The sequence below is a fragment of the Gossypium hirsutum genome, chromosome D11 (assembly GCF_007990345.1).
Source record: "Gossypium hirsutum isolate 1008001.06 chromosome D11, Gossypium_hirsutum_v2.1, whole genome shotgun sequence".
Taxonomy (NCBI): domain Eukaryota; kingdom Viridiplantae; phylum Streptophyta; class Magnoliopsida; order Malvales; family Malvaceae; genus Gossypium; species Gossypium hirsutum.
The window spans coordinates 42,515,446-42,587,534 of record NC_053447.1 but is presented as its reverse complement, the minus strand read 5'-3'; the positions used below and the strand labels follow the sequence as shown (position 1 = coordinate 42,587,534).

The 72,089-nt window shown below is 33.5% G+C and overlaps 2 protein-coding genes, 1 long non-coding RNA gene, 1 other non-coding gene and 1 pseudogene across 9 annotated transcripts; all 5 read left to right on the top strand.

The window, feature by feature from the left end:
- Window positions 1-21,447: 21,447 nt before the first annotated feature.
- LOC107947825 (pyruvate dehydrogenase E1 component subunit alpha, mitochondrial) lies at window positions 21,448-24,952 on the top strand. 6 transcript variants are annotated; one of them, XR_005920538.1, is made up of 7 exons: window positions 21,448-21,665; window positions 22,404-22,570; window positions 22,673-22,722; window positions 23,276-23,355; window positions 23,901-23,978; window positions 24,073-24,127; window positions 24,682-24,843. XR_005920538.1 is itself a non-coding variant. In XM_041104172.1 (7 exons), exons 4-7 carry the CDS (start codon window positions 23,281-23,283, stop codon window positions 24,872-24,874), a joined length of 423 nt encoding a protein of 140 aa, XP_040960106.1. In that variant the 5' UTR covers window positions 21,448-21,665; window positions 22,404-22,570; window positions 22,673-22,722; window positions 23,276-23,280; the 3' UTR covers window positions 24,875-24,952. The 6 variants fall into 6 exon arrangements, 5 of the variants coding, with proteins under 5 accessions (XP_040960106.1, XP_040960105.1, XP_040960108.1 ...); XM_041104172.1 differs by having other exon boundaries at window positions 24,051-24,127; window positions 24,682-24,952; XM_041104171.1 differs by having other exon boundaries at window positions 22,673-23,200; window positions 24,051-24,127; window positions 24,682-24,952.
- A 1,129-nt stretch (window positions 24,953-26,081) lies between these two features.
- LOC107948416 (uncharacterized) lies at window positions 26,082-26,826 on the top strand (annotated as a pseudogene).
- Window positions 26,827-27,537: 711 nt separating this feature from the next.
- On the top strand, window positions 27,538-31,173 carry LOC107949283 (uncharacterized). The gene is made up of 3 exons (XR_001697689.2): window positions 27,538-28,101; window positions 28,198-28,472; window positions 28,569-31,173. It is a non-coding gene; the product is annotated as an uncharacterized lncRNA (long non-coding RNA).
- Window positions 31,174-44,990: 13,817 nt separating this feature from the next.
- LOC121223906 (small nucleolar RNA R71) lies at window positions 44,991-45,097 on the top strand. Its single transcript, XR_005921373.1, has one exon. It is a non-coding gene; the product is annotated as a small nucleolar RNA R71 (small nucleolar RNA).
- Window positions 45,098-53,630: 8,533 nt separating this feature from the next.
- On the top strand, window positions 53,631-54,308 carry LOC107947824 (uncharacterized). The gene has a single exon (XM_016882341.1). It carries the CDS (start codon window positions 53,631-53,633, stop codon window positions 54,306-54,308), a length of 678 nt encoding a protein of 225 aa, XP_016737830.1.
- The last annotated feature ends 17,781 nt before the right edge of the window (window positions 54,309-72,089 follow it).

Below are 72,089 nucleotides of genomic sequence, written 5' to 3'. Positions count from 1 at the left end.
GTAAAAAAAGAAAAAAATTGATTTAGTGAAAATTGTGGGCTTCTATAAGAGGGAATATGAATCGGCTAGGCTTGAGTAATTAGAAAAATAAGTACTTTTTATTTTACGAGCCTAGAGGCAAAATTGTAAATATTTGAAAAGTTAGGAGCAAAAATGTAATTTTTGCCATAAGGTGTTTTTGGGGATAAATTGAAAATGTGTGTATTAAATGAGTTAAATGTGTTATTATAGATCAAGAAAGACGAGGAATTGACCTTGACCAGGGAAAAGGCAAGGTTGTGGACTAAGACACAAACATTTGATATTTTGGACCGAGGTAAGTTTGTATGTAAATAATGCATCTTTTTTACTTACGCTTTCATATTTTGATATATTTTGTGAAATGTGGTTGAATATTTGATGTATTTGACAAATTATCGACAAGTGAGAAATTTCCCAATTGAACCTTAAGAATAGAATAGGATACAAGTGACATGTCGCTAGGAACCTATGTGAAAACTATGTGAAATTGTGACTAAGGGAATTCGGATGCTGGTCTTATAAGTTCTACCAGTGGCTGGGTAATTGGGCATGTGTTGCAGATACCTGACAGCTTGTGTGAGCAGTACTGAGTAGTTACAAATGACCGAGAGCTTGTGTGAGTAGACCTGCGAATGTGAAAATCTCGAGAACGAGCCTATGTGTGATAAGTGATGTGAAGTAGCTTTGGCTACAAGTATAGCACTATGTGTAATATTCTAATGTATCCATTAATATTTTGATGTGTTCAACGGGAAATTACTAAGTGTAAATGATTGTGATTATGTGATGAATGAGTGCAAGTACATGTGTATATATATATTCATGAGCAATGTGCTCGATATGTGATCAAATTTTGGTAAGGTTGACGTGGAGTAAATATGACTATGAAGACTTGTAAATATTTGATAATGGCTAGCTATTGGAATTGCTAGCTATGGACATGCTTGGTGTTATGTGTGTGTAAATGAAAGTTAATACAAAGAAAACATGAAAGAGTAAAATTAGTGATGAAACAGTTTTGGACAGCAACCATTATATAATTTTGAAAAATCACCAAAAATTGTGAAAATAGAATTAGAGGTTGAATAAGATATAGAATTACACCTTATTGAGTCTAGTTTTACATAGAAGAAACAATGTAAGAAAGATAATTTCATATTATGAGATATTTGATTTTTTATGAGACAGGGTCAGAGTGATTTTAAAATCCATTCTAACTTTGGAAATTCATTAAAAATTGTATAAAAATAATTATGAGTTATAATTTATATATTTAAAATTCTTAATGAGTTTATTTTCAATAGAAACAAATGAGAACATCATCTGAATCCCGTACAAGGAGATAATTAATTTTGAGTGAAGAAGGGTTGAAACTATCAGACAGCAGAACAGGGATGACTTTAAAGAATAAAATGTACTTATTGGATAAAAAATAAATTCTGAAAATTTTATGGTAAGAAGATATGTGAGTCTAGTTTCAAAGAAATTTAGCAGATCTTAATTCAGAGTTCCGTAGCTTACGATATAAATAATTTATTAACTATAACCCACGTAGACAACTTGATATGAACATGAGTCAATAGTGAAACTATGTGCAAATATGATTGTATTATCTTGAGAACACATTATGAGGATTGATAAAAGCATGTTAATAAATTGTTTATTATTTACATACCAACTTACTAAGCTATATGCTTACTCCCTTTTCTTTCCCTTGTCTTATAGTGCCACCAAGCTAGCTCGGGGTACGGAGATCGTCGAATATCCATCCACACTATCAACACTCTTTTGGTATTTTGAAAGCAATATTATAAATTATGGCATGTATAGAGGACTTGATTATTTTTTTATGTCTCATAATTGATTTGGCCTGAAATGTTGGCCTATGTTATTTGATAGTTCATTTTGTATAAGGCCATTGATGTTGGCTATTATTGGTTAAGTTGTACGTTTATGATAATGCCATGTTGTGTGATGATAAATTTGGTATAAGTATGTAAATGTTTGGATGGAAAATGGCTTGGTAAATAGCCTAAATTTCATCTACACAGTTGGCCACATGACCATGTGCTCAAGGCATGTGCCCTTGTTTTTCAAGAAATTTTTCAAAGTTTTTAAAAGTTCTCAGTTTGGTCCCGAACCACTTTCAAAGTATGTATTGGGTCTCGTAAGCCCATATTAGGGACTTTATGATGAAGTATAAAAAGTTTTAATTTGGATGAAATTTCATGACTCGGTTTTGTATGATTGGTTATGCTTAAGTCCGGTAATGCCTCGTATCCTGTCCCGACATCTGACATAGGTAAGGGGTGTTACATCCTAGCCTCTCATCGTGTGTCCTCCACTCCATTGGTAGACAATTGCATTGGCGATCCTCCCCGATAAAACTCGAATACGTTGGCATTGACTCGGGCATCGACACTGACATCGACTGCTAAATCAGCGTCTGTATCGATGTCATCATTGATGAGGTGCATGCATCAGCATTTGGCCTGACATCTATGTTGGCATTGATTTCAACATAGGGGTGTAAAATGCAAGGGACATCGATGCCTCGAAATACGTACTTGTGGGAACAAAAAAATCAGACACGTGCAACGGTGGTACATAGTGCGGTGCTTGTGAAAAAACACGAGGTTAGTGAAATGAACAGGAATAAGTGAAATGAACTGATCCAAATATTGAGTAGACATGGGCAGCGCTGCTTCGGGTTGAGCCCATGATGAACCCATCGGCGACCATGTTCGGCCCTACTTTTTGCCTACTATTTGCCTACCCTGATGACAAATACGGTTTGCTGATGACTCTGAACCACAATAAGTACTCCAAACAGGACATCACATCCACTAAGAATAATGGTTCGCAGATGGGTAAGAATTCGACCTACGATCCCAAGCCTCAATGTAGTCCTTGTAAACCTCTCGCCAATCCTCGTCATTCTTCCCCCGCATGTCTACCTTGTGCAATGCCTTCAAGTCTCACGGTGGCAGCAGTATTTGTTGCCTCCACCTGAATTGTTGTATCACCCGATCTGATTTGTGCATTTCCACCACCATGTACACTATCAATGGCACCTTTGCATCCCACATCCCCCGATTGGCCAACACTTCTGGCAGGATGCAAGATATGATATGGGTGTCGGCGTATGGCATCCATTCAAACTGAAATGCACAATTGTAAATTTCATTATGTACGAAATTTTATTTTACAAATAATTACGTAATTAATATAGGTTCAAAAGAATAAGTAACTGACCTCAATTTTTGAGCATTGATCTAACAGCAACCTAATATCTTCTAGCTCCTCGGGTAGTCCCACGTAACTCAACCCATAGTTCCACTATAATCTCAAAATTATATAGGATTTTTCTAGTAATTTTTACCATTTTTTTACGTAAAAATAATATTAATATTTAGTATTTGTTAATTAATTAAGTTAATTTTACTTAAATGTTAATAATGGACATCAATTTATAAAGTATGCAAATTTATTTATTTTTATATGATTTTGTGCATAATATTAAAGTATTTCATGTTATTTATTAATATGTTAAATTTACTTATGTTGTGGGACCATAGAGTTGAGTTTATTATAATGTTGCATGGACATGAGCTATTATTCTTATGTGTTCAACGGCAAGACCGAATAAAAAAAAGATGATACATGTTGGCCAAGTCTACAAGCTAGTTGGGTCATTAACCGTCCAATTTAAGAGAAGAGAGGCACAATTCGGCAACCATAATTGAGCAGCCAAGAAATCAATTTTGGGACAATTATTTGAAGGTCCTCACACTTGAAAGAACATTGGAAATCGGCACACAAGATTTGCTTGAGAAACCATTCACCCCTTACATGATTCAAGCATGATTTCATGCTTGAATCAAGTAACCAAGCCACTTTCTCTTCCACATATTATGGTCGGCCATAGGAGGGAGAAATCCAAGGGATTGTTACTGCTATTTTTAGTAAAATCTCCCACCTACTTCAACTATAAATACCACACCTATCTCACCTTTTCAATCATCCATTACTCATCCCTTCATCCCTTATTTTAACAACATCCTTCATTCCCTCTCTTGCTCTCTTCATCCACCACGCTAATCATTGCATTTTTCTCTTAGTTTTTAGCCAGCAAAAGCCTTGAAAAGATCATCTCTTTATCGGCCACCTTGAGGAGCCATTAGCAAAGGTGCAACAAGAGGAGCAGAGGAAAACACCTTCAATCAGAGTCCGCAAGACTGCTAACTTGAAATAAATTTTATCCTTGCCTTGTTGTTTTAAATTAATTATGTTTGCAATGTGTTTTGTGATCTTAACAACAACAATGGTAGCTTAAATCAATGAGATTGCATTAATTCAATGAGATTTGTTTGATTCATGTTTAAAGTGTTTGTGCCTCAATCGATCATATTTTTAATTAAATTCAAGTATGATTTCATTCATACATGATTGGATGCATTAGAATTAGATGAGCGATCCTAACCAGACGATGGCTAGTGGACGCATTAATTGAAAAGTGCATGCTTAATTTAGATCCTAATCTGACTAAAATTGAAGGTTCATAATAACTTTAACGAGCTCTATTACCTTGCCTAGTTTTTAGGTTTATGTGATTAAATTGTGTCAAACCTAACCTGTCCCTATTACTTCACATAAATACTAAGAAACCTTTAGTTTAATATGATCACTAAAATCCATGTTTCACGAAGTAAAAGATTTCGAAAGGACTTAATTTGGTTTCCAAACTCATAAAAGATCGAGTTGCCATGGAATGTTTTATAAACACTATTAAGCATCATGAAAATGAATCAAGTTCATTAATATAGTTATCCTATCCTATTCATGTTATTGATTGTTGAACTTGTGTTTCTGCTGCTAAATTCATTCATACATTTAGATAATTTGCATACTTAGATTAAACTTGCATTAGGGATAAACTTTGCATCTAGTTAAATTAATCTAGTTTAATCATCATCACTCAAATTATTGTGTTTTTAACACCAAATTGTTAACTTATAATTTTACAATTAATCAATTAACATACACAGTCACTGTGGAGATGATAACTCATTTACTTACTTATTACTTTAACGACTATGTACACTTGCACAAATTGAGCGTTAAGTCCACATGTAAAAGCAATAAGTTAGTTTAAACATATAATAAATAAAATATTTACTGTACAAACTACGTATTTATTAATAAATAATTTTTACCTTGTCACCAACTGAAACATGTATGGGTTATTCACTCAGGGACATAGAAATGGTAACTGCCGCCAAGCCCACGACTACAACAGGAGCAGGCAACCACCGATTCACATCTTATTCAATTATGTGGCCCGACACAACTCTCAATTAACATGGCCAATACAACTAATCCCCAACTCAATTGTTTGCATTCTTTGAAGTCTACTAGGTATAGTAGCCACCTTACGTGCACCAAATTTTGAGATTTATCAGGCATTAAAATGCCATTGATTAACAGAAGGATGAATGCTCAAGCGTAATTTTCTTTGACGACTTCAGTCGCATACGAAGGAAGCTTTCCAAAATTTTTCTCCAACCAATTCATCAATATCTAGCCATCTTCAAACTTGTTCAGGGCCTTCCCCAATAATGTCGCGCAAAGATCCTCTTTATTGGGAATGATCGCTGCTCCCGTGACAATTGGCCCATCCATTGCCAGACCGAGTTGTAATGCTACATCCTTCAGTGTGCTTATACACTCGCCGTATGGAAGATGGAAAGCATGTGTCTCAGGCCTCCATCTTTCCACCAAGGCGTTGATGAGTCTAGGATCGAGTTTCTAGCCCTAAGCATACGAGACATATGCAAGAATCGCCCTATTGCAAGTAACCATGAATTTTGGTGATCGGAGGCTTTGCCAAATTATGTATGAACGTCTCCAAAACATGATCATCTGCCTATTTATAACAACAAAAAAATTTATTTTAAATTTAAAAAAAATATTTTTAACTTAATAAAAAATAACGAAAATTAAATTTTCTTCTTACTATTACTGCTTGAGCGGCAGAAATGTGATTGTCGTCGAAACGAATTAGAGAGGTTGTCATTCATGAAAACTTAATCTAAACAAATAAAATACAGAATAATTAAAAAAACTAATATTTTTAACTGATAATATCAACAAATTTAGAACAAGAACTTGAAAAAATTGACAGAGTTGAGAAGTTAGAAGATTAGAAGAATTAAGAGAATAGGATGTGAGTGAAAAAAATAAATTTGGGGGTATTTATAGGTAAAAAAATTTACCATTGCCCCTATTTTTATTTTTAACATTGCATGGTCAACGTTCAAAAAACCTTTGGATTTGACTATTAGGGTAAATCGCGTCTAGCAAGGGCACGCTTTTTGTTTCTCTCCCCAAAAATGACCTATTTCTCTAAATTTTCAAAAAAAAATATGTTTATAAGCCTAATTAAAAATTGGCATATATGGCTAATTTAGCCAACATATTTTATACCGGTACCTTCATAAAATATTCAATGTGGTACATAAACTTTGAAAATGTTGAATGTGATACTTGAACTATTAATATATTCTATTATGATACACTTACTTTCATAAAATGTCCAATGTGATGCTTGTACTTTGAAAATATCCAATGTAATACCTTAAATATCAATATGTATTTTATTATAGTACCCAGTGTTACACCTGATGAATTACTAAATCAGCCAATGAGAATTCGACATGTAGAACTTTTTTACCAAATCATTAAGAACACATGGATAATATAATATTATGTAAAAAATTAAATTAAAAAAATAACTAAACATATGATTAGTTAAAAAAAGTAAATACTAAATTTACATAAGTAAAAACATCATCTTCTTTATTTAAGTAAATGATCATCTTCTACAAAGAGTTTTCCATTTAAAACAATATTTTAATTAATTTCAAAATAATAATTTTTTTTATCCAAGGCACATGTTCTTTCATGTATATTTAGTATTTACTCTTTTTTATTGAGTATATGTTTAGTCTTTTTTTTATTTAATTTTTTGTTCTATTATCCATGTGGATTATGATTTGGAAAAAAAATCCACATGTTGAGTTTTCAATGGTTGGTTTAACAATTCACTAGTATTGTTAACATCGGTACTATAATCAAACAAATATTGATAGTTTAGGTACCACATTTATAATTTTTAAAGTACATGTACCACATTGGACATTTTATGAAAATACAAGCATCATATTAGACATTTTATAAAAGTACGAGTGCCATGATAAAACACATACTGATATTTAAGTATTGGACATTTTCTTAGTATATATATCACATTAAACATTTATGAAGTTATAAATACCAAATTTCACATTATCCGAAAAATAATTGCAAATAAACTAAAAATTAAAATAAAATGGCTTAGCATAGTGTTGTCAAATCTCCAAAATTTCAGCTGAATTTTTTTATATCCAAAAAAACCTCTAAGTTTGTTTACTTTAAAACAACTCAAAATAATTTTTTTTCAAACCTTCGATATTTTTTGAAGTAAGTTTAATTAATAATTATTTATATGTTAGTGTTAAAACATATATTTTTTTTTATTTTTACCAGTTAATTATGCTTTCGATCCTACTAGTGATAGGTTGTTCTTATTACTAATGGCCTCACAATTGCTATTAATGCTATGTTTTTTGGCATTTTCTCTTGGCTTCAATCGATTAAAAAGAAAACCTTCAAAATATCCTCTGAGTCTCACTCGAATAAGCGTAGCACATCTTAGTGTTAGATGTTTAGCTCAACTTATTGGAATTTTCCTAATAAAATCTCTTTTCAATCTCATCTATATTAGTTTTTACCTAAATTTGTTAAGTAGAAATTATTAAACTCATCGAATCAATTGCACAACACGTTAGTATCAAAATCATGCAATAATCACATCAAGAATAGTCCAAACAACCAATCACTTAATGAATTTAGCTCATAATCATATCAAGCATATTCATATTCATTATCTCCATATCAAAATTTAAACAATTCAAATAAAGAAGAATAAGATTGAAATTATAATTTTGCTCATTCAAGAAGAGACTCCTCTTTCATGAACCTCCATTGAAGCTCAACTTGATCTTCCTTCCAATCTCATTGTACATCATCAATTGTAGTAAATCAAAGTGTAGAAGTAAATATTTGATTACTAAACAAGAGTATGAAAGTATACAACTAAAATCAAAGTAAAAGAAAAATACAAGAGAAAACTAAGAACAAAAATGCAGAGAATCTAAAAACAATTCTGATTTCTATCTTCTCCCTTTTTTTTTCTCCTTTCCTTTTATTCTACTAAGGGTAATATTTATACTAATGGATTAGAAAGAGTTATTTTACGCTTTTACCCCTAATTTAGACTTGAAATAAAGCCTAAAAAGTAAAAATTTCAACAAACGTGGAGAAAGACTGGGCGCTAGAAATCAACTTCACTTTCATTTATGCTTAAATCGTTTAGATGATATAAAATGAGGAATGCCAACTACAAAACTGGACCTTGTATGAAATGAAAAACATAATTTTATATCAACAATTTGATGTGTATAATGGCAGCTAGACTGTGCCTTCTTCTGATCTTTCTAATATGAAGATGTTCCCTTTATCATCTCTCCCTATCCTCATCTTGTCATCTACATACCTGCAGTGCTCAACCCAACTCAAGGAACAACAATGTGAAGTTACAATATTAATACCACAAAACATCCACCAAAACACTAGGAGAAATAGTAAAGGATACGTTATCTCCAGCCACCCTTCCAGATTGAAGATAACAAACAGAACATCATAATTTTTTGAGAACACATTCAACAGCTATGATTTCTCCAAAACAAATTAAGCTTCAAGTTAGGGGACAAATTGAGTATTTCTCTGTGATGTACACAACAGTTTACAGCTTACCTGATCACTACACTAAAACAGGCTTTTAGCGGCATCTTTTGTGGCGTTTGGATGTCAAACGTCGCTAAAAATCGCGCATTAGCGGTGCAAAAACTAAAACGCGGCTAAATATCAGGCATTAGCAGCGCTTATTTCGAAACGCCATAAAAGAACATCATTAGCGGCGTTTACCATAACGCGCCGCAAAATCTCAAGACCAAAACGTATCATTTTGATCTTGATGTATACTAGAATTAGTGGCGATTAATATAAAACGCCGCTAAAGCAAGTATTAGCGGCGCTTACGAAGAAGCGCCGCAAGGTGTGTTAACCAAAACGCAGAGTTTGGTCTAGAAGTATAGACTTTGTGGCGCTTATAAGAAAACGCCGCAAAATATCCTAACCAAAGCGCACCGTTTTGGTCTTGGTGTAAGTTATAGTTAGTGGCGCTTAAGGAAAAACGTTGCTAAAGGATAATATTAGCGGCATTTTTTGAGAAGCGCCGCAAAATATCTTAACCAAAATGCAGAGTTTGGTCTTGAGGTATACTAGAATTAGTGGCGCAAAGCGAACACGCCGCTAAGGCATACTATTAGCGGCGCTTTGGGGTAAGCGTCGCAAAATTTCTTAACCAAAACGCAGCGTTTCTGTCTTGATGTATACTATAATTAGTGGCGTATACTGGAAAACGCCGCTAACTCCAGTATTAGCGGCGCTTTTAATAAAATGCCGCAAAATATACTCACCAAAACGCAGAGTTTTGTCTTGAGGTATGTTAGTATTAGTGGCGCTTATGGGAGCATGCCGCTAAAGAATACTATTAACGGCGCGTTCTTAGAAGCACCGCAAAATATATTAACCAAAACACAGCGTTTAGGTCTTGATGTATAGTGGAATTACTGGCGTCCACGAGAAATCGCCTCTAAAGCATAGTATTAACGGTGCTTTTTGAGAAGCGCCGAAAAATATCTTAACCAAAACGCAGAGTTTTGGTCTTAACCATGCATTATATAATGTAGGTTATTATATATTTAGTTTATCGTATTTGGTCTATGGTTTATGGTTTAAAGGCTGGGGTTTAAAGTTTAGAGGTTATGTGTTAAGGGTTTATGATTTTAGGGTTTATGATTTTAGGGTTTAGATTAACTAGTGTTTTCTAATTTATATATTAATTAATTTCTTATATAATTGTAAAAGAGATAATATTAATTTGGTTCTTTAAAATTGTGTGAAGATTTGGTTCTTCAAAATCGATATAAGTTATATCCAAAAGGATATCCCCATCTTATCGCATATCTCGGTTCAGTATTTTTAGTGCTCGGTTCAGTATAACATATATATGATTATTAATTTAAGATTTTAGGTAGGTCATATTTAGGGCCGGGTTACTATTTTAAGGTTATTGTAATTGATCAGGAGTGTATATATATGATGTAAGAGCTGATCAGATTTAATGTTTAGGGGTCAGGAGTTGGGTTAAACGTTATGGGTTACGAGTTAGGGATTTATGGTTTAGCCAGGAATTTAGCCGGGTCGAGTTAGGGTATTAGGTTTAGATCTTACATATGTAAATGGAATAACAAAGCTTGGTGGACACTTGTATGAATTTAGGGTTAGGGTTATGGGGTTAGGGGTTAGAAGTTAATAGGTAGGGACTTAGGGTTTAGATCTTATTTAGTTTTATTAATTTATAATTTAAATATGTTATTATATTTTCTAACATAAATAAAAATTATTAACTAACCAAATCTGAAATAATTAAAAAACACCAAATTAAAGCACGATAAAACAATAATTCTTAAAGAAATAGAAAAAAAAATCAATAAATAGAATAAAAAACAGATTAATTAATTCTATTTAAACGTACATATGTTAATGGAATAACAATGCTTGGTGGACACTTGTATGGATTTAGGGTTTGAGATTTAAGGTTTGGGGATTTTAGGGTGGACACTTGTATGGATTTAGGGTTTGGGATTTAAGGTTTAGGGCTTTTGGGGTCAGATCAGTGTTTTGGGTTTAGAGTAATTGGTTTTTTTAAAATATATTTTAAAATTTTAATCTAAACCAATTGATGTATTTAATTAATATTAGTTAAAATAAAATTAAAAAATAAGTTAAAAAAAGTATTGATATATATATGGATGGATATATATATAGGTATAATTAATTATTTTGGATATATATATAGGACCAAATTATAAGAAATGAAATAAAAATACAAACAAAAAAGACAAGAAAACCTAAACTTTATAATTTTATATAATTCTTATAAATATTACTTAAAAAGTTTAGAATTAATTATTCAAAACGTTACCGTTTAGTTTAAGTAAAATAATTATTTTGTGGCATTTTTAAAAAAAAATGCCAGAACTCTGCATTGAAGATGAATAAAACGGTGCAGTTTTCGTTTGGTTTAAGCAATAGTGGTGTTTGTACAAGAAACGCCGCGAAAGTGACTTAAAATTTTGGTTGAACGACGCCGTTTCTGTCCACGATTTTTAACTTAGCATTTTCTCTATATTAACTAAACGGTGCCGTTTATGTTAATTTTTCGTGGCGTTTGTTTATGAAACACCGGAAAAGTGACTTGATATATTGGCTAAACATCGACGTCTAACTTAAGGAAATTAATTTTTGGTGGCGCTTTAAAGGAAAGCGCCAGAAATGTGCATTAAATCTGAGCAGAACGGCGCCGTTTCGGATTAGAACCTTCATCCTTTGTGGCGCTTGTTAAGAAACGCCGTAAATACACAAGCTATAGCGGCATTTTTTCAATAAACGTCGTGAAAGTGTCTTAAAATTTTTGCTAAACGGCGTCGTCTCTGTACACGCTTTTATACTTAGCATTTTCTCTATATTAATTCAACGGCGCTGTTTCTGTTAAATTTTTTTGGCGTTTTTACACCAACGCCGCAAAACTGACATAAATTTGCCTAAACAGCTTCGTTTACCTTAAGCAAATTAATTTTTAGTGGTGTTTATTCAGAAAACGCCAGAAATGTGCATTACAGCTTAATAAAACGGTACCGTTTGTGTTTCAACTTTAAATTTTAGTGGCGTTTTGCAAAAAATGCCGCAAATATTTCTTAAAATTTCGACGAAACGACGTCGTTTCTGTACCGTGTTTTCACTTATAATTTTCTCTATATCTCAGCAGGCAGAAAGACAACCATAAATAGAATAGAGGATTGTTACGAAAGGGGTAAAAACGAAAGAGAAAAAACGAAGAAAAGAAGGGAGAGCAGAACTCAGAAATCATCAGAAACGAAGCATAACGTAGGAGTCAATCTTGAGAGGATACATCAAAGCTGCAGAATTTGTGGTTAAAAGGTAAGCTTTTTTCTTTGGAAACAGTGTATCTTGATTTAGGGTTTTGGTTCAGTGTAATTTGGGAATTTGGGGTTTAGGGTCCAAGTTCAATCACCAAGCTTGTACCAGTTTGTTTGGGAATTTGGGGAATTTGGGAATTTTTGCGTGTCTAGGGTTTGGGAAGAAGTTCCGAGCTTGTGTGTTTGTTCGTGTTTCGAATTTGGGAGTTTGTTCTTCTAATTTTTGAAGGGCCCCCAAAAATATGGTTAGTTTTCTTATGTTCGTGTTTTGTTCCCCAGGAGTAACACTGCATTTGCCAAACTGTTAAAGAAAGGAGAACTAAAAATTGTGGATTAACCATTTGTTACTGCTCGTATTTAGGTAAGTTTGCTGAGTTGGTCCTTTTTCAACATTTGAATGGCTTAGAATTTTTGGTGCATTTGTTACTGCTCGTATTTATAATACTGCTCTTCATTCGTTTTATTTTTCAAATTTAATAGAATGTTTTACTTCATTTTTTGGTCCCTTATATAAGTTATTCAATTACTTTGTGGTGTCCAGTCAGAGCCTCAATAAATTACTAATTTTCATGAAAGTTCCCTTCTGGTTCAGTGATGAGAACATATATATTTTTATACAAATTTAATTTCTTAAAACATTTTACGACCATCAATTACAAAGATGGAAATGAAGTTTTGATTGATACTAATATTTCCAACTTGAAAACCTACCACGTTGAGCAAAAACCCATCACTCCCAGCTTCCAAGAAACCCAGGCGTTATGTTTTTGAATTATTCATTGTTGACGAACTAAAATAATGGAAACATCAAATGAGATCTTTATCAAAGACTATGTGCTTACTTTTGAGGTCAAAACCGGACGGACTCAATGAATTCATAATTCATTTTACACGTAGCTGTTGCAAATTGAATCAAAAATATTATTGTTTAGTGTTTACTTTATCTTGACTTTTCCGTTTGATTTTGTTAGTAGGCCAAGGTATGTTTATATCTATATTGTTGACGTAATTAGAAGAATCCATAACTTAATTTTGTCCACATATGTAGAAATTTTGGGGTTTATTTGTTTCTCAAATCAATCAATCATTCAGTGCAAAACCAGGAGAAGCATTTTTCTTATTGTTTGAGTTGTTTCCATCTAATCATTAAAAAAATGGTTCCAATCATGTAGAAAAGGAACCAATATTTCTCAAAACTCTTTGCATTTCAAGTGAAATTAACTTATGTTGTGAAATTAACTTGAATCATTTTTGTTCTTTATCTTCAGTTCCATCATTATTAGACGTTTTTAATTGGTTATTTCTTGAGTACCGACCATGTTAACTCTAAAATTCGAACTTAGTTCAAATGTTTGAGAGAGAAGTATTTTTATTTTTATTTTTATTTTTTACGAATGTTTTAGTATATGGGTTAACAATAGTGGCAAAACTAGAGGGTTAGCAGGGGCTCCCGCCTCCCTAAAACGGATTTGTTTTCATATGGCTCCTTTAAAATTTTTTAAATTTTAAATTAGTTAAGGTAAAATTACATTTTCGCCCCCTAAAAATATAAAAAATTGATTTATTCTTTTAAAAAGTATAAAATATAGTCTATTAAAATGGTGAATTTGCATTTTTTCTATTGTAAAAATTACAATTTAATTTCATCCCCTAAAAAAATTTTCTGATTTCGCCCCTGATTAACAAGAAAGTAATTCAATTGGTAATATTTAGCCGCTTCCATTACTTAATTTTATGAACGAAGAATTGTATGAGGGATCAAAATTTTCAAAAATATCTTTCTGTGTTTGTCTTTTTCAATTAAAATGTTTGGGAGGGTGGACCGGAAACTCTTTGACAATGCTGTTAGAGTTCTTGAGAGAAATATTTCCGTTTGCAAAAATCCCTCAGTCATGCAAAGATATGAAGAAAATGATAAAAGATTTAGGCATTGGGTACAACAAAATCCATAGTTGCCCAAATGACTGCATGTTGTATTGGGGCGATCAGAGAAACCAACAGTGTTGTCATGTATGCGGCCACTCCCGTTGGATAAGTAAAAACGTAGAAGATGGGGACGACGATGAAAATGATGCACAGTCAAGAAAGAAGTCAGTCAAGATTTTACGGTATTTTCCGCTAATATCGAGGCTTCAAAGGCTTTTCATGTCGTCGAAGACAGCGGAGTCTATGACGTGGTACCATGATGGATGAACCGATGATGGATTATTAAGGCATCCGGCAGATTCTTTAGCTTGGAAATCATTTGACAATAAATTTCCAAGCTTTGCAAGCGATCCTAGGAGTGTGAGGCTTGGGCTAGCATCTGATGGATTTAATCCTTTCAAGATCATGAGTACTGCGTACAGTACTTGGCCAGTAGTGCTTGCTCCTTACAATCTGCCTCCGTTGATTTGCATGAAGTAATCTTCCCTTATCTTATCTATGATTATCCTTGGGGAGAAAGGCCCGGGAATGATATCGACATTTTTTTACAGCCACTTATTGAAGAGTTAAAACAATTATGGGCTGGTGTCGAGACATACGAAGTGCTGAGAAAAGAGAACTTTAATTTACGTGCAGCTTTGATGTGGACCATTAATGACTTTCCCGCTTATGCCAATTTATCCGGTTGGAGTACCAAGGGTCGTTATGCGTGTCCTTGTTGTGCTGCACAAACATGTTCGCAATGGTTGTACAATGGGAATAAGTTCTCTTACATGGGGCATCGTCGGTGGTTACCAGAAAATCATAGATTTAGATTTCAGAGTTCTGTATTTGACGGCACTGAAGAGTTCAGAGAAGCTCCTTCGTAGACCAGTGGCTCTGAAATCTTGTTCATGTTGGAAGATATGAATTTCATTTATGGGAAGATGAACCAATCGCCAAACACGCAAAGAAACAGAAGATCAAATGATGAAGCTGATGATGACTCCGACGAAGAGGAAGATCCTAATGAGGCGGACTTGTGGAAAAAAAGAAATATTTTTTTCAGTTGCCTTATTGGGAGCATCACCTTTTACGACACAATCTTGATGTTATGCATATTGAGAAAAATGTCTGTGAGAACATTGTGGGTACAATTTTGAATGTCGATGGAAAATCAAAAGACAATCTTCAGAGTCGACTTGATTTAGTCCAAATGGAAATTCGGCTTAATCTTCATCCCAATCCACTTCTGAATGGGAAATATCAGTTGTCGCCATCTATTTTCTCAATGTCCAAGACGAAGAAAGAACTGTTTTGCATGGTGTTGAAGGATATAAAGGTTCCAGATCCGTATGCATCAAATATATCTCGATGTGTTAGTGTTAAAGATCGAAGATTATATTCGCTGAAATCACATGACTATCACATCTTAATGCAAGATTTACTGCCAGTTGCTCTACGATGTTGTATGTCCAAGAAGGTGACGTCTTGTATAATTGAACTATCCAATATAATGAAAGCCATTTGTGGCAAAGTTTTGGATGTTCAAGAACTTTAGAAGGTACAAGATCGAGCCGTTTTGACTTTATGCAACATGGAGAAAAGCTTCCCACCTTCCTTCTTCACCATTATGGTTCACTTGATAATTCATCTCCCGCACGAAGCAATTCTTGGGGGACCCGTTTTCTATCGATGGATGTATCCCATAGAAAGGTGTTAATTAAAATTTTTAAAATTTTCCTTCATTCACCTCTATGCCTTTAGTTACAACTTTTGATAATGTTGTATATTGTGTTTAGGTTCCTATCCAAATTAAAGTCTTACTGTCGCAACAAGCGATATCCAGAAGGATCGATTGCTGAAGGCTACTTGGCAGAGGAATGTATGACTTTCTGCTCAAGATATTTGGAAGATGTTGAAACAAGGTTGAACTGACCAAATAGGAATGATGGACTCGCGAACCATAACTTAGCCGATACTTATTTGTTCCAAAGTTTTGGAGAACCAATCGACAAAGTTGAAATTGCAGAATTAGATCATTTATCGTGGGTACAAGCACATCGATATGTTCTGTTTCACCACGAATCATTGGAACCTTTACGGAAGTAAGTTCTACAAATTTGATAAATATTTATCAAACTAATAATTGTTTATCTTCTAACAAAGTGAACATTTTTTTAACACAGTGAGTACAGACAAATATTGAGATCTCGTTCGCGCTCGGAAGAACACAACATCGAGATATCAATAAGTTGTTTACAGAATCTTTTTATGAATGGTTAAGCCAAACGGTATGTAGTTAGAGCTTCCGCTTACAAATAATAATGTTTTTTCATAACATTTTTAATTACTCAGTTTACCTTCCATTCAATAGGTTTGGAGTGGGAAGAATGTAGACGACGAAGTTAAATGGCTCTCCCAAGGTCCAAATCGAGTGGTTAAAAGATATAGTGCGTTCATCATCAACGGATTCAGATTTCATACAAAATATCGCGAGAGGTTGAGGAGAACGCAAAATTGTGGAATAGTTGTTAATTCTGCAATTACAAGTTATGCTTGTACTAGGGACAATAATCTTGTCGAGGGAAATGTGGAATATTTCGGACATCTTACTGACATAATTGAGTTGGATTACTACGACAAATGGAAAGTCGTCTTATTTCGAGGTGATTGGGCTGATGTTAATACAGCTCGTGGAATTAAGCAAGATCAATTTGGTTTTACAATGGTGAACTTTGACCGATTGATTCACACAGGACAACAACTAATAGATGAGCCGTATGTATTCTCATCTCAAGTCAAACAAGTTTTTTACTCAAAAGATCCAACTGATGAGGGTTGGTACGTTGTACTTCGTAACATCCCTAGAGACTTGTTTGACATGGGCAGTGGAAGTAGAGATAACACCGACGACAGATCAGAAACTTTGCCCTTTCCAGAACAAAACTTAAACGATAATATCCCTAGTACTAGTGCACAATTTCAATGGGTTCGTCAGGATACGGATGAAGATATTTACGAATAATAATGTAGTAAGATTTTACGATTGTTTAATTATATGTAATATCATAATTTAAATCTTGGTCTTATTATATATTTCAACTATTTTATATGTGTTGTTATTGTTGTAATTAGTTATTAAGTTTACTTACATTTTATGTGTATTGCAGATAAAATGCCTAGAAGAAAAATTCTAAGGGGAAGCATTGTTCAAAATGATCCAAACTCGACGGAAACAAATAGTACTGAACAACATACAGAATTGGATCTTCGAATGTTCCGATTACACCTGAGGATCCTACGGAAGTTCAAAGTAATTTTACATTTAATTTACATGCATGTTGACTTATAATTGATTTATTTTTCAAATTCTTATATTATAATATACCATTTGTAGCTGAAAATGGTGGGACGCGCAGAGGTCGAGGACGTATGCTACTTAGAGAGTTATACGAGTTAGATCCAGTCGAGCGTGTCAAAGTTGGACGAAATAGTTTTGGTCAGCCTGTTGGATCAGAAGCTCGACTTTTAGCAGGATACATGGGTATTTTAGCACGAAATGCGAATATGTTGCCTATCAACTACGAGTCATGGCGTCAAATGCCCGATAGCAACAAAAACCAAGCCCTCGATAATATTAAGGTAACAAAATGTTAATGTCATCTGTAATGCTTGGAAAATAGTTTCATTTATATTTACTTTATTAACTTGTGTTTTTTTGTAGGCGAGGTTTGCTTTAGAAGTCTCGGATGCTTATGTAAAGAAGGCATTGGGAAAAAGATGGAGAGACAATAAAAGTACTTTGAAGAAAAATTATTATAAGATAAAAACAACCCTCGATGAGAAATTGCAAAATGTCCCGCCGGGTATGTTGAGGTACCAATGGGAAGATGCGGTTAGATTTTGGCATTAGAAGAAAGGTGAGGTATGACGTACTTCCAAACTATTGTAATTATTTTGGTTTATAGTATTTATTATTTACGTACTAAAAATTTCATAACGTAGGATCGTGAACAAGTTGGAAAAAGCAGCAGGCAGAAACAAAAATTCACTCACACGGCCGGGTCGAGAAGTTTTGCATGTGTAGCTGAAGCGGAGGTATTTTTAATTTTTTAATATTGTCAAATATGTATAACTTTCCATTAAATAATATTTTTGCTACTATATTGTAGGAACTGTCGTCCGGTCAAAAAGTTGGACGCCTTCAACTTTTTGAAATTACACATAGGAAGAAAGATGGATCTCCCATGACTCCTGAAGCTGGTGAAATAATGGTACGTTTACTTAATACGATTTGACTTGTTTTAGTTATCTATAGTGTTTATTTTCTAATGGTTTAATTCATTGCTTGTAATGCGACTATTGTTATGTTGCATATGTATGTATATATATTGCGTTCCTAACTATGTGATTTATTTATTAGGAAAAACTAAAGGACAAAAAGGCGGAGTACGGAGCGATTTCTTCTAGTGATAGTTCTGTTCATCTTGAAGACATTGATAACTGGATTATTACTGAAGTTTTGGGTCCTGAAAGGTATGGTCGGGTTTGATTTCAAGGATCTTTTGTTAGCCCAACCCAATATTTTGGATCCAGCTTGCAGCAATACATGGCTTCGGGGAGTCAGGCTCAAGCTAAAGTTTAGAGGTTAAAAGACCAGATGGCTCAGATGCAAGCGACCACAGTTGAAGTTCAAAGGAAATATGAAGAACTCCAACAACAACTTAAAGCAACGGCTGTAGCGAGGGAAGCAGCAGCTTCAGTGAGGGAAGCAGCGGCTGTAGCGAGAGAAGTAGTAGCTGCAGCAAGGGAAGCAGAGGCTGCAGCGAGAGAAGTAGAGTAGAGCAAAAAGTACGACGAACTCCAGCAGCAGCTTCAGACTATGATGAAGATGTTTCAGTCGCAACTTCCGCCGTCATAGTGTATTGTACAAATATTTATATCATTTTAACATTTAACATTTTAGCAAAAATAATATGAATTCACTTTTATTTATTGATATTAATATTATTTTATTCTTTTAATTTGAAATATTATATAAATTTATTGCTTTTGGCTGGTTTAGATCTGGTTGCTTTTGATTTGTTGCTACAGGAGGGCTGAAAAAATGAAAATTTAATATAAAAAAGTCCCAAAATAGTGGCGTTTTTGTATAAAAACGTCGCTAAAGAACATAGTCTTTAGCGACGCTTAATAAAAAACGCCGCTAAAGAATATGATCTTTCGCGGCGCTTAATAAAAAATGCCACTAAAGAACATGGTCTTTAGCGACGTTTTTGTTTGTAAACGCTGCAAATGTTTGTGACGTTTTCGTTAGCGGCCTTTTTTGCAGCGCTTGTGGAAGCGCCGCAAATACCTTTAGTGGCATTAAAAAGCGCCGCTAAAGACCTGTTTTGGTGTAGTGGATCAGGAGTGATTGTCAAGTTATCGTGACTTACATCAACTCTCTGCTGATTTTGAAACAAAAAAAAATACACTTGAATCATGATCCTGGTTTTGTATGCTTGTGGAATATACAAGGAAAAGGCAGAAAGAAAGGAGGTTTAACTGATTTGGATGCGATCTTGAAGGAAGCTTCAATTGTGAGCTTCCCATTTAACAATTTCTATCCTCTAGCATTGAACTTTATCACGTGAACTGCTTTGCTCTCCATTTTCCCATCACCAAATGCTAATGTTAGTAAAACGTGAGTCACATCACAACTCCAGTTTCATATAGAAAAAATGGCACACCACTTTTTATTTCACTACTAGGATGAGAATCTGTATATTTAAATCATTCAGTTATGGTATAAGTCCATGAAAAGACTTCATACATAATTTGGTACCTAAGTTTGGCTTCTTTTTTTTCTGGTACTTTTTTTAGTTCAATGTGGTACTTGTATTTGACAAAAGTTATACATTTTGGTACTCAAAAAAACTGTGTTAATTTTTAAGTGTTTGATTTGGTTTTGGAGTTGATCTGATGAAAATTCATAATTAACTAATAATATTAACAATTAACTTTCATCAAATCAATCCTAAAACCCGAATTAAATCACATCCATCGCAAAATTAAACAAATTCACAATGAACACTAAATTTATTCTAATTACCAAAATCATAAAACATTCAAACCTAATAATATTAGCAATTAATTTTCATGAAATCAACTCTAAAACATGAGTTAAACACTAAAAAGTTAACACCATTATCATTGGTTACCAAAACATATAGTTTTTTTGTCCAATTCAAGTACCAAATTAGATAAAAATAATAATACAAGTACCAAAGTACTCAGGTACCAAATAATATATTGAACCGTCCTTGAAATTTCTCGAGCGACTCAGTATTTAGAGTGCATAAGAAACTTTTACATGTATACAATACCTTTTCAATATCAATGATCTGGAAAAACTCTCCCAAAGTGATGAAATCCTTCAACCCAAGCTTTGTTCTCTTGGAACCCAAGATTGTAATAGTACTGTAAACTAGCTTCCACCAGCCACCTGCCTTCATTCCATTTATAGAAACAAAACTCTAAAACTATATCATTAACTTCATTTCAACAACTAGAATATAAGTTCATGTTCACCTTTTCTAGATTCAAGGTAGGATCTGGAGTTGGATTGTGAGATTCTAGCAGCTTCACCAGAGCTTCAATGTCAGATTTTTTTGAGGATAGGACTCCAAAAATCCCTCTATTGGTTCCCTGGAACACATATACAGAAAAAAAAACAATTATCTCAGGAGTTGTTCACCATGTTATTCTGGGGATATAGAGGAGGACCATACCTTTGAGTTGCTGTAAGAGTTCAGCTTTGAGGTGAGAAAGTGTGTTAGGATCTTGTAATACATCATCCTCACCGCCGATTAAGCCAGCGTTAGGTTCAGCCACTTTGGTGATTAAATAGGGGTTGAATCTAGTGGTGATAGCCATTGGATATATGGTTGAGACGGCCCTACAGGAAGCTTTCATCTTTCCATTGATTCTGGAAATGGGAGTAAGCAAAGGGGGAGCATGGATTGGTTGAGGGTGGATAAGCTTGTTGAAAATGGGGGCAGACATTGGTTGAATCAAGTTTTGCCTTCTTTGTGTTGAGGAAAGAAAATGAAGCACAGATTAGAGAGGTCATAATCTTACATCTTACCCTTAAACAACCCCAATGGCACCATTCATTCAGACAAAAAGTCGGGCCTTGTCCCCCGTCAAATATCGACAATAAACAACAGTTGTAAATTTAAGGGCCCGTTCTCCTTTGCGTTAAAAAATGACTTTTTAAAAAGTCATTTTCTCTTAAAAGGAACGAAGAACGGCCTCCATTTCGGGAAAAAAAATCACCATCGGAGAAGTCTTTTTCTCCAGACGAAGAAGTTAAAATTTTCTCCTTTTCTTCAGCCAAAAGTGCTTTTGGCTGGTAATTTCCATTTTTCTCCCCCAAAAAATATTCTTCACTCTAGTTCTTTGCCTGAAATATCAAGTTCTTTGCCTTTGTTTATTTTCCTCTGGTTCTTTGTTCCTCTTCCGCCGGTGAGTTTCTTTATTTGCATTTCAGTTGATGAAATCGGTATGAAATTGGATTTCGTTTGGGCACCTTATGTATTTGCATCTGCATTATTGAACAAAATCGATACTTTTATATTTTGATGTTAACTTCTACAATTACCTCATTCATGCTGTCTGCTTTGTAATTTGACGAACATATTTTTTTCCTTTCCTTCTCTGATTACTAGGCCATTTCGTTCTCTGATCTTTTCTGGGTCACAAAACTCAATATGGCAAACATCTGGATTCTGTCTCAGATGCTCTCTTCGTTGCACTTTCTATCATGGTTTAGGGTCAAAAGCTTCACTGAAGCAGTTTTCTGTGAAAATGCCATGAAGTTTATTTATTTTACTAAAAGAGGATTTGGCTAGTCAAAGTAATTGTGATTCATGTTAATGGAAAGTTGCCTTTTAATTAATTCCATATACAGTGAGATCGAGTAGAAACTAAAAGACTTTGGTTATAGTCTTTCCAAAAGTGGAAGATTTCGTTTCTACTTACTCCTCCAGTGTGTATTCTTTTTTCGTTTAAGTTCATTGAATTTATTATTTGATGAAATGTTTTCTTGGAAATTTTGCTGCAGAGTGTTTTTGTAGTGTTGAAGTTTTCTTAATGAATATACATCTTCCAATCTGTGTTTTTCTAATTAGTTTTTATATTAAAATGGTATGCTATGAGATATTCATAGAGCCTCTAATCAGTTCACAAATCCTACAATGGCAGGCTACGAAGAAGCATTTGAATCAACGTATTCAGACCTGGATGGTAAAATGGAAACACAGAAAGAAATCTTGAAGAGCATTCAAACAAGTGTAAGTGCACATGTGTTTCCATCTTTGACATCATAGCCAGATTATCTCCTCAATTAGAAGCATTTGAAACAACAGCATGTAAGTCGTAACCAGTTGCACTCTTTTGTTTATTCAAAGTATTCTAGTGCTGCTTTTGCTAGCATATGCTTCACTCTAATGCTCGTTTAATTATTTTTTCAGGCATAGCTGAAGTTGTTGTTATGCTGGTCACAACTGCCTTGGTGACACTTGTAATGCTTCTGTGGCGACCAATTTGCTTATGGCTTTGTGTTTACATAATGCATTACTTTATATCTAATATGCTGGACATTGTTATGATATATGTAATGCTATTTTAGTATAGTTGACTCGTAGGTGTCATTCTTTGAAGAATTTTTTCCGATTTGTACACTTCTTTTAGGAACTGATCTAGAAAAAAAGAAGTTTGAACTTGAAATTCGATTTTATAGTGGTACAATTTGTAGATGAAGATATAGAAAATTATATTTCCCCTCTGTCTTGATGATTCAATTTTTGCTGATATTATTGGTTATATTCTTATTTCTTTTAATGCCTGCATGCTCTTGATTACCACTGCTTGCCCCTAGAGTGTTGTATTCTTTGCTTTATATGGTGATGGGGCTGCTAATCAAGGGCAGTTGTTTGAGGATTTGAACATCTCTGCACTTTGGGATCTGCCTGTAATTTTGGTCTGCGAGAATAATCATTGTGAGAAATTTTAATTGGAATGAAATTTTATTGGTCTATTAAATTTTTGTGGACTTTATTTATTTCATGTAACAGATGGTATGGGGACGGCTGAGTGGAGAGCCGCAAAAAGTCCTGCTTACTACAAACGTGGGGATTATGCTCCTGGTTTGAAGGTAAGACTTGGTTGGCTGAGAGATAAATAGTGGTTATAATTTGTTGGTTCTTTAGTATTGTTATTATGATTATTAAGTAAATGAGGATTTAGATGTATGTGATGTCGAAGTGACTATGACCAGTAGATGTCGTAAGAGTGATAGTGGATGGTAAAAAACTGTGATAGTTGTGATTTTGGGCCATGTGAGATGCTTCTGCTGGTTTTATATTGTTGTTTTGTTCTCTTATCCTTTTATATAAGAAACTAAACGTTTGAATGAAGTTTCAGAAAAGCAGAATCTCAAGGGATTTTTCCTGCTTATACTATCGGTTCTTAATATTTAAGTTTGTTTTCTTCTAAGGTGTAAGGCATTGATGCAAAAAGAATGCCTTCTAGCAGAACTTTAAAGCAACAACCTCTCTGGTCAACTTAAGAAGCGTACTTTTTTTTTTGACAAAACATGTCTTAGGAGAATGCATGCTTAAAATTCCTTTTCTCCAGACAATAGACATTGATGTATTTTTTAACTTCAATTCTATTTGTTATGTGTTTCATATCTTCTAGGTGGATGGAATGGATGCTCTTGCTGTGAAGCAAGCTTGCACGTTTGCCAAAGAACATGCTTTGAAGAATGGACCAATTGTAAGTTTATTCATCCGAAGAGCTGCTCACATTAAAAATGGCACTTCTTTTCATTCTTTGTGCACCCAGCAGTTGAACCGCAGCAATTTTGCAGATGTGGTCCATGCTATATCTATGAAAAGTGTGTTCAGCATTTACTACAATCCAAGGTATGTTGCTGCTCCAATTAGATGCTTTACAGCCAATATTATGGGGATTCTATTGGAAATTTTATGAGAGACCGTGCAATGCTAGCCTTGGAGAGGGAAAATAATTTGACCTGAGTGAATAGCATGCATAAATGTTTAAATGGTAAATTTAGTGCTTGTAGATGCAACTTGGTTTTTAAGTGGGTGATTTTGGGTTGCATTTTTCACTTGTTTCCTCATTTAATTAAAGCCTGAATCGCACTGTACCGTATTGGGACATCCTTTCTCTATCCCAAAATAATTCACGTCTTAATATAATAAGAAGTTTGAACACTATCTTTAGTTTAAATACATGGTGTCATAGATACGAATTGATATTATTATTGAAAAATAATCGCAAGCTTGACTCCTCGTCCTCAATATCATCATGAATCCAAACAGGGGGAAGTTCTGTGTCCTTTTTCACGCGGAGAAAACATTTAAATTACCATTGGTCCTATATTTAGCCTAAAGAATGGACGAAAGACCTACTCTACCTAGCTATCAAGGCCTTAATTCAAGTTTTCATTTCGCAGATACACAGGAGTTGTAACCGGAATTAGTGAGATGGATCCTGTTAGATGGTCTGGTTCAAAATGGAGATGCCTGCTGGTATGGTTGCAGACATTGCTTATACATTTCCAAATATTATACAAGTTCATAAATGAAATATGCCTTTCTGCTTTTAATACTGCCATAGCTTGTAATAAGGTTCCATTCAAACCTTAAGGTTATTATTGTAAAAGAGCTATATATGTTTAGGCTTTGACAAAAGTAATTACACAGGACAATTCTCTTTTCATGATTTGTCTTTCTGTCCTTGAAATTAAGCTGATATACCTAACTGGATAGGGTTTCTCCAATTATTTGTTTCAGTACATAATTCATGTAGAATTGTTGCTTTTTGTCTACGCTTGTTTAGAAGCAGTGTCGAGCGATACTGCTTTATCCTGCAAAATACTTCTCTTGTATTATCAATAATTAACCCTCATTCGTCCAGCCTAGATATGCATTAAGCAGAATGAACATAACAAAAAATGGCCTTGTCTGGTGGACCTTATTTTCTCGAGGAAGCGCTTTACTCACTCTTTGTGTTCTTCATCAGACAGTCTCGACTTTCATTTTCATATGCTTATCAAATATAAGTATTATATTAATCAAATCATTTTCATATGCTTATCAAATATAAGTATTGTATTAACCAAATCATTTATTGAATATAACCAAATCATTTTCATATGCTTATCAAATATAGCATCTAGTTTAATGAATTCACTTTAAATTATAAATGCTATTGACAAATTTTTAGTATTTATATTTGGTATATAAATATTATCCCTTTTTAAAATTTTAATCCAAATATATGTAATATTTTAATTCGTTAGGTTTATGTTTTTTATGTTATGTTAGTATATAATATGGGTTATATATTCAAATACATTTTAAAATAAAATAATACAAATGTGTTAAAAGCATTAATTAAAAATAAAAAATAATTTTTATAATAATACAATCGTATCAATATCTAATTACAAATATTTAATTTTTATATTTAAATATTTAAATATAGTTTATATATTCTAATTAAAATTTATAAATAATTAATATTAATTACTTAGAAATATTTAAAATTAATATTATATAATAAAATATTAACAATAAGTTATAATAAATTATTTTTTATATTTTTGCTAAAATGTCATAATATTAACTAATTTGAACATTATTTAAATATATATTTATTACTTTCTAATCTCATGTCTAAAATAGACATTTTATTTTTTAAAAATATTTTTTTACAACAATGTCAAACACTTAAATTTCTGAAAAACATTCTCGAAAGCAATAAAGAACAGTAAATTAGCTTGAGATCCGAGCCACTCATTTTTCAACAAACATTATAATAGTACCCTACCAAATAAAGTGGTACCTCTGCCCCCTGCCTACAAAGCCTCACCTCACCCTTCACTTCACTCACCAAACCCAACACAAGTTCAGCTTTTATCTTTCTCCTTCTTTGGACATCAATGGCAGATTATGAGCCAACACATCATCATCATCATCATCATCAAAACCAAACAATCCCAAAAGAAACTGCTCTCCAAGCATTAAACACGGTTATCCAACTTCATTTTGAGAAAACCCTGGAAAAGAAAAGAGCTATAGACCTCCAAAAGAAGGAGCTTCACAAGCTTTTCCAGCTCTTCTTCATCTTCCTGGGAATCATCTTAATGGCTCAGTCTCAGTCCAGTCGTCTGCAGTGTCGCCACTGCTGGGCTCTCATCACTCTGCTTTCGCTGTCGCATCTCATATTCTATGTCCGGCTCAAACCTTGAGGTGCATCAATGGGTTCAAGTACCAGAGGAGGTGCCACAAGCTGACGCTTGGCTTGGCTACAGAGAAGCTGAGGGAAATGAAGTTGAGGATTAACAATGGAGAGTTTGTTGATGGGTTTGGAGAAGAGGATGAGTTCGAAATTCATTACCAGGAACCCCCTGAGAATTACTTTGCTAAATTCAAGAGGAACTGGGCATTGTATTTTGGCTTCCTGATCTTGATCTATGCCTTCATGGTCTCTTCTTCTGTTGTGCTGCTTTGTTTTTAATTAGGTGTATCAGGGTTTTTGCTTTCCAACTCTTCTGTGGATTTTTCTTCTTTTAACGGGCAGGATAGTTATTTGACCTACTGATTGCTGTGTGTATCTGTTAGATTCTTTATTGGGCTCCCTATTATTGAAAATTTCAAATTGATGTTGATTATTCTTAATTTGGTTTTAAAAGTGCATAGAAAAAAAACAATACTTTTAAAGGATCATTCTTAATTTAATTATTATTATATTGTTTTATAATGTAAAAATATGTATTAAATATATTTAAATTCATTAATATTATAATATATGAATTATAAAAATATGAATTATAATAAAAATAATAATTGACTTAAAGGTAGTGCATATTATTACAACATAATATTATTATTTTGATATTAATAAATATTCAACTTAAAATATAGTATAAAAATAATAAAATAATTTGTGATAATTCTTTTTTATATAATAATGAAATATAAATTCTAAATACTTTTTAAGTATTTAATATAAGTTGTTTGTAAAATTTAATTGGGATGTATAAATAAAATTTATATTTTATAGTCAATATAAATGAAAGACAAATTTGGTTAAATTTGTCACATCCCATAATTTATTAATTTATGCACAATAATGAAAATAATGAAATGTTGTGATTTAGTAGTAAGAACTCTTAGTTATCTTAGAGTTTTCTAGTTTGAATCCCTTTGTTTTCATATTTTTTTAATTAAATTTTTGCACATATTTAACATGTGCATTTAAGCCTTGTGGTCCACCCCTATAGCTGCCCCAAATAGTGTGACTCCCGTTCTCCTTTAGCAAGTCAAATTTGTCATAAGTTGTAAGACACATCCATCTTTTCACTTATTGTCTTACTTTATTGCCGAAACCTCATTTTTTACCAAAATGTTGTGATACAATGAACCTGGTCATGATTGACCAAGCTACGCACACTCTTGTCTTCCTTTACCCTCATTTTCACCATATTCTTTTTTCTTCTTTTTCATTTTTCTTCATCTTTTTTTCTCTCTTAAATTGAAAAGAGCCATGACCATATCCCTTTAATTTTTGTTCTTCAACCACCACAACCAACCTTTCCACCACCATCAAGTGACCTCCTAGCCACCTTAAACGCCGCCCTCTCACTCCCCCTCCATTCTACCTTCATGCACTGCCGTGACCGTTACCGCGAACTACAGCAGATCTTCTCCTCCATTTTTTCTCTTATCTCCTTTTTCTTCCAAACTTTGGTGACTGAACCCTCTCCCTTTATATTTTTTTCACTACCATCGGATTGCCGCTCCGTTATTGTCGAACCACTGTCGTCGTCGTTGTCATTGTCATTGGACCACCATTGACGCCGCCACCGGTAATCAAGATTTTTTCCTTTTTACTTCCTTTTTCTTTTTTTGATTCCTTAGTGAATAAAACTCACATTTTCTATCACTTTATCGATTATTTTTAGAGCATTCAAAATCGTTGATCTCATTCCATTCTCGATCCTTCGACCATCTCGTATTAAATCAAGTGTAAGTGAGGTTATTCGATTCGTAAATCTTTTTTTGTAGAAATACCATGGTTGGCCGAATGGTATAGTGTTTTATTGTTATCAAAATATTTTATTATTCGTTTATCATAGTACTAGTGTGATTTCGTAACAACTTGAAGGACCAAACGACGCCAACCCAAGAAATCCTTAGTGAGTTGACGAGCACATCGAAACCGAGTCTCGATTTAAGGGTAAGTGATGGTGAGAACTATTTTGAATGGTTAAAACTTTAAGTATTAAAATAAATTCAATAGATTTATAACTAATGAAAGTGTTTGTTGCAATAGATTCATCTACTAGCTTAGATCCAAGCGGAACCTCTTCTAGTAGGATTGTGGCCATCGGATCTACGGTTTAAGGTGTGGGATCTAACTTTTGATTTGAGTATAATATGATACTATTTTATTTTAATAAAATGTTATTAAATTAATTAAATCAATAGTACACTGAGTACTTAAGTGGAGTTGAAAAACTCAACCAAGAGGTTTGTAAATGTCCTAAACCATTAAATGATGTAAAAATCTATGATTTGTGATCTGTGGTGTATGTAGTGTTGATCTCAACTCTATGTTAAATGATTCATGGCTAAATTGATATGTGATGATCTAAACATGTGGTATGTGTATATGTGTGATGAGATCCATGTTTTAATATAAAAATATATATATTAAAGCATGTTAAAGTGAAATCTATGTGATATATGAAAATGTGAGCATGATACATGCATATGTGTAAATATTGAGGAATATGAGTTATGAGCATGATTTTGTGAAATATGCGAAAAGTGAAATATATGTGTTAAATTGGCCAAATCACATGCATAGGGCGGGTTTGTGAAATGAGGAAGTTGTGTGACAGCTTAATTGCAATTATGTGGTCATTATCAACAATTATGTTGTGGCTTGTCCACAATGTGTTATGTGGCCTTTTCGGCATCTATGTCGTGGCTTGTCCATAAATGTTGTGTTATTGGATGGACGAGTTCTGGGGAACTCAATATCGGTGTGTAGCAGAGATGGGTAGGAAATACTTCAAATGTGCATCGTTACATAAGCATGTCTCAGTATGGTCATATATATGTGTAAAGTTTGATGATATGTGATTTCTGTAAAAATCATAAATATGATGATTTGGACGTGTTAGTCGATGTGTTGTAATATATGATAAATCATATATATATGTATGTATGTATATGTGTGTGTGTGTGTGTGTGTGTGTGTGTTTGTAACGACCTCACATTGAGCCTTTTTAAAGCTCACCCGTGTTACTTGTGTGTCTCAGGTAATCCTCGTAATTAGAACTCAGATTCGGTTATCGAAGGAGCTCTCAGAATAATGTTTTCTTGGTTATGGATTTTAAAAATAATTTTGGAACTTTTACGAACTATATGAGTTTGTTTTGGATTTTATTATGGACTTTAATTTTGGTTTGTCTTAATAACTTTTTAGGACTTTATTTTAAGTTGTGGACTGTAGCATGGGAATTTCTATTTTGATATTTTTGGGAAATATTGCATGGGTTGTTTTTATAGGATTTTTATTTTAAATGATTGTTAAATGTTTTAATAATTATTAGCTGCTGCAATCGTATAATACAAGTATTTTTAAATAAAAAGGAACAAATTAATTTCTATTGAAAAGAACATAATGTTTTCAAAATAACTTGTTTCGAGGACAAATGGATTTTTCTTATGAAAACGTTTTGGCCATCTTCATAGCCTATGCAATTACTCAGATTGAGTCGTAACGTCTAGGCGCAGTTTGAGGGGTTAGAAAAATAACTAAACATGTTGTCTTTTTTATTAGGTTTTTTTTTTAATTTAGAGAAATAGGTCATTTTTGGAGAGAAAAAATGGAAGCACGTCTAGCTAGGCGTGCTTTCTCCTAGGGTTTATAGGAAAGCTCGCCCAGCTGGATGCATTTTTCCTTTCTTCTGGATGCATTTTTCCTTTCTTTCTCTTAGGGTTAAGGTTTTTTTTGTTAGGTTTAGGGGTTTTGTTAGGGTTAAGGTTTTTTAAGGATTTAGGGGTTAAAGTGCGAAAGCTCATGGGTAGATTTGAAGCGTAGGGATGTGATAACGCGCCTCAGAACACGTACATTTCATATGTCATGGCGGGATAGGACCATTATCTCAGAAATCTATCCTAGGGAAGTCAGGTTTTGGGGTGACATTGCTTTTTATGATCACGGGTCAAAATCTAGGTGGAGGTCCTAGTCGATGGTCGTGATGTGATCACGGGTTCGAGTATAATTGAGGGTCAGCTGACTGTCATTATACGATCACTAGTTCAAGCTTTTTGGATACCTACAAATGATGCCTTATATATATCATACATAAGATTGAGGTCATAACCATAGGGAAAAATAAAGGGATTTTCGATGTAATTAATGCAATTTTTTTCTCTATTTCTAGGAACCTGGTATCTTTAACTTTTCATTCTTATCCGAAGGTTGACACCGAGGTGGATACAATAGGGCTCTCAAACGGAGAGCGAATGTTCCAATACAGTAAAGGTCAAACTCAGGTCAGCACGACATCGATTGTAGTTATTAACGGGTTGTTTAATAACAACAACCGTTGTCACCCTGAAATGAGCATCACCTTTACTGTACTGCATAGGCATCATTTTCGGGTATCTAAAAAGTTTGAGCTTGCGACCGCATAACAATCCTCAACTGGCTCCTTCGTTATACCCCGATCCATGACTGCATAATGACCATCGATTGAGACCTCTACGTAGACGTCCTTCTGTTGCCGTACAAAACAAAATCACCTCAGAACCTGACTTCCCCAGGATAGGCTTCGGAGGTAATGTGATAGGCTTGGCCAGCCACCCTTACACACATTAGAAACACATTGAAAATTTTAGATTTGCTTTGAGTGAAAATTCTCTTTCAGTTCTCCAAGAATTTTCTCTTGAGTTTTCTTTAGAAGTTTTTTTAACAATCTTTTTTATTGTAGGAGCCATCTTCAGCCTTCTTCTTGCCATTGATCTTCATTGGAGGGGAGATTAGAGCCGTTTGAAGGGAGTTGTGAAATCTTTCGGGATTTCAAGGCTTCTTAGGACTTTCTTTTAATTTCTTGCTATTCAATTTCCTTTTTAATTTTCTGTTTTGTGCCGATTTCTCATACTAATTTCTTTAATCTTCTTGTTGTGTTTTTCCAGCCAGCTTCATTAAAGAAAACCATTCGGCCCCTTTTCTTGGCAGTAAAGAACGATCAAACTCCATCTTTTCAATTGTTCTTGCCGAATATTCCTTCTTATTATGTTCAAATTGGTCTGCTAGAATTAAAAGTTTGGTTTGCTGTTTTTCAGATTCAGTTTGGAGAATTCATAAACCTTCTTGATTGCCGAAGATCCATCTTATTCTAGATTTCCCTCTTTCTTGCTGCACGAATCATTTTAATTCAATTTGTTCTTTTGTGATCTGTCGAATTAATTCTTTGTTTTGTTGCAATTGACAGATTCGGTTGGCTTAGAGATTCCTTGGGAGTATATTCACGTGATCTTGACTTCCGAATCTCCCTGAAAATATGTGTTTTGGTTCTTGATTTACTCTTGCTATTTTTAGGGGTTTAATTTCAGATCTGTAAAGTTTAAACCTTGATCTTTCTATTTCGTTTTAGATCTGATCGTCTAGAGCCTTCGTAGGAATTTCCCGTGACTTGACTACTCGATCTTGGTCCGCGCGCAACCCCTTATCATAATGGTTTAATCTCGGCATGATATATTAAATGTGTGCGTCTCAAAACAATATCACATCATCGACGACTCAAGAATATCTCAAACGATCCTAATTTTATTAGATATCAAAATTTTTAACATTGAGAAATTTTGTATAGTGGAAGGATGGAGACGTTGGGGGAGAAGATGTTTGAGGGATAATTGTAACACCCTAAAATAAGGCCTAGGAGTTTTAGGGGAATTTTAGGAATTTTAGCATTTAAGTGTTCAGAAGTTTACGACATTATTTATTGGTAATATTTTTTACTATGGTTTTTAGAAAATTAAATAAATTTTAAAAAATGAGTTTTAAATACCTTTAATTTTGAAAATAGGACTGATTTGTAAAAGGGTCTAAATTATGAGTTTTTAAAAAGAAATTAAACCAAATTTCAATTTTCACCCCACTTTCTCCCTTTATATTCACAAAACCCACGTTAATCTTCTTCATCCTTTATGGTTGTCGTCCATTGTTTTTCAAGCTCTTCTCATTCAAGTTTTGGTTCCGAAACTCTAATCTTTTAATTTCTATCATCACCCAAGTCTTAAACCTCCATTAAAAACCAAGAAAACACCCAAAATCACCATAGTTTTCTCTATTGCCATGCTTTCGGATTTTTTGGGTTTTCAATCAAACACTTAGATTTTCACCGTCTAAGTTAATGGTTCAACTTCCAAATAGTTTTAAATCTTATTTAGTATTTAAAACTAAGTTTTTACCCATTATTAAATCACATGTTTTGAATAAAAGCCCAAAATTGACTCGTTAATGGTGGATTTCGAGATTTTGTGTAAAAACTTGTTTTCAAAGTGTTTTTCAACTTGTTTTAACATGATTAAAAGGTTTTTAAACTTATTTTGAAGTTTCATTAAATATTTTTTGAGTTTTAATTGTGAAAATAGCCAAAAACACGTCGAAAAAGTCGATACCGTGAATTGATTAGTTTTGTGTAGTTTAAAAGGTTGAGAATCAGTTGTAGGTCATTAATTAGATGAACGAAATTGGTTTTAGGCTAAAAATACTAAGTATACCGAGATATTTGAATTTTAAGTTTTCTACGTTAAAGGTTTTTGTTACATGAAAACTTAGTTTATGCTTATGTTTTTTATTCCTTAAGTTGAGTCTCTACTAATTTTTGAATGTATTGTTGTGTGAAATTTTAGTGTGGAATTTTTGAGTTCGATAGGGCCTTCTTCGAGCAAGGAAAAAGGCAAGGAAAAACTACTATAAGCTTTCGGCTTTTCGACAAAAGCATAATCGGTGAGTGCTTGGAATCGCTGCTAAGAGACACAATTCATTGTGTTAATTGGGAGCTTAGGAATAGCCTAAATCCCTATCCTAATTTTCAAGTGTAAGCTTTCTATTTCCCTTGTTTTATTTTTGGTGAACCATGTGATTATGATAATATTTATGGATTGATTATTGTGATGCGATATTGTGATATGAGACATGTGTGATGACTATTATGAATTGTATTGTGTTGTAGGAATATTAAATATGCCAAAAAATAGTGATAATGTTATGTTAGCAATATAAATGTGCAGTGAAAGTGTGCAAAAACCAGTAAGTACATATGTGTTGAATTATGGAATGAAATGCTAATGTAACAGGTTATGCATGTGATAAACTAATTTTAATGCACTCATATGTGGTTGGACACGTGATGGCTCAACGAGCATTATTGTGGCATTTTAAGTGTAATTAAATGTGGGCAGCCAACATACTTGTACCGAATTTGGGCTTAACTCCCCTTTGTTGGATGGTTCTATGACCCATTAAATAATCAAACTTGTCCACCATGTAGCATCATTTTAACTAAGTCAAAATAACACCTTGTTGACCCATTTAGCATGCTTTTGTAGTCCAACATAGGAGATAAATAGCTCACGTTCATACAACTTTATAATAAGCTCTTTACTAAGTCAACTTCATGGTCTCACTGAACAATTAAATATAACACATTAACTAATAACAAGAAATAATTTAATTTATGCATAAAATTCATGTAATAAAGTACAAATTTGCATATTTTATAATTCATGTCCATTATCGAGGTTTAAGCAAAATATTAATTAACAAAAACTCGAGATTAGTATTATTTTTAAGTAAAAGGTGGTAAAAGCTACTAGAATAAACCTATATAAATTAGAGTTTACACACCCCCAAACTTAATCCATTAGTCTCCCCGAGTAATGTTTCATGTAAAGCACAACTTTTGCTAAGACAAATTTTGCAATAAGTTTAAGCAGTGTCAATCTTTACACATAACCATGCATCAACAAAATCATGCTCACAAACTCTTTTTATTGATAAGTCACTCATATGCAAACATTCTTTCAAAGTTTTATTCGAAGTGCGGAAAAATGCTAGCATCAGTCATAAAGTGCAAGCTTTTCCAGGTCATACATAACATTCACCATTCGACCAAAGTTTCCTTATCAACCAAACAAAGCAATCACAAGGTCTAATTAATGGTCCTCATATGTTGAACTTAGCAATTCCTGTCCACTAATGTAGTCGGCATAATCATCCAAATCTGTAATAGTCGATTTTTAGTGAAATCAAAATAGTGGTTTTGGGACCACAAATTTGAAGTCAAAAAATTTATTTTAATATTATTTTATTTTCCTACAACATGATAGTAATACCATATAAAAATTTCGTTAAGAAATTTTACTGTTTACATGCTCAATTTGATAAAAAGGACTAAATCGCGTAAAGTGCAAAATTTGAGTTCTAGTAGCGAAAGGTATTAAATAGCTATATAACTTTAAATTTTAAGTCCTTATATGCTAATTAGACAATTTATATGTTACTGGATGAGAATGGTTTGACAATATTGAAATTTTGATTAATTTTAAAGGTTAATTAAGTAATTAGTAAATCAAAGATAAATTAAATAAAACAAATTAAGGTTATCATCTTTTAGTCATCTTCATCAATCGAATTTTAGTCATCTTTTAGCCATTGTTGAGCTTTCACTTTTGGCAACATATCTTTGCCTGATTAGGTATGTATTTTGTCCCATTTTTTAATTATTTTTATGTTTTTAGGATTGTTGTAGCTTAATCTAGCTAGCTGGGGACTAATTTATGAAACTATTAAACTATTAGGGTTTTGCCATTTTTGAATATACATGAGTTTTAAATTGAATTATACATGTGTTATGAAATGTCATATATATATACCAGTTGCATATCCAATGATGTACGACGATTACCGAGCCATGTTTGAACCTTAGGAATTCGTAGGATACAAATGATATGTCATTAGGGTTTACATGATTCGAGTGCTGGTCCTAAACGTCCTATCGATGGCTGAGGTCTAGCATGTGTTGCAGATACTCCACAGCTCATATGAGCAGCATCGTGTAGCTATGTTTCGACCCACAACTCGTGAGAGCATACCGATTTATAGCTCATGTGAGCATACTCGTACAGGATTTGACGGATTATAGTTATATGATATAGCAAACTATGTGTGAGCTATCCCGAGTATCCAATGGTATTCTAAATGGTTCAACGGACAATGTTCTGATATGAAACGGTAAGAGTTCAATACGAACTATACAGGGATTTATGTGAATTACATGGAAATGTTGTTACATGGTATATGGAAATGGATGATACATGTATATGAAACATAATTATATGTTGTGCTCATCCATAGTTATTTAGTTTATGTATATGTATAGGCTTTGGCCAAATTATGGTTGGAATATGCTATGTTACTTGGCTAATAAGTGATTAAATGGTAAGTTGTGTTCTATATTATACGAACTTACAAAGCTTAAATGCTTCTGTGCTTTATAGTGAACTGGAAGCTTGTTCGGGTTGGAAGCTTGTTAGAGCTATATCACACTATCCATCGGCTCTTTTGGTACATTCAATTGTTTAATTTTGGTTATAATGGCATGTATAGGTATTTTCGCTAATGTTGGCCATATGTTTTGGTTGTTGTTTTGGCATTTGGTTTGGCTTGAGTTATGGTAATTTGATGTTCAAATGAATTTAGTTTGGCATGTAAATATTTATCTTAATATGGTTGATCTGTGGCTTGCTTTGTTTGAATGTTGGAAGGTGGAATGAAAGCCTAAATATGCATATTGTATATGTGCCTTGTGATAAGTTGAATATGTGGTTAATTGATACTAGTTATAGAATGACATTTTGGTACCAAATGGTTTGTATTTTGATAAGTAAATTTGATGGTATGTATTGATGCAAATTGCTTGGAACATAGTTGATCATTTGGCCAAATTGTGTACATGTATATACATGATTACATGTTATCATTTGAGGTGCTTTTGGGCATATTGGCTGTATGTGATTATACCATATATATAAAGCTAGTATATGCATGATTTTGGTGCCTTATTATGGCTTGTATATATGTGTATTTTTGGTTGTAGGTACATGCCTTTTTGGGTGAGAAAAATGGCTTGTAAAATGACCTATTTTCATCCACACAGGCAGAGACATGGGCGTGTGTCTTAGCTGTGTGTCCCCTGTAGCTTTCAAAGGGTTGCAAGTTAGGCTGTTACACGGCTAGGCACACGGGCGTGTGAGGTTATTTCGAAGGGTACACGGCCTGGCACACATGTGTGTGGCTTGGCCGTGTGACCAAGTCAGTAAGTTACATGGGCACGGACATAGGCTGGGACACGACCGTGTGTCCCTATTTCGAATGCCCACACAGCTTGAGACATGGGCGTGTCTCTTGGCCGTGTGAGTCACACGGCCTGGGCACACGGCTGTGTGACCCCTGCAGTCTTGAAAATTTTCAATGTTTACTGAAAATTCTCTGAGTTTTCGATTTAGTCCCAATTTGTTTCTAATGCGTATTTTGGTCCTCAAGGGCTCGTTTAAGGGACAATATGTATGTTTTAAATTGGTTTTAATAGGTTTATTGAAATGATATAAAACGTTTGTAAATATGTGTTCGTTTGATCTGAAAACTCTGATAATACTCCGTAACCCTATTCTAGCGATGGATACGGGTTGGGGGTGTTACAAAATCAATAGGTCTTTTATAAGGTTGTAATGGGACTAGGCCTAAGGTAAGGATAAAGAGAAGTGAATTTTTAGGTTCAGTTATATTAATACGAACTTCGCCTTGGATCTTTTCGAGGTACATTCTTCCTACTAATGAGTTCTTCACCCCCAAACTTAATTTTGAAGCATATGCCAGCATATGCCCAATATTTCTTAATACTTTGAGTATTTATTTTGTTCATTTTGCTTGACATTTGAATATAGATTTTTTTTGACATATGAAAAACATGTACATCTTTTCGAATTTTTCCTCGATCTTTTGCTCACCAAGACAAGTATAGTTAAGATAGGTGCAAGAATAAGAGAAAATTTAAAAATATTGTAGCATGGCTTATGATGTAGGTAAATAACAATAAAATAGGCTTTAAGGCTCAAATTAAGGTTTCAAGGGTCAAATACATATGATAGGCTCAAAAGGCTCAAACGATCCAAAGAAAATGTGCTTAAATCATGTTTAGATTCTTATGCCTCCTAGGATTTCGCCTTAAGAAAGTTACTAAGTTAATTCTAAGGACTTAAACCTTCAAGCATGTCTATTTCAAAATAAGTTCAATTTTCATGGAAAAAGGCTACAGAAGACCTAAGAAGATACAAGTATTCTATAACTTAGGAAAACATAAAAAAACTCAAATAAAATCAGAAATCCTACTTGCATTTGAGCTAACTTCTGAATAAAAATTTTCTCAGAACATTATTTTATTTCAGCATGTTCATGTGAAAGCATTGAAACCTACTTGAGAAAAAAAATTTAAAATTCATGCTAATATTTCCTTAACCCCTTTAAAAAGAAGCAGCATCCTCATTGCGGAAACAAAGTAATGAATGAAAACTAAACACCAGATAGGGTTGTAAGAAAGGGAGGTAAGTCATGAAGACTGCTCAAGTACCAAGTCGTTCTCAACAATCCATCCTAGACATGTTCATTCCCATTACCACATTATTTTTCTTTTTTTCTAATGAAGAGGCATTCAGCTTATTTTATTCATGCTTGCAATATCTTATTTATGATGCGAAAGCAAAATATTAATTATGAAAAAAAATATAAATGCCTATAAATAAATAAATGCCAAGAAAAAGAAATTTCCCCCTTTCGATTTGTGTCATCCTCCATGTCTATTTTCTTTTCCCTTTTTTATCACACTTGATCCCACAATCTCCTCTTGCCATGTCTCGAAGATATGATCTGGGAACTCAGGAACAAAAGTTTAGAGATATTCTTAAAATTATTTTGTATGGTGTTATTTTTAACTTTTACATATCTCCAATAAGCTTGTTGTTGGTTATGCATGAATTTACACATATCCATCATAATTGAGAAATTTGATTTCTTCAAAGTGTTTGAAGAAGATGGCATTGGAATGGTTAATTCAGGATTAAAAATCGGCTTTACTGGTTCAACAACATTTGGGTCTACCCTCGACGCAAGGCTGTTTGGTTCTTCTTCAATTTCTACTTTTTCTGTGGCATTTGTTGAGTCAGCTTTCGATTTAGAGTTAGTTGATGACTCACCAGATTTTGGTTTGTTCAGTTCATTTGGCTCCACTTGGTTCAATAGTCCAACATTCTCCACTAACCTCTCCAGATCATGCCTTGTTATGCAACCTTGAACATATTGGTCTTTCAAGTTTGCTTTTGATTTTACTTGGGCCCTCAAGTACAGTGAAGAAATTAATGATGGAAATAGGCACTTCTTGCCTTCTTCCTTGCACAGTCTTGAATCTCTTTGAGAATAATTCTTCCAACATTGGTAGACCTTTCTGTCATAATCGCATACAAAAAAAGCATTCGTTCCATCGAGATGGTGGAACTATGTAAGATAGGCATATGAAGCTATATCGAATAAAGTAGAACCATACCTTAGCCACTAGATTTAAATATTCCTTTTCGTAAGAATGACTACCATACTTTCTTATAATCCATTGGGATCTCAAATTTGTAACCACATTAGGAACTTGTTGAAGAAAATCCCAATTGATATTTGTCGTCATGGTAGAACACTCTTCTTCAATATTAGGTAAGTTAAACAAATCATTAATGGATTTATAAGTAAGGGGTACCTTCTTCTTACAAACAAGAGCTTCATTAGCATTTGGCGTGGTCAATTTGGCATAGAAATCTCATACTAAATCTTCATCCGGCATTGATCTTGTATCACAAAATTGCTCCCAATTTAAAGCATTAATAGTCTTTCGAAGTGAAAATGGCATGATCATCTTGTCATTGCTCCCTAAATTGAAACATGTTTCTCGTATCATAGGTTGATTATTAAATATAGAATCAAATCCTTCCCTTGTTTCCTCATTTTGAACCATAATTGGATTCTCAGCAGAAGTCTTGGAAGATTTAGTTCTTTAGCAAGGCATGGTATTTTTCTGAAAGATAGCCACAATTTTGGAAAAATGGAAAGAAATTGGCAATGTGTGGTGGCTGAAGGTTGTGGCAGCAATAGAATTGCAATAGCGATAAGAGTGTGGCAGTGCCGGGATTCTGGCGGCAAAGGTGTTGCTCCGGCAAGAAGATTGCAATGGCGATAGGAGGGTTTTGCGACAAAAAGGGAGATTTTAGGGAGATTCTTTGGGATTTGAAGCTAACAATAAGAAAAAAGAAATATGTGGCTAGGTTTTGAAGCTATTTGCTTTGAATGGTGTGAGGAATATGATGGTATAGAGGGGTTTATATAGTAGTAGATTACGGTACATTTGTAGCAAAAATTTAGCTACACAAGGATGCTTGGGTGGCAAGGTAAGGAGGGAAGGGAAAAGTGACGACAAAAATAGGGTTTTTAGGTACTCTATGGACAACAATGATGGGTAATTTCCTCCTTTTTTTGTTTTGGGCTTCAAGTCCAAACTGCTATTATTTGATGTACTAAAAATTTAATCTGAACTAGGAAAATAAACTAATTAGTACTTGGGAAAAATTGACCCTTTTTATTCAAAATAAATATAATTAAAATTACAAAATTAAAATTTAAAACTTTTAGATTACTTAAAAATTTCCTTATCGAAAAATTACATCAAATTAATATCCCAAGAAAGGTTGGAGGGGTCACAAACGGTCCCGCTTAAGTTTCAATCTCCTTAGACAGACTTAATTTAATGTATTAATTCAAGAAGATGATTTCTAAGTATGCCTTTTATTAAAAATAAAAACATAAAATTAAGGGTCTATTAGAGTGAACAAGGTTTTAACTCGCTCAACTTCACCATCCTAATAGTGTTTGAGATGTTGACCATTAACCTTAAACGTACCTCTATTATTGTCGTACAATTTGGTGGCTTCATATGGATAAATTTTGTAGATGGTACAAGGGTACAAGGTCCTTTCCATCGGGATTTTAGCTTTCTCAAAAATAAATTTTAGCCTTGAATTAAACAACACCTTTTGACCTTATTTGAATTCACGAGGTTGTATCGACTGTCATGTCATCTCTTAATCTTTTCTTTACATATCTTGGCATTCTCATATGAAAATAACCTCAACTCCTCCAACTCATCAAGCTATGACATTCTTCTCTCACCAGCTTGCTTAAGACCCAAATTTAATTTCTTCAAAGCCAAGTAAGCTTTATTTTTCAACTCAAGTGGCAAATGACATGCCTTTTCGAAGACTAATCAATAAGGAGTCATTCCTAACAGTGTCTAAAAAGCTGTTCGGTAGGCCTAGAGCATCACCAAGCCTTCAAGACCAATCTTTTCTATTAGGTCGCACCACCTTTTTAAAGATTCCTCTGATCTCATGGTTTACCCATTCAACTTGCCCATTTGACTGTGGATGATAGGCAGTGGCAAATTTGTGTTTCACATTGTACTTGTCAAGCAACCACTTAAGCCATTTATTTACAAAGTACGATCCTTCATCGCTAATTATAGCTCTAGGAGTCCCAAACCATGTAAACACATGCTTATGTAGGAATCACATGACTACCTTAGCTTCATTCATTGGGTATTCTTAAGATTCAACCCACTTGGATACGTAGTCAATGACCATGAGGATATACCTGTTACCATAAGAAAAAGGAAATGAGCCTAGAAAACACTTGCCCCATACGTCAAATAATTCTACCACCAAAATATTTGTCAAGGGCATCTCGTTCCTCCTTGATATTTGTCAAGGGCATCTATAAAAAATCTTCACATATGCATACACATCCTTGAACACTATAGGCTAAAAGAATCCTACTTGTAAGATCTTCGCTGTAGTGCGGGAACTTCCAAAGTGTCCCCCACTTGGAGATGAATGGTAGTGGTACAAGATCTCATTAATTTCACTTCCAGCTACGCACTTCCTGATCATGTTATTTGCACATTGTTTAAACAAAAATGGATCCTCCTAGAAATAATACCCACTGTCATGAAGGAATTTCTTCCTTTGTTGGTATGTCATTTCTCGAGGAATTATTCCACAAGCTAAATAATTTACATAATCAGCAAACCAAGGTATTTCATGAATTTGGTTTACGTCAAAGATATGCTTATCTGGAAAATTCTCATTGATAGGAACAAGTAAGTGAGTTACCTCATTTTGTTTGAACCTCGACAAATGATTGACTACTTGATTTTCAACACCTTTTCTATCTTGGATCTCAAGGTCAAATTCTTGAAGTAAGAATATCCATCAAATTAGCCTCGGTTTAACATATTTCTTTGTGAGTAAGTATATTAATGGTCGCATGATCGGTAAAAACTATAACTTTGGTACCTATAAGATATGAACGAAACTTGTCAAAAGGAAGAACTATAGCAAAGAGTTCTTTTTCAGTTACCATGTAATTGAGCTGGGCTCTTGTCAAAGTTATGACTGCATAGTAGATACAGTGAAATACTTTGTACCTTCTTTGACTCATCACAACTCCAACAAAAAAATCACTTGTGTCACACATCAACTCAAAAGGTGAGTTCTAATCAAGTGTAACAATTATTGAGGCTAAGATTAATTTGACTTTTCAACTCTTCAAAAGCTTTCAAGCATACTTTTTCAAACTCAAAAATAGTATCTTTCTCTAATAGCTTACAGAAAGGCTTAGAAATTTTTGAAAAGTCTTTTATAAACCTTCAGTAAAATCCGGCATGGCCTACGAAACTCTGAACTCCTTTCACACTAGCTGGAGGTGGTAATTTTTCAATCACATTCACATGTGCTTTATCAACTTCAATTCCTCTTTTGGAAATTTTATGCCCTAAGAAAATTCCATCATTAACTATAAAATGGCATTTCTCCTAGTTAAAGACACGGTTTGTCTCATCGTATCTTTTAAGTACCTTAGCCAAATTACTTAAACAAACATCATAAGTATTACCAAAAATAGAAAAATCATCCATGAAAACGTCAAAAAAATTCCTACCATATTAGTAAATATTGTCATCATGCATTGTTGAAATATGGCAGGTGAGTTACATAAACTAAAAGGCATTTGTCTAAAAGAAAATATAACGTTTGAGCAAGTAAAAGTGGTTTTGTTTTGGTCTTCTGAGGCTACAACTATTTGGTTATATCCCAAATATCCATCTAAAAAATAATAATATTCCTTACCTGCTAGTCGATTTAACATCTGATCCATTTAAGGCAGCCAAAAATGGTCCTTTTGAGTTGCTTTGTTCAGTTTTCTATTATCAATTCAGATTCTCCAACCCGTGACAATTCTTGTTGGGATTAACTCATTATGTTCATTCTCGACAATCGTGATTTTGCCTTTTTTCGGTATGCATGGTACCGGACTTACCCATGAACTAATAAGATGGGGTAGATAATTCTCGCATCTAACAATTTGATCACTTTCTTTTGAACTACGTCTTTCATGATTAGGTTGAGTCTCTTTTGCCCACCAATTCTAGCTCGCTTGCCTTCCTCTAAGATAATCTTATGCATACAAAAAGAAAGGCTTATACCTTGAATATTAGCTATGGTCCAACTGATCGCCTTTTTAAATTTCTTTAAAACTTCAATCAATTGTTCCTCTTGGTGTACTATTAATTCTGCTGAAAGAATCACAGACAAAGTAGAAAATTTACCTAAATAAATGTATTCTATATAGGAAGGAAGTACCTTAAGTTCGAGTTTGGGTGGTTCCTTGACTGACAACTTTGGTTGTGTAAATTCCCGAACTTTCAATTCTAGTGGTTCAAACTGTGCTGGTTGAACAGAATCCCTTAGATTGGATTCCATCAAAGCATGTTTTCATTACCTTTTTCATATTTTAATGGCTTAGATCCTAAAGTGTTCTCCAATGGGTCTTCAAAATTGTTCTCCCATTCTATAGAAACTAAGGTTTCTAGCACCTCCATTACTGAACATTCCTCTATTGGATTAAGAAATTTCATAGCTTTAAGAACATTAAACGTTAGCTGATCATCCTAAACTCTCATCATGAGTTCTTCTTTTTTCACGTTTATCAATGTTCTTCTTATTGCTAGGAAAGGTTTCCCTGGATGATCGACACTCCCTTATCTGCTTCAAAATCTAAGATAATGAAATTAGGAGGAAAAATGAATTTATCAACTATTACCAAAACATCCTCGATCTTTCCTTTGGGGTATGCTAAAGACCAATCCTCCAATTGAAGTGTCACAGTAGTGGGTCTTACTTGGCCTATTGCCAATAGTTTGAAAATAGACTTAGGCATCAAGTTGATGCTCTCTCCTAAGTCGCACAAAGCTTTACCACACTAAGATTCTGCGATATTACAAGGTATAGTAAAGCTTGTTTTGTAAGAACGCACTGTATTCCTTCGTTAAAGCGACAGTCTCATACTCACTAAGTATTTTCTTCTTGGACAGGATGTCCTTCATGAACTTCACATAATTGGGCATTTTTTCTAAAGCCTCCATCAACGGGATGTTGATGTGAAGTTTCTTTCGAACGTCCAAAAACTTCTTGAATTGCACCTCTTGTTTTTGCTTATTTGGTTGGAACTTTTGAGGATATGGAGGTGTCAGAACTTTGGGTTGGACTAGACAACTTTTCTCAAGAGATAAATCTGCATCTAAAGAAGATGTTTGTTTTTCAGAATTCACTAGTTTAGGTTTTACCTCATCAGACTTTGTAAGTTCTGTCTTAGCTGGTGTAGGAGTTTCAATTGTTGGTTGACTTTCCTCCTTCTCAATAGGTTTATCTTCAATTACAACTCCTTTGGTTCCAAAGTCTTACCACTTTATAGGGAAACTACTTTGTAATGTTCCTTACCCAAGTTTCTTGGACTTTTTGAATCACAAGGTTCCTTACGGTCGGTTACGAAGCTCTGTAGCTAACTCACTCATTTGGTTCTCAAATTTTTTAGTGTTGCTACTTGACTTTGGATTAAAGTGTTATTCTTCGTCATGTACGCCTTCAAAAAGTTCTCCAAACTGTTGGATGACTCATCTTGTTGTTGTTTTGGAGCTTGTTGATTGAACCATTGGGATTGGTTGGGTTTATGTTGCATGTAAGTGTTGTTCGATCCATTTCCTTAGTTACTCCAATAAAATTTTGGATGGTTGCGCCAGGAAGGATTGTAGAAGTTGGACTGTGGTTCGTGTTCACTTATATTTTGGTGTTGATTACCTATGTAATAAACTGACTCGAGATCTGATGGACAATTCTCAAAAGAATGACCATCCCCACAATATACGCAGGAAACAACATCAAACTGACTTGGTAGTTGGGCTCTAAAATTATTCAAATGATTAGTGGTAAACTGTTTCAACATTGAAGAAATAGAAGATACCTAAGCTGTGATGTAAGTGCGTCCATTTCATGCACCCTGGCTACTCATATTCTTGAAGTTTCTCGATTTTTTGGCCATTGATAGTTGTTACTAGTGATCCTCTCAATGATCTCGTAAGCCTCATTATAAGACTTAGAAATAATATCACCATTCGTAGAAACATCTACCATCAACCTTGTGTGTACGTTGAGACCGTTATAAAATGTCTCTAACTGGATGTAGTGTGGAATCCCATGATGAGGGCACTTACGAAGTAATTCTTTGAATCTTTCACATGCCTCGTACAAAGATTCGCCATCCAATTATTGAAAAGTGGTTATCTCATTTCGTAACTTAGCGTCGAATTAAGCCATGCAATGTAGATATTGAACTTGATAGCATCAAATTAAGCCATCCTCGTGCTCAATCTCGCAACGGGTATGGAAACAATTTCAACCTCAATGCATCTTCAGTCACATCGGTTATCTTAAACAAATTGCTTACCTCTATGACTAATCAAAGGTAAAGGTGTGGATCTTCTATGGGCATTCCACTAAACTGACCCAGCATTTGGAGCATTTGAAAAATCACTGGTTTTAATTCAAATTACGATGTCTCAATATTCGGGCTCCTAATTCCTGAATTTAATTCGTTGAAGAGTGGCACATCATACTCTCTTATGGCATGATCCCTATCATTAGTAATAAGGATGGGATTGTGCACATGATTGGCTCCATTTCCTTATACATCATTTTGATTTCCAAGGTCCATCTTAGCTTGTCCTTAAGTTGATCTTTCGCGTATTCTTTGTTCAAATGTTCTCTCGATCTTAGGATTTACAGGTAATAAATTGATAATTCAATCTATGCTCATAAACACCTGAAAAATAAATCACAAAAAATAAAGAATAAATAATAAATTAGTAAGGATAGAATTTAGATAAAATCAAAATTGAAAAGAACAATTTCACAAAAATGATTAAGGCAATAGTCCCCAGCAACGACACCATAAACTTGTAATGCTAGGTTTGTGCAAGTGCACACAGTCGTTATCAAATAATAGGTAACTAAACGAGTTATCATCTCTACATGGACTGTGTGATGGATGATTAACTAAATTAAAATATGTAGATGCAAAATTGATCCCTAATACAATTTAAACTAAATGCGAAGTACGAAATGAAATATATGAACGTATTTAGAAAAAAACATAAACTTCAACAATCAATAACATGAATAGGCTAGGATAATTATATCATCCAACTTAGCTTATTTTTATTATGCTAAATAGTGTTCAAAAATTATTCCGTGGTAGCTCGATCTTTAATGATGTTGGAAACCAAATAAAGTCCTTTCGGAATCTTTTACTTAGTAAAATATGCATTTTACTGATCATATTAAACAAGGGTTTCTTAGGATTCATTTGAAGTAACAGGAATAGGTTAGGTTTGAAAACAATTTAATCATATAAACCTAAAAATTGTACAAGATAATAGAGGTCGTTAAAGTTATTATGAACCTTTAATTTAGTCAGGTTAGGATATAAATTAAGCATGCATATTTCAATTATTGTGTCCACTAGTCGTCATTTGGTTAGGATTGATCAGCTAATTCTAATGCAACCAATCACATATGAATGAAATACATACTTGAGTTTAATTGAAAACATGATCGACTGAGGTACAAACACTATAGACATGATTTAAACAAACTTTAATAAATAAATGCAATCATCCTAGCTAAACAAAATTAAGCTACCATTGTTGATGACAAGATAATAAAGCACATTGCAAACATGATTAAAATCAAAATAACAAAGTAAATGAAAAATAAACTCTGTCGAATTAGCAATCTCGTAAACTCTGATTGAAGATGTTTTCCTCCGATTCTTGTGTTGCTCCTTTGCTAATGGCTCTTCACGGTGGTCGGCCAAAAGATAATCTTATCAATGTTTTTGGCTAAGAAAGAAAATATGGGATGCTACACATGGAAATGAAAGATGAACGAGAGATGTGAAGAATGAGGGATGTAGGGATGAGGGATGATTGAAATGGGGAATGAGCGGGGTATTTATACTTGAAGTATATGGTAGATTTTACTATAAATAGGGATTGGAATCCCTTCATTTTCTCCATTTCTTGGTGATAACTCTTGAAATGAGTTATATTTCATGCCTTTAGACCTAGCTAATTGCTTGTACTTAAGTACATTTTGTTGCATTTTTAGGACATTTTAGTTAGCAATTTTAATATTGCAATGGGGCTTGCGTTGTGCAAAAATTAGGTGCTTTTAATCACTTGTGATGGATTTATTTGTGTTGGTATGGCAGAAACAGGTTTTGGAACGAGGAAATAAAGGAATGAAGTTTTGACAGGGCAAAGTGTAGATAGTTTGCAAACACGGATACCGTGGCAATACTGGGAAGACCAAATCAACATTTTTCGTGCAATAGTTCAAATTCTAATTCAAACTCGTACTAGATTAGCCCCATAAAAGAGGAAAAGATAATCATGAGCTATTAACCAACCTAGCCTAATCTATCTATAAAAACTAATGAAAGAGATCTCAAAAACGATGAAGAACAAGTGAGAGGAATCCTTTGGTGTGAAGAAGGGTTCAGCTATACAAAAGGACAGAAGTTGAAGGCAGTCCTTCTTAGCCATCATAGAATGCTTTGCTATCGAAGTGTGGGCTGGGCAAGCGAAAATTGCTTCCCAAAGTTCTTCCGTTATTTCCTTCAAAAGATTGGATTGTAGTAGTTAAACTCAATGTCAAATAATATTTTGTTTTGGAATTTTATTTCCCAGCCCATGAGCTATATCTCATAGGGTTGGGATTACTTTCGATGAACCCTTAAATTGTTTATCGATGCAAAATATATCTAATTTACTTTATTATTTCATTTGGTTATTATTATTTCTCAAGTAAATGTAATGATCTCTAGACATAGAAGGTTGTTCGCATGCTATAAACTGATTCTAATTTTGAAAGGGTTGGATTGGTTGGATTAAAATTAAATAAAATGATCAAGTATTTGATCGACACTTGTAGTCGACCCTAGACATAGAGTCACGATCATACAGAATAAACCCATGCAAGATATCTAAAAAGCATTGTAATAGCCCGTTTTCAGTGAAATCAGATCAGTGGTTTCGGACACAAATCTGATATGAAAATATTTATTTTATTATTATTTTAATTTCTATAAAATATTAGTAAGTTCGTATAAAATTTTCATTAAGAAAATTTAAAGTTTGCATGCTTAATTTCATGAAAAGGACTAAATCATAAAAGGTGCAAAAGTGTAGTTCTAGTAGCTAACGGTGTTTAATGGCTATAGAACATTAATGTAAGAGGACTTAGATGGTAATTAGACCATTTATGATTATAGTGGAATGTGATGAATTGGTTTTATAGTAATAAGGAATGTTTTTAAAGGTTAATTAGGTAAATGAGTAAATAAGGTTACAATAAATAAAATAAAACCTAAAAGCTATCATCTTCCTCCAATTTTCTTTGTGTTAGCCGAGTTTCACCATTAGAGGAGAAGAAAATTTCGGTCAATCTATTCCATTGCATGTAAGTGAATTTTGAATTTGCTTTTAATGGTTTCTATGTTTTTAAAGTCGTTGTAGCTTAATCTTGCTAGTCTGGGCACTAATTTGCAAAATTGTTAAAGGTTTAGGGTTTCACCATGAATTTTCTTGCATGAATTGTGAAGTTTGATGATATATTATGAGTTCTTGTTAGTAAATAAACAACTTTTGTAAAGTGATTTTTGATGAAGTTATCATTTAGGGACTTATTTGTAAAAGTAGTAAATTATCATGATAAATTTGGGAAATATTTATTTGTATAAAGTTGCATAAGTCCCTAGGTGGTTCGGCTAACATGAAATGTGAATGAATTTGCATAAATATTAATTAACGAGCTTAAGGACTAAATTGTAAAGAAGTTAAAATAATAGGGTAAAATTATAATTTTGCAAGTGTGAGTTTTAGATTAAATTTAATAGCATGTATATTAAATAGATTGAATTTTCTTATTTAGATCAAGATAAGCCTCGTACGAATCTAAATCAAGGAAAAGATAAAGTCTCGGATTAATGATCCTACTTCGACGTTTTTGTAATTGAGGTAAGTTCATAGTATTTTCATACGTAATTGAATTTCTACTTGTTTGTTTACAATACAGTTATGTAGTTATTTGCTTACACTTAATTATTTCCTGAGTTGCACATATGTGCCCCTGTTTGTACTTCGATACCCCTGAATTGCACATACGTGCCCCTGTTTACATTCCCTTAACTTCAAATCGAGTAAAATAAGAGTTGCATTCAATTGTTGTTAAGTTAAAAGATTTACTATGTTTGTACTAAGCTCTATAAGCTTATACATTTTTGGGTATTGTTTTGTAGATCGTTAGTGCTGACTTTTGGACGGATCGAATCTTCGGCTCACACTGTCCACCGTTGTTGGTAGTTCTTGTGCTCCTTAGGGTTGTGGCATGTATATGTGGCTATATAGGTATTTATGGTACATTTTGACAAAATTCTAAACTAAGTTGTTAGGCACTTTACTAAGGTTGTAAATAGGTATCTTTTTGGTACAATTAGAATGGTATGAAAGTATACACTTGTGGTTTGTTTTGTCTTGTTGGTGAACTAAGTTGCTATGCTAGAAATGGTCTTAATTGTTGTATGTTTTATAATGATATGGAACTAGATGTGTATGTTGGAAGTAAGGTTAATTATGCATATGTTTTGGTAAGTTTGTTTGATTGTGATTGAGTAAGGCACATTAGTTGAATGGATTTTGGATCTTTTTAATTGGTAAATTAAGTATGTGTTGGTAGGCTTTGGTGCATTTGATCATATGTGTATATGGCTTGTAGGTACTTGACGGAATGGGTGAAAGAAATGGCTTGATTTTGGCCAATTTTTTGTCCACACGGGCAAAGACACGGGCATGTGTCTCAGCTGTGTGTGACACATGACTGTGTGTTCCCTATAGGTTTTAAAGGTTACAAGTCAGGCAGTTATACGGCCTAGCACACGACCTGGCACATGGGCGTGTGAGGCCATTTCGAGAGTTACACGGCTTGGCACACAGGCGTGTGGCTTGGCCGTGTGACCCAAGTCAGAGAGTTACACAGGCACGGACACGAGCTGGAACACGGTCGTGTGTCCCTATGTTGATTATTACACTGCTTGAGACACGGGTGTGTGTCTCCGCCATGTGAGTCACATGGCCGTGTGACCCCTGCAGTTTAAATTTTTCTGACTTTTCCCTCACTGTTTCAAATGTTCCTAATTTAGTCCCGAATCATTTCTAAAGTGATTCTAAGGCCTTAAGGGCTTGAATAAGGGACAATATGCATGTATATTATTAGGTTATGCTATGTTGATTGAAATGTTTGGAAATGAATGATTTTAAGTTACGTGTATTTGGAAATGCTCTGTAACCCTAATTCAGCGACGGATACGGGTTAGGGGTGTTACATTTAGTCGTATCAAAGCTATTGTTTAGTTGATTCTAGGACTAACATAGCAAAGTAGAGTTTAGTATATACATGCCACATATACCTTGTGACAGTGTGATGCTTTTGATCCGTACTAATATTTTGTTTCTTCTAGATTTAAGATGTCAACTGAATCAAATCGAGCTATAGTTAATAAAGGTAAAAGTAATGTTCAAGCTTCGAATCTTGAGGCAAGCAATAGTGTGCTATTCCACAATCTGTGGGTGATGTAACACCCCAAATTCAGTCTAAACGTTATGACCGAATCTGGAAATGTCACATCGTAACACCCCTTACCCGTATTCGACGCCGGAATGGTACGAGGCATTACGGAACACATACACTTATAAACATGTTAAACCGAGTTATAAAATTTCATTTAAATTTAAACTCTTCAAATTTTTAACATGCTTTTATAAATCTTCACGTTATAACTTCAAAATACTATATTTGTAACAATTAGGGCTTCTGAGACCCAATACATACTCAAGCAATTCAATACTTCATTTCTATTTCATTTAATTCACGATTCTCATGTTCACGATTCAATTCAATTTCTCAATCCAATATACATTTCAATACCACAATAATTCATTTAATTCAAATAATATCATTTGCAATTTCCATTTAATTCACATACAGTTCAATTTCATTAAGTTCAATACTAATACATATTTATCGTTTAATTTAACGTCCCCTTTTTGCGTCATTTTACACTTCAAGCATGAACTTAGTATTTTGTTTCCTTTCCACTCCCGTTTCCTATGCATATCACACAAGATATAAACATTACACTCAACCAGAGTCGCAAGCTAGTTCTTTTTGAAGACTAACCACATGATAAACCATTTTAATAAAGATTAAAAACTTTAAACTTTACCACCCTTTTATGATCACAAGCATATTTCCATCTAGGCATTTACCATCTCAATGTATAATTTTATAAATTTAATGTGACGTAATCTAGCCACAACTTGGCCAAAGCCTAAGCATACACACCAAACATGCTAGCCAAATAAACATATAGTATAAGCATTATAAGCATGGATAAGCACCACATTTATTTATGTATCAAACTTATCAACATGAGTTAATTCACAAACCATTTTTGACATTGCTACATACCAAATCATAGACCAAGTATACCACATACACATACTATGAAACTTTATTTTTACATGAACTTTAACTATAACTAATAATGCACAATTATAAACATCATTTCTTTTCAATCGTTTATCGATTATAATTGAGCATATGGCCAATTATACACAAATAATTCATATATTGTTCCAATTTTCCTCCTCCTCCTCTCTATTCCACATCCTTAATGTGTATAACACATTTAAACAATATTAAATACAATTTCACTATTCACTCACATGTATATTCAAAGTTGTCTATTCGAGTCAGGGTGACTAAATTATTTTTACCTAGAGCTAAAGAACTTCAAATTAAGATCCATAAATTTTTCCTGAAACTAGATTCATATATCTTCTTACCATAAAATTTTCAGAATTTTTGGTTTAGCCAAATAGTACAGTTTATTCTTTAAAGTTTCCCCTATTTCACTTCTTGACAATTCTGACCTCTCTTCACTAAAAATTAATTATCTCATTGTACAGAATTCAGATATTGTTTTTATTTGTGTTTATTGAAAATATATTCACTGAGGATTCTAAAAATATAAACTTTATCCCATAATTATTTTTTTTACAATTTTTGACAATTTTCCAAAGTTAGAACAGGGGATTCCGAACTCATTCTAACTCTGCCTAACTAAACTTCAAATATATCAAAATATATAACTCTTTTTCTTGCTTTGTTTCTTTTATGTGAAAATAGACTCATTCAGCTTAAATTTAATATATTATTCAGCCTCTAATTCAATCTCCACAATTTTTGGTGACTTTTCAAAGTTACACAACTACTGTTGCTCAAAATTGTTTTATTTCTAAATTTACTCGTTAATAGTTTTAATACTTCATATCATCTTACTCAAGGGTCGATTAAATATTGAACCCAATATTCATCACGTAATCTTATCCAATTCACATGTACTTTCACTTGTCCAATTTCCCCGATGAGCACTTCGGAATATTAACCGTTACTCAGTGGAATCGCCACTTAGCAACCACCTTATATTCAGTGATACGGGGAATCAGGACGTAGCAACCCCTTTCACAATCAAAGATATAGTGGAATCAGCACATAGCAACCACCTTTAGAGTTAATAATTCAGGGAATCAGCACTTAGCAACCCCTTTTTATTCCATGTATTCCGATCTATTCCGAGTGTTCAGTCGGAAACCTTGTTTTTCAACATTTTACCACCTTTCTCAAACTTAACCAACATCTTATATTCTACATCAAATATTTATTCTATATTCAATCAAATCTCAACAATATATTGAATAACATTAAAATAATGCATTAATTCACATGTGGACTTACTTAACACTCACATTGTTATCTTTAGTCCAAAACTCAAACTTTGGAAAATTACATTTTTGCCCCTAAAGTTTCACAAAATTACAATTTTGCCCTTAGGCTCGTGAAATAACTTTTATTCAATTTCCTTGCATTCTAGTCCTAGACGAACCATTTTCATAACTATAGCAATCACAATTCTCACTTATTCACATACTTGTGACATATTTTATAACTTCTACAAATTAATCCTTTTAGGCATTTTCATCGAAAATCACTTAGTACAAATCATTTTTCACACTCCAAACATTCATATTCTTCCATAAAACATCAAAATACATGCATATCATTCATGGGTAAATTTTTAAACACAAACCCAAGTTCAAAACAATGGTAAAAATAGGTAAATCTTGTTACGAGGATTTAAAAAACGTAAAAATCATTAAAAACGGGGCAAGAACGGAATTACAATCGAGCTTAGAAGCTTGAAAAACCCTAGCCATGGTTTCTCCATGCAATTTTCAGCCTAGGGGTTGAATACGGACAAAAATTGGCTTTTAATTTTGTTTTTAATTCATTTTAATAATTAAATGACCAAAATGCCCTTAATGAAAACTTTGGAAACATGCCTAACCATAACCATTTTTGTCCACCAACTTAACCAATGGTCTAATTACCATATAAAGATCTCCAATTTAAAATTTCATAGCAATTGGACACCTCTAACATATAGAACTCAACTTTTGCACTTTTACAATTTAGTCCTTTTGACTAAATTGAGTGCCCAAACGTCAAAATTTTCGAACGAAATTTTCACAAAATCATTTTGTGAAATCGTAGACCATAAAAATATAATGAAAATAATTTTTTCTCGTCAAATTTGTGGTCCCGAAACCACTATTTCGACTAGCCCCAAACTCGGACTGTTACAGGTGATGAGATGAAAGATGTATTTCTTGGAATGATGAACCAATGGTTCAATGAGTTCAAACAAGCAAATCTCGTAACTCCACCATCTCCACCCCCTGTTGTGCCTCCTCCGACACCTTTGGATGTTCCAAACCCTGTACCTGTGATGGTTAACCGAGTATTTATAGATAAAATTAAAAAATATGGTGCGGAAGAGTTTAGAGGTACGATAAATGATGATCTTTCAAAAGCTGAGTATTGGATATTAAACACAAAGAGAGTTTTTGTGGAGTTATTGTGTACTCCCGAAGATTGCTTGAGGTGTGCAGTATCCTCATTGAAAGATGAGGTGTATCTATGGTGGGATACTTTGAGCATGATGATATCGAATGATAGAGTTATCTGGGACTTCTTCCATAATAAATTCAAGAAAAAGTATGATAGCCGGCTGTTCATCAACCAGAAAGAGAAAGAGTTTCTTGAGTTAAAACAAGGAAACTGGGATATAGCAGAGTATGAACGTGAGTTTATACAGTTAAGCAAGTATGCTCATAACATCGTATCAAATGAGGAAGAAATGTGTATCAACTTTGAAGATGGGTTGAGTGATGAGATCCGTATGGCTGTAACAGCATTAAAGTTACGGGAATTAGTAGAACTTTCAGAGCGGGCTCAGAAGGTTGAAGAGATTTGTAAAAGCAAACGATAGTCAGATTCGAAGTTCAGAGACTATAAAAAAGGGGGTCATTCAAGCCAGCTTAAACATCTCCATCGAAGAAATTTAGAAATGAACTAGTCAATCAGCTGCACCTTTAGAGTTCGTTAATAGAGAGAAACTGAGACAAAGCAATTTCTAGTCTGTCAACTTTCCAGCGGCAAGTGTTGGAAGTGTAAGAAATGTGGAGAGAACCATTCCAGTGAGCGATGAATGTAATAAAAGACATTTTGGAGAGTGTCAATAAAAATCGAGAGCTTGTTTTCGTTGTGGGTCTACTGACCACTTTCTTCGTAACTGCCAAAAGAAGCAAAATGATTTTGGGAATCAATCAAATAAGCCTGCAGCAACTTCTTAGAGGGGTAGACAATCTAGAAATGTTAGAAATACAACTCCCGCTCGAGGAAAGAACAACGAGATCAACAAACGTCTTGAAGCAAGAACACCGGCCAAAGCTTATGAATTCTGACCTCAAGAGGAAGCTACTGCTCTAGATGTTATTGCATGTACTTTTCTCTCTTTGATATTAAAGTATATGCATTGATCCTAGATCAACTCATTCTTCTATATGCACGACATTAGTAGACAAAAAGAAAATACCTGTTGAATTCATTGAATATACTTACAAAGTTACAAATCCCCTGGGTCAATATGTTTTAGTTAATCAGTTATGTAGATCATGTCCACTGAAAATTAGGGGTTACGATTTCCCCTCTAGTTTGATGTTGTTACCCTTTGATGAGTTTGATGTGATTTTGGGTATGGACTGGTTGACGTTGCATGATGCTACTGTGAATTGTAGAAGAAAACACATTGTGCTAAAATGTCAGGATGGTAAACGGGTCCGGATTGAGTCAAACAGATTGGATGATACATCTAATATAATGTCAGCTATGACAGCAGAGAAATATGTTGAAAAGGGCTATGAAGCATATCTCACTTACATAGTTGATTCTACGGTTTTGGAATTGAAATTAGAATAAGTCCCAGTTGTACGTGAGTTCTCAGATGTGTTTCCAAAGGAGTTACCTAGGTTTCCGCCGACTCAAGAGGTTGAATTTGCAATTGAGTTAGTGCTAGCTAATTGCTTGTACTTAAGTACATTTTGTTGCATTTTTAGGATATTTTAGTTAGCATTTTTAATATTGAATTGGGACTTAGACTGTGTAGAAATTAGGTACTTTTAATCACTTGTGGTGGAATTGTTTGTATTGGCGTGGCAGGAACAAGTTTTGGAATAAGGAAATAAAGGAGTGAAGTTTTGATAGGGCAAAGTGCAGATAGTTTGCCAGCACGGATGCCGTGGCAATGCCGGGAAGACCAAGTCAACATTTTTCGCATAGTAATTCAAATTCAAATTCAAACTTGTAACCGATAAACCCCCTAAAAGAGGATAAGATAAGCACAAGCTGTTAACTGACCTAGCCTAATCTATCTATAAAAATCGATGAAGGAGATCTCAAAAATGGAAAAAAAGTGTGAGAGATCCTTAGGCGTGAATAAGGGTTCGGCCTTTCTTAGCCATCATAAAACATTGTGTTGTCGAAGTGTGTATTGGGCAAGCGAAAGCTACTTCTCGAAGTTCTTCCATTATTTCTTTCAAAAGATTGAATTGTAGTTCGTTGAACTCGATGTCAAATAATATTTTGTTTTGGAATTTTATTTCCCAGCCCGTGAGCTAAATCTCATAGGGTTGGGATTACTTTCGATGAACCCTTAAATTGTTTATGGATGCAACATATATCTAATTTACTTTACTATTCCATTTGGTTATTCTTATTTCTCAAATAAATGCAATGATCTTTAGACATAGAAGGTTGTTCGTATGCTATAAACTGATTCTAATTTTGAAAAGGTTGGATTGGTTGGATTAAAATTAAATTAAATGAGCAAGTATCTGATCGACACTTGTAGTCAACTTTGGACATAGAGTCGCGATCATACAGAAGAAACCCATGCAAAATATCTAAAAAGCCTATAAACACGGGCAAGGTATGTAACACCCCTTACCTGTGTTCCTTGCCTGAACAGAGTCTGAGGTATTACTAGAACTCAAATACTCATAATTGTTCTAATTTAGATGCTTTATTACAATTTTTTAAAAAAAAAAATTTCGGCAACATTTCTTATTATTTTTACATAAAACCCTCTGCAAATTTCAAAATTTGAACCAAACCAATCCCAATAATTCCACCAATACATTTATATATTTAAACTCAGTTAAATCATTCACAACATTCTGAGTAACCTTGTTAATAATTTAAAGAAAACAACATTTCAATTAATATCCACTGAAATTTTAAACCAAATAATAATTAATAGATATATATTATATATCACTTTACATTAAGTCATATATACATGCCATAATTCAAAAGTATTGGTTACAAAATACCAAAAGATGTAGATAGTGTGGATGATATTCCGACTCTGTCCAATTTCCGAGCTGTACTGATATCACTATAAAACAAAGAAAAGAATAAGGGATAAGCATATAGCTTAGTAAGTAAGCATATGACAAATAAACAAATTTCTAACATGATTTCATAGAAACATAATTTTATTCACACATAAATTTCATTGTTTGTCCAATTTCCAGCAAGCTATTTTTTTGCATCACAATTACTAATTTATTTTTCTCTAGAGCTACAGGGATCCAAATTAAGTTCGGTAAATTTTCCTTAAAACTAGACTCATATAAATTTTTACCATAAAATTTTAAGAATTTTTTTATTTATTCAATTAGTACAGTTTATTATTTAAACCTTCCCCTATTTTACAGCTCGATAGCTCTGACCTCCCTTTACAAAAAATTACTTAACTCTCTGTACAAAATTCAAACAATGTTCTTGTTTATTTCTATTGAAAATAAACTCATTTAGGAATTCAATCATGTAAATTTCAATCCATAATTATTTTTTTAAAATTTTTGGTGATTTTCAAAAATTGGAACAGGGGATTTCGAAATCAATTCAACCTTGTCTCACTAAAATTCAAATATCCAAAAATATGTAACTCTTTTGCTTTCTCTGTTTCTTTCATGTGAAAATAAACTCATTCAGCTTCAGTTTCATATATTATTCAACCTCTAATCCCATTTACACCATTTATGGTGATTTTTCAAAGTTGCTCAACCTCTGTTTTTTAAAATTGTTTTATTTCTAAATTTACTCTTATGTAATTTTGATATTTCACACCATCTTACACATGGGTCGACAAAGTATCAAACCCAATATTCCTCACATAATCTTGTCCATTTCGTATACACATTCACCTTTCCAATTTCCCTGTTGAACACTCAGAATATTATTCGTTACTCGGTGGATTCAGCACTTAGCAACTACTATAAATTCAGTGATACGGGGAATCAGCACATAGCAACCCCTTTCACACTTAAAGATTCGATGGAATCAGCAGTTAGAAACCACCTTTATATTCAATGATTCGGGGAATTAGCACATAGCAACCCCTTTCACACTTAAAGATTCGGTGGAATCAGCACTTAGCAACCACCTTTATATTCGGTGATACGGGGAATCAGCACATAGCAACCCCTTTCACAATCAAAAATACGGTGGGATCAGCACTTAGCAACCACCTTTAGAGTCAATAATTCAGGGAATCAGCACTTAGAAACCCCTCAGGTAATCAACACTTAGCAACCCCTTTTTATTTAATTTATTCTGGCCTATTCCGAGTGTTCAACCGGAAACCTTATTTTTCAACATTTTACCACCTTTCCCAATTTAACCACATTTTTAAGATCTATATCGAATATTTATTCTATATTAAATCAAATCTCCACAATATATTGAATAACATTAAAATATTTCATTAATTCATATGCATACTTACCTCGGTGCAAAATATTGAAATTTCGCGATTTACTCCACGATCTTTTCCTTTCCCCGTTTGAGATTGTCTTATCGTCTTTCTTGATCTATAATAGAAAATTTAGCTTATTTAATATTCACATTTTTTAAAACAGTCCTCGACTCAACTTTTTGCAAAATTTAGCTTATTTAATATTCATATTAATATTCACATTTAATATGCATATTTACATTTTTGTCCCAAATCTCGAAAATTAAATTTCATTCCTTATTCTTATGTTTTAGAACATGCTGAACACTTTTTCCTTTTATGGCAACATCAAATTCTCACTCTAACATGTACTTATGAACATTAAATATTTTTACCGATTATGTCCATTTACCCGTTTTCACTCAAAATCGCTTAGCAAAAGTTGTTTAACATAATTTCTAGCTTCATATTCTACCATAATTTAGAAAAATAAACACATTTCACCTATGGGTATTTTTCCAAACATGAACCCTAACATGAATTATTGGTAGATAAGCTAAACCGAGCTACGAGGAACCCAAAAATGCGAAAAACATTAAAAACGGGTCTAGGATGCACTTACTATGAGCTTGAGAAAGTGAAGAAACCTTAGCTATGGTGTCTTCTAAAATTCAGCAGCAACTATGGAGAAGATGAGCATATTTTGCCATCTTTTTCCCATTTAATTCTATTTACTTACCAAATGACTAAAAGACCCTTACTTAAAAAAAATCTATTTCACTAATTCTATAGACATTTTTGTCCATCAATTAACTAATGGTCTAATTACCACTTAAGGACCTCAAATTTAAAATTTCATAACAATTGGACACCTCTAACAAGTAGAACTCAATTTTTGCAATTTTTAGAATTTAGTCCTTTTGACTAAATTGAGTGCCCAAACGTCGAAATTTTTGAACGAAATTTTTACGAATTTTTTTTGTGAAATTGTAGACCATAAAAATATAATAATAATATTTTCCCTCGTCAGATTTGTGGTCCCAAAACCACTGTTCTGACTAGACCCAGAATTGGGCTGTTACAAGGTAACTTGAGGTTACAGAAGAAACCCATGCAAGATATCTAAAAAGCCTATAGACACGGGCAAGGTAACTTGAGGTTTTGTCCTCGCGAGAGGCAGGCCATTTTAGAACTCTTCTATGTAGTAAAGTAGATATGATTTTGCCAAGACATTATTGACAGTAAGGATCGATTTTGGGTAATCTTTACTTTCCGAATCAAACATCACTCTATCCTTATTCTTTGTCATAGTAACTCTGCCACAACATATTTAGTTGTTTATTTCTTTATTTACATTCTATTTGGATAATCACTCTCGTTATTGTCATTACGTTTCTACTTTCATTTTTGCCATAGCATTTCTAGTTATTCATTAAGTCCACATATTGCTTACATCATTAATCCACTAATTTACTACATATTTATCATTGACTTTTCCATAGCATCTTAATCATAATTTTTCCATAGCTTTAACCAAATTATAATAACTTGACCACTTTTGTGCCTCAATCTAATCCTAGTGGGAACAATACTCACTCATCACTTTTTTATTTGAACCGACGTGTATACTTGCACAAAATCGCATAGCATAGAATCATGCTAAATTTAGGCATAGGTTGGATAGTTTCAAAAGCAATCTTTGTGTGTTCATTTCCAATGATTCTCCAAATGTAGGGACCTCTAGTAGATATCCCAAAATAGATTTTTGGGCAGCCAACATGCTCGTGTCAAACTTGGGCTTGACTCCCCCTTGTTGGACGATTCTATAACCCATTAGATAATTAGACTTGTCCACCATGTAGCATCAGTTTAATTGGGTGAAAATAACACCTTGTTGACCCATTTAGCATGGTTTTGCCATCAAACATAGGAAATAAATAGCTCATGTTCATGCAACTTTATCATAAGCTCTTTATTAAATCAACTTCATGGTCCCACTATACAGTTAAATATAATACATTAATAAATACATGAAATAATTTAATTTACGCACAAAATTCATCTAATAAAGCACAAATTTGCATATTTTATAAATTCATGTCTGTTATCAAGGTTTAAGAAAATTTCACTAAATTAATTAACAAATACTCGGGACAATGCCAATCATACCTTTCCATACTTTCATGGCATTGCCAATCGGAAAACTTATCATTCCTTCCCTTTGTATGTCCGTTGAACCACTTAGAAGAATATCGGATACGCGAGAATCTCACACACTGTGTGCTAACATATGGTCGAAACCATTTCTTTCCTTTTCCTTTGCATAGATTCCCTCTCTTGAGCCATAAATGGGTTTGTTCACACAAGCTGTCGGTCGAAACGTGGCTACATGGTGCTGCTCACACAAACTGTCAACTATTCGCAACACATGCCGGAACTCAGCCACCGGTAAGACGTTCAGGACCAGCACCTGAAACATGGTAACCCTAATAACATTTCATTTGTATCCTATATATTCCTAAGATTCAAATGGGGCTCGGTAGTTGTCGTACGTCGTTGAATTTTCATCGTTTCTTTACTCAATAAATTGTATAATTAACATATATATTGATTAATTTTCAATAAAATCATATAATAACATTCAATTTAGTCAGCATTATACATAGTACAGTTCATACGAACTTACTTGGCTATTTTGCAAAAATGTCAAACTATAGGGGCATTTTGGTAATTTTTTATTTTCCTCGATTTTTCACTTGATCATGATCTAAATTAATAATTTCATTCAATTTATTAATTTATATAGAAAAATAATGTATTTTATGCAATTTAGTCTTTTTTAAAATTATTAGAAAATTGCCCCTAAGGTTTTACTTCTATTCAATATAGTCCCTGAGCGCAAAACATGCAAATTTACCATTTTTACCCAAAATTGAGCCTAGTCGAATACTCATGGTATCAGAAAAAGCCCATTCATGCAACAATTTTACATTAAATCCTTGCATTTTTCTATTTAAATAATTTAGTCCTTAATCGAAAAATTCATCAAAATGCACTTAGTAAAATACTTTTAAATAACAAATAATAGCTCAAATTCATATTTAACACCTAAAATCACAAGGTTAATCAATGTCAACATTCAAAATCTTTAACAATTTCAAAATTGAAGATATGTGCTAGTTGGACCTAGTTGCAACTATCTCAAAAACATAAAAATTACTAAAAACTGGCAAAGTTTTCTTACCTAATCACCAAGGAAAAATTTGGATGAATATACTTCCTTCACTTTTATGGTTTCGATGATGAACTTAAAATGAAGAAGATGATAATTAATTTTGTCATGTTTTGATTATAATATGCATAATTAATAATTTACTCTTTTACCCTTGTAATTATAATGAAACATTAACAATTTATAAGCCCACTAACATCCATTAACTCCTTGAATGCTCTAATTACTATTTAAGTTCCTTTTCCTTTATCCAATTAACCATTTAATCACTCAAATCAAATAGTGATCAAATTTTACATCTTTTACGATTTAGTCCTTTTTAATTAATTAACTATCGAAACGTTAAATTTTTTTTCAAAAATTTAATACCACCTTAATGACACTTCATAAATATTTTAAAAATATTTATGACTCAGTTTATAGAAACAAGGTCCCGATACCTCATTTTCTAAAACCACTTGACCTTAAGATCATACTAGTTGAACTTAATAAATCGCTTATATAACAAAAATCACTATATCAAAAACCTTTTTAAAACCATGTCTGACTCATAAACATTAAATAATCATATTTATGAACTTACTCGTTGGATTTGGTGGCCCCGAAACCAGAATTTTTGACACCACTGAAAAACGGGCTGTTACAATTCCCCTCATTCTCCCCCTTTACGAAAATTTCATCCTCAAAATTTCTCACCTAATAAAAGCCATCAAGTCGATTCATTCTGTCATCTTTTTAATGGTAATCCACTGATAAATCAGTTATAACTAACCTCGATTCAGAACTTGCATTAGAACCCTTAATAAACTTGATACTACATCTGAACATAACTAAGCAGCTATGGTGTTCTCCTGTCATCAGTTATCATTAGTAGTATAACTACCGAGAAATTTCCAGTGATCTCCTGTTGAAACATAACCAAAAAACTCAGATTATCAAACTGTGATTGATGCTTCTAACATATTGGTATCTGTAACTTTCAACTGATATCTATTCCCCTTTTCTTAGAAAGCGTCAAGCAATATCATTTAACACAAGCGCGATAGCTTCAACTATCAAGACGACTTTAACTCATAATAACATTCCCTGATTATAGCTGATCTGATAGATATATTTCTGTATCATGTCTTTTAGAATATGAATTTTTCATTCAGACTGTCCGTCTATTTACCCGTGACTCAGCAAACTTTATTCCTACACTTGAGGATAAACTCAAATGCATATAACTCAATTAACTTTTCAAATGAATGACCTGCTCTGAATAAAATAACTGAGTTGATTTTATCTATCAGATAATAACATTTCAGAATAATCCCTTCTTCTTGTTTTCAAGACAACCCAGACATACAATCTATCATAATTCCCTCAGAATACAAATCAAAGATTTCTACAAATTGCATTAACTCAAACGAAACATAACATCCCATTTTAACTCATCGACATAAATTGATATTACCTAAGGGATGATAACCAACATACAAGTTTAAGCTCGATCTTTCACTTTCTACACTTTTGCCGATGTCTACCCCTTTCCCAAAAGCTAGAAAGGGAGTATATAATAAAGCTATTTCAATTATTAACATCGAAGATTTGAACCATACCAAAGCCACACCCATCAGATGAATTAAAACTATAGTGCTATAATAAGACTGATTTTACAATCGTATTGATAGAACAATACCTCAACATCAATAGTGCATTCTGAAACAAAAGAGGAAAATCGAATGTAATTCCAGTAACAACCAGTACAAAAACACAACTTCTAAAAACTTGATATCTATATCACCATGCTCCCATGATCGAACAATAAATTATAACTGTAATAAATGTAATTATCTCTGGCTAATGAATATCATTTACAGATGAACCATGTTTGATAGATTAAATAATAAGAATGATAAAAAAACTGAGATAATGAAATCCAAGATGTGAAGCTATACTGAATCTCTTAGAATACAACCCATATGGAATGATAAAGAGATTGATGATACCCCAGAGAAAATCCAGAAGAAAAATATCACTCATATGCACTAGAACATCAACTAGTAAAAGAAATAAAATAACATCATATGAGTCTTATCATTGAATCTTCTACTGAACATAATAGAATAGAATGCCAGAGAAAGATAGAGCAATACTGATCATAAATCAACCAGACTAACAATATTTTCGTCTAACATTATAATTAGATAGCATTCTCTTGTGATAAGAATCACCTTTGAAGATGAACTATTACATATACCTCTGAGAATAAATGAACATATAGAATACCCAAAAGAGATCATTGTAGGATACTCAACTATAACAGTTGTATTCAGATATCTTTGTATGTTCAACACTATCCCACTGACTACTAAAGTCACCAATAATCCCACATTATCCTATCCACTAAAGAAATCAATTCAGAAGAAATTTTAGTTAATCCATTCTTTAGATACCATACCTGAATAAGTTGATTACCCGTAAATAACCTCTTCTTTAACAACGACGTTGCGTACCTCGAATGATTTTTTTGATATCTTTTCTAGAATTGTCTTTATTTGCTAACCAATTCTCGACTTTGACCACATTATTACTAATTCAAATCTTCCCATCAACATAAATCTTGAGAATTCCATTGTATAAGACTTTGAGAGTGAGGGGGTGGAGATCGTAAAGCCTCTAAATTTGACTCTCACATATATATACACATAACATAGTATTCATCATTAATGTAACATCCCAGAATCTGAGGTTAAAAGTTTTGAGGTTGTCATTAGGGTCAATGAGTAGGTTGAGCAATTGTGTTTATTTCTGCATTTTAATGTTAGAATGAGCCTGTTGGTTTAGTGGTTGTGAGCGTGTTAGCTTATCTCTGGGTCTAATGTTCAAATCCCTGCGAGTGTTTTCGATATTTATGTGTTTTTATGTTATTTTATTTTATTTTAAAAGGGGAAGTTATTTTAAAAAACATTTCACGTTGTTCCTCATTTCTTCTCCCCAATTGTCCTTTGTTATTTTTTCTTTTTCTGTTCTTTCACTAATTTCAATTTCTTTTGTTTCTTGCTTCTTCTATTTTACGCACTTGTTATCTATCGTTCTATCAAAGGTGATTGCTCATGTGTGTTTCGTGTAATAGGATGTGAGTTAGAATAGTTTTGTAAAGGCGAAGCGGTTAATTCTTTTTGTTTGCAATTCCAATTTAAGATGTGTCTCCGAAACTGTGGATTTTAAGTGTTGAGTTATTGATGGATTGCATGAAATTCTGCATATTTCAGTATATTTCTGGGTTACTAATGGTTGGGGACCGTTTTGATGTCAAAAACACGATTTTTAGGCTATTTTGGTATGGTTTCGTGACCACATGGATGGCCACAGGAGCGGTCCACATGGCCGTGTGCAATTAAGAAATTAGGGTTTTGATGATTTTTGGTGCCACACAGTCGTGTGGGTACTGTTTAGGATTTCGTCAATTTTCACACGGGTGAGTGCCTTGGACACACAGGTGTGTGAGATTTCCACATGATTGTGTCCACTCTGATTCTTATTTTGACACCTTTAGACAGTGAGTTACACGGGCTACTCAAACGACCATGTAACTCGGTCACACAAGCGTGTGTCTCCTCCACGCGAGCATGTGCAACTTGCACATGGGCATGTAAACCCCCACACAGCCTATGCACTTCCACAGGGTCGAGATACACAGGCATGAGGCCCTGTTTCACAGGCTTTTGTTTTGAGTCGTAAATTTTTTATTTTATGCTTTTGCGTAATCTGACCCTCAAGTAAGCCTTGGTAAGTGTGTTTGAGACTTGATCTAGTATGGATTCGTGTATGTATGTGCATTTATGATCTTTAATTTAATTGTCTGCTTATGTGATGAATAAAGATGAGTTTATTGGTGCTATCATTACTTAGTATTGGAAAACATGTATAAGCAAATCTGAATATGTTCAACTAGAATTGGATGTTTATTTATGTATATTCGTCTGCGTAATGTGTGCACTATTGCATTAGCATGAAAATTTTGGGATTTGGTTATGAAGAGAAGGAAGATAGACTTAGCAGTTTTAACTGTGATACTTTTGTACAGCGGTTTACCGCAATATACTATTCGTATACTAGCTTAGTTGTATACATTTACTCGAGTGGCTTAGTTCCACATTGCATTATGTAGGGTGCATGAACCTATTATGGTTTTATGTGGTGTGCAGGATGGATGGACCTACCATAGCCCTTATGTGGTGTGTAGGATGAACGAAGTGGTGTTTGGTTGGTGGGGTAGGATTTTTGACTCGTTACATTCTCTATGCATCTGAATATATGTCTAAATATGTATGTCTGATCATGCAAGTATTGAGATGTTGGTGATATGGTAACTATAAAATAATATGTTGTCAAGAATACACGTTTTGGCATGCTTTGGAAGCACCTTGCTGATTGGGTTGTCGTTTGAGTTTTCCATTCATGGTTTGTGTTCATATACTGTTCTGGAATATTGTTGTGTGATTTTGTCTTTTATTGTCCATTGTGTTCGGTTCACACAAAGCTCCCGTAGCTCATTCCTGTAGTATTTTTTTTCTTTCAGGCACTTTTCATGTTCAGAACCTGGACTCGACATACCGAAGGTCTTAGAAAGATATGGTTTGATTCGGTTTAAGTAAAATTTCATAAGTTTTATACGGTTGGTTTTAAGTCTGTTTGTAAAACGATTATATAAACTGTGGTACAAGTATTTATGCTGGACTTTCGCAAAGTGTTATTTGGACTTAACTTTAGAAATTGTGGATTTTATATCTGAATGTTTTGACGCCGGTTTAATATTGTTTTAAACATAATAAACAAAAGGGTTTTCTTGGTTTTAATTAAGTTTTTGTTTTTGCCACTTTTGGTGGCCAATGTAACCTCCAAGATTCAGTCTAAACTTCTAGGTCGTGTTTTGAGGTGTCACAATTAACATAATATTATGAACTTTTATTCATACCTTTATGAGTCCCGACTCATCATAAGCAACTTTTTAATCAAATACATGAGTATCGCTTTCAGCATTATCAGAGTTAGCTCGGTTGGAAAACATCATTGTCTAAAAATGAAACAAATCTCATCAGAGTCGGAAGATATCACACTATCACAAGTTATATAATGACATGTATTTCTACACTTCATATATGATACGTTCAGTCTGAGAACTGACCTGTAGCTCTAATACCACTAAATGTAACACCCCTAACCCATATCCGTCACCAAAATAGGGTTACAGAGTATTACCAAAATTTTTTAACTTAAAACATTTTATTATAATCATTTATAAAATACATGATATTACATTCAAACACATGGATGTTGTCCATTATACGAGCCCTCAACGCCCTAAAACATTTTAGAAATGAATCGGGACTAAATCAGAAACATATAAAACTTTTAAGAAAAAATTGAAAATTTTCAAACTGTAGGGGTCACACGGCTGAGACACACACCCGTGTCTTAGGACGTGTGGGAATTCGAAGTAGGAACACACGGCCATGTCCCAGCCCATGTCCGTGCCTGTGTAACTCTCTAACTTGGGTCACATGGCCAAGCCACATGCCCGTGTGCCAAGTCGTGTACCCTTCGAAATGGCCTCACACCCCTATGTGCCAGGTCATGTGCTAGGCTGTGTAACTGCCTGACTTGCAACCCTTAGTAAGCTAGAGGGGATGCAAGGCCGTGTCGCCTGACCGTGTGTCACACACGGCTGAGACACACTCTCGTATCTCTAGCCGTGTAGACGAAAAATAGGTCATTTCTAAGCAATTTTTCTCACCCAATCATGCACACCTACAACCAATTTTCCACATGTAATCAAGCATTCAAAATGCATCAAATTATGGCATCAACAAGCTAAATCAATAAGGTATATATTCACACAACCAATATACCCAATGGGCACCTCAAATCACAACAATCATACATATGCTCACATTTGCATAGTTTAGTCAAAACTTAACCAACTTATAACTAAGTTCATGCCAAAACTTACCACTAGGTTCACATATCAAAATCACACTTGACATACCAAATTGACCATTTAACAATTAGCATCATTAGCCTTATATGTCAACTACATTACCTAAACCACAATGACTACATTCAACCATATCAAAGATCATTCCATCACATACATTTTGAATACCATTTCAACTTCCATCAATTAAGCTCCATAAAGATTATAATATCAATCATCATAAAGCCACATACATATATTAACATAAAAACTATTCCATCCTCAAAAAGAGACCATAATTACAAGCCAATTCAAATGACTATATCATTAACCAAAATAGCTATACATGTGCATGTTTAACCACTTATAACTTAACTTGTTTTCATGCCAAAACATAACATAATTGATACATAACAACCATACCAATTTTGGTCATTTCAAAACATACACCAATTTAACCATATTAACCACAACCAACAAGCTATCATTAATACCTTAAGTACCTCAAATCCAAGGCAACATTTCATGCCATAATCTTTAATCAAAATGACATATACATACCAAACTGATTAATTAAACATTAGACATAGTCCACCTATACATGCCATTATAACCACAACCAAAGCATTAAAATCTACCAATAAAATCGATGGATAGTGTGATGAATCTTTGACTAGCTTCCAACCCAATCGAGCATTCCATAATCTATAAAGTAAAGGAAAATAACTACTTAAGAAATGTATGCTTAGTAAGCTCGTATAAACTTTAAGCATCAAAATTCCTTTTCGATAATAAACTTATTATAATAAAAATAAACCAATGCCAAAATTCATAATTCTATATGATCATCGACTCACAAATGAGTAAATTTATTAATATCACATATATTTATAATTCATAACATGAATGGATTTTATGGGACGTAATGTATAACCATCAACCTTTCTATAAAATTATACACCTTTAAATTTAGTTACTTTCCATTCCAAACTCAATGCTTATCATAAGCCTAAATGGCATTATCAATTCAGACTTAGTGCATTTATCCCTGATCTAGATATATTCATCCATAGCATACGTAATTTGTTCACATATAAATACATCATAGTACATCCCGATTACATACTTACCGTTTCGTTCCCTTTCTTACTGTTACATATACATAGTACAAGCATAATCATAAACATGAATCATAACCACAAGCTTGGCATAAGCCTAAGCACATCAACAACATATGTTAGTTCATTTAAACATGATTCATATGAATTTGACATGGATAACCATTATACTTGAGCACATGTCAATTGGACTTATCATCCATCTCATAACATATCATGTTTTTCATATATCATCATTTCAATGAGTTTCATGCATACCTATCTTAATTCATATTGAACACTTACCATTTCTTTTGCACAACACATAAGACATAAATATAACATTAACCATATTCACAAGTTAGTGAATAAACACATAATTTAGTAGAAATCACCACATGATAAAATAACTTCCATAAATATAACATATAAGCATTCATACTTTTCATGAACATGGCTATACACACTTTAATCATCATCAACTGATACCTTTCCATACTTTCATGACATTGCCAATCGAAACACTTACCGTTCCTTCCCTTTGTATGCCAATTGAACCACTTAGAATAATATCGAATATGTGGGAATCTCACACACTATGTGCAAACATATGGTCGAAACCATTTCTTTCCTTTTCCTTTACATAGATTCCCACTCTTGATCCATAAATGGGTTTGCTCAAACAAGCTATCGGTCGAAACGTGGCTACATGGTACTGCTCAACAATCTATCAATTATCTGTAACACATGCCAAAACTCAGCCACCGATAAGACGTTCAGGACCAGCACCAGAAACATGGTAACCCTAATTACATGTCATTTGTATCCTATATACACCTAAGGTTCAAACGGAGCTCGGTAGTTGTCGTACATCGTTGAATTTTTATTATTTCTTTACTCAATAAATTGTATAATTAACTTTTATATTTATTAATTTTCAATAAAATCATATAATAACATTCAATTTAGTCAAAATTATACAAAGTACAGTTCATACAAACTTACCTGGCTATTTTGTAGGAATGTCAAAGTATAGGGCATTTTGGTAATTTTCCATTCTCCTCGATTTTCCACCTGGTCCTGATCTAAATTAATAATTTCATTCAGTTTATTAATTTAGACAGTAAAATAATGTATTTTATGCACTTTATTCAATTTTGAAATCATTACAAAATTACCCTTCAAGTTTTATTTTTATTCAATTTAGTCCTTGAACCCAAAACATTCAAATTAACCATTTTTACCCAAAATTGAACCTAGCCGAATACTCATGGTATCAAAAAAAGCCCAGTCATGTAATAATTTCACATTAAATACTTGCATTTTTACTATTTTAACAATTTAGTCCCTAATCAAAAAATTCATCGAAAATCACTTAATAAAATACTTTTAAATAAAACCGAATATCTCAAATTCATCATTTAACACCTAAAATCACAATGTTCATCAATGGAAACATTCAAAATCTTTAACGGTTTCAAAATTGATGATATAGGCTAGCTGGTCCTTGCTGCAATGATCTGAAAAACATAAAAATTACTAAAAACGAGCAAAGTTCACTTACCTAATCACCAAGCCAAAGTTTGGTCGAATATACTTCCTTCTCTTTTAGGGTTTCAATGATGAGCTTCAAATTAAGAAGATGATAATTAATTTTGTCATGTTTTGATTATAATATACATAATTAATAATTTACTCTTTTACCCTTGTAATTGTAATCAAACATTAACAATTTATAAGCCCACTAACGTCCACTAACTCCTTGAATTGTCTGATTACGATATAGTCCTTTTTAGTTAATTAACTATCGAAACGTTAAAATTTTTTAACGAAACTTTAATACCACCTTAAGGACACTCCGTAAATATCTATAAAAATATTTACAACTCAGTTTATAGAAATGAGGTCTTGAAACCTCATTTTTTAAAACCACTTGACCTTAGGGTCATACCACTTGAACTTAATAAATCGCTTATATAATAAAAATCACTATATTAAAAACCTTTTTAAAACCATGTTTGACTCGTAAATATTAGATAATAATATTTACAAACTTACTCGTCAGATTTGGTGGTCCCAAAACCATAATTTTTGACACCACTGAAAAATGGATTGTTAAATCAGGTACACCCGCCTTTTTGCATAAGGCCATTACTAGATGGGGAAAGAAAACTCTCACCTTCTAGCTATAATGCACCTCTTCATGTTTTGGTAGATCCATTTGTCGATACAATTATGCTTTTCTGCAAAATAGCATAAAGTAAAAATGCTCTAAAAGTATTAACATTAGAAACATTTAATGCTGATACTATTCGTGTGCACACAAATTGAATCCACATCATAGCCTTGGGAAACATAATTATTTCATGAAAAGATACTAAGATATTGGCATCTGCGTGATATATCGATTCACTCCTCCCTTCAGTCAAAAAGTTTATAATACTATCCAAATCTATATCTCGAAAATATTCTAGATCAGTTTCATCAATAAAATTATTCTCATAGTATGAGGCATTATAAAAGTCATAAATAATTCAAGGGGTTACTCTCACTTCCTTCCCTCGCACAAGTACCATATCCTACATATAACCTTCAGTACTTCTAGACTCTTGGTCCAGTAAAGATGCATAAAAATCCTGAATAATCAGACCACATCATTCTCTTTCGGAATCATCCAAAAATGTTCCTATCTATGGTATCTTACTAAAGGCCATATTTCCTTACATAGGATCATTGACGGATCAAATACCCTTTCTTGGATAAAGGTTTTTCCTTGTAGTTCAATAAAACACTTTCCAATATCCGGGTTTGCAAAATTAGGGGGTTTAGACCCGTCAATGGTTTGGGCCATTGGTTCTTCTAACTTTTTAAGGGGCCATATTTAAACTAAGAACCAAATCGAGCAATATCTAATAAAATAATAAAAAGTTCAAGTTAGGAACCTTTAACCTTGAAGAAATATTAAAGTCCTTGTCGTTCGTGTTGGTAACTAGTGCTTTTGTGTGCTCTCTTTGTTTTCTACATCGAAAGATTTTAAATGATGAGAGATATTTACTAGTTTCAAGAAATAGTTTGGATTTAAGATTTTTAGGGTGTGAGTAGTTTTGGGAGATTTGAGAAGATTGAGAGGTTAAGGAGATGTTAAATGTGTTTATAAGGAGTATTAGGGTTAAGAATAGGTGTTTTGTGTGTTTGAAATCGGGTAAATGAAGGGTTAGCCCGCGGGGTTGCAGGAATGGGTTGGGTCAACCCTACAAAAATTTGTAGCAATGTTGTGACACAGAGGTTCCATGTAGCAACACAAGATTCTGTGTCACAACACATCTTTTAATTTGAAAATATGGGAAGATTGTTCTCCATGTCGTGACATAGGAGTGTGGTGTCACAACGTCGAGTTGGTTTCTTCAGTTCCTACATTCTGCACAAAGTGTCACGACACAGGGTTGCCGTGTGCGACACCGGCTTTGTACCAGCCCAACTTTCCATCCTTGAGGATGTCTCAGTATTGAATAAACACCTAAAAGTTAACATGTAAACTCTGTGGTTAGTTAAATATACATTAATTTACAATAGTTAAGCAATTCAAATATTTCTAAGTTCTACTGCCGGACTCATTCAACAGTATCATTAGTTCTTCGATAGATGATTCTTCCATTCTGTGGAATGACAAGAGAATGATG

Coding starts and splice junctions, on each gene's coding strand:
- LOC107947825 (XM_041104172.1), top strand. CDS start 23,281: ATGGGGACGGCTGAGTGGAGAGCCGCAAAAAGTCCTGCTTACTACAAA. Junction 23,356..23,900: donor ATTATGCTCCTGGTTTGAAG/GTAAGACTTGGT, acceptor CATATCTTCTAG/GTGGATGGAATGGATGCTCT. Junction 24,128..24,681: donor AGCATTTACTACAATCCAAG/GTATGTTGCTGC, acceptor TTCATTTCGCAG/ATACACAGGAGTTGTAACCG.
- LOC107947824 (XM_016882341.1), top strand. CDS start 53,631: ATGAAAGATGTATTTCTTGGAATGATGAACCAATGGTTCAATGAGTTC.